A 72,089-nucleotide genomic window follows, 5' to 3' on the forward strand; every position below is an offset into this window, starting at 1 on the left:
GCAAACAAGTATCTAATCAGTGGCTAACACTCATAGGCAAGCTACAATTTATCACATTTAAAACAATCATCAAATGCTTCATAACCACCATGATCAGTCCACAAGCTCAGCAAACAAGTCTATAAAATTAGAAATCACATATAATCTAAGAGACGTATTCACTTAATAACATATAAACAAGAAGATTCTACCTGAGTGAAGCTCAAATGTGTTTTTCATACGACCAGTTATACTAAGTATAGAACTTTAATACTCAATTTGGTTAACATCCAAATGTTAATATCAACTATGAAAATTTCAATGATCTTGGACAAAGACAAAACTTTCTCAAAGAAACTCATGCTGTGGATTTAGTGTCTTTAAAATCAATTATCTATCATTGGTATTATAGTTAGCAAACTTATTTAACATTTGTTTAACTAGAAACTAAATAAATACACATTTCAAACGGATCATAACAATTAAAGATCAAACAGAACCTAAAACAATATAATAATTTAATGTCTTAAGTAGATAAAAGTGGGGCTAAATATAAATTCATATTATGTACCATTACTCAAAACATTCTATTTCCATGAAAAAAAATTTACAAACTTTAAATCTATTAGAGAATAAGTCGAGATTGGGTACAAAGGGAAGGAAAAGAGTCGCAAGAAGCGGCAAGAAAGGAAAAGAGTAGCAAGAAGCGGCTGGAAAGAAAAAGAGTGGCAAGAAGCGGCAGAGGTCATATGATAACAACCAGATGACAACAACAACATAAAGGACAAGAATGACAATTCTATAGGCCTCTGATAGTGCTACAATTTGTACAAATAGGCGCGCTTCTATTTATACAATTGTGATCCTACCATAGGACCCTTGCTCCATATTACACAGATTAAACCAGGCTCTGATACCACTCTGTCACGACCCAAAATGAGTCATGACCGGCGCTCAGGAAAATAATCCTATAGCAAGCCTAACATAGTCAAATATAAGTTCAATAAGCAAGTACAAATATTTTACAAGTTCTAAAATAAATAATTATATATTTTTAACAAAAAAAAATTAAAATAACTAAGAATGGTTGGTCCTGCCTGTGACATATGGAGCATATACTTCTAGGAATTCGACAAAGAATAGGTACTCATTGCAGACCATTACTCTTGAATAGAAAGTCTCACACAGTCAAATTTTTGTTCCTGAAAAATATTTTTAGGAAAACGGGGTGAATTTTGCAACTCAGTGACCAGACAATACATCTATAATCAACATGAGACTATACAAACATTATCATTAAAGTAATTTTAATTAGAAAGTAATAGTTAATAATAATAAGTGAATCAATAAGGGAGTTCTCATACAGAAATCAAATCAAAAGTCTACACCTGAGCGGCTCCACCTCTATGGGTAGCCCTTTCCTCTTGTGTGTCCTAACAGAATAACAGATCTAACGTGTGGCCTACGCGTTAGGCTAGCAACACCCCTGCTAGCTGGAGTCTGAGTTAGATGCATCTAAGTTAACGTCATAACCGCCGTTAACTACGGTTTTCTAATACGAGCCTCCCAAACCAATTCCAAACATATAATTTCAAATACAACAAATATTTTATCTTTCAAATATATAGGGTATCAAATCAAATCAGATAATACTCTCTCATCAAAAATCTTTTTCAATCATACTTTTTCAATCATGAGAGATTTCAAATATATTTCACAATTTTTAAAATAAGTGAGTACCAACAAATACTTCAATGCTTCAAAAACGGATATTCAAGTAAAATCAAACATTTTGGAATAATGCAAAACTTAAAAAAAATAAATATAGTCTCATGTATAGTTCCAAAAGTATAAACTTCATAAAAATGAGTTATTTAATTCTAATAAATCAATTATTTTAATCAATTCAAAATCGTTCAAAACAAATATAGCTATAATTCAAAGATCATAATAGATATATATATATCAAAATAATTGTAGATGCACAATCAAACAATTATAAATGTAAAGCCTACTCACAACGTAGTCCCAAGGGACCGAAGATACCAAACCCAGAGTGCCAAATTCAAGGTAAGAAGGATTGCAGTGGAATGGAAAGAATGAGCGTAGAATTTGAACCGGAGTAGCGACAAGATAGAGCTGGCCATAGTTCTCAATTGTTGAAACTATAATCCAAACGCGTCGACGGAACCTTTCCTCTCAACCCGAAACAGCAGCAGCTACAACCTCAGCTCCAAATCACTTTCTCAGCAACCACAACGACTCGGATTTTAGGGAAACAAGTAGCGGCAGCACCGGTGGTGGTTCCGGCAACAACAGCGCCATACCCATTGACCAGAAACCCCAGCAGCGGCGGCGGCAGAAGAACGGCGACCTCAATGTGACTTCCCGGCGGCCAGATGTGTAGTGGCGCTTCCGGCAGCGGCGAGCCACTCCAGCATCCCCTTGTGCAAGCTCTCTTCCTCCGGCAGCGACCTAGACGGTGGCGGTGAGCTCGTCGCAGTAGCTCCCCCGACAGCCAGCCCTCCAACACGACAACAACAACACAAAGGCTTCCCTCTCTCTCCTCGCGTTTGCCTCTTTCTCTCTCCTCCATCGTTGTTGATGACAGTGGCAACTAGCAGTAAGGTGTGGCGGGTTCGGCGGCTCAGTGGGGATGGCAGTGGCAGGACACGCAGCAGCGGTCCTCTCTTCTCCCTCGCAGCGCAGCTCTCCCTCCATTCTTCTCTTCTTTATTCATGTGATTTGTGTGTGTGTTGTGAGTGAGGAAGGGGGTTTGGGGAGGGTGACGGCTAGTGAGGACTGAGGGTTGAGAGAGAGTGTTTTTGTGTGATTAGGGTTAGGGAAAAAGAAAAGGAAGAGTGGCCCACAATTTTTTTTTATGAGTTATTACATATAATATTTTTGGACTTGTCCATTACAAGTACATACATGGTATTGAATTCCATGTGAATTTTCTATAACTTTTAAATACCTTTTACAATTAAGCACATTGAAGAATTACCTATTTAATAAATGCATATACAATGAATCAAGATTTTAGGTATATAATATTTCTCTGAATTAAAGATTTTACTGTTTAGGGCCTTGTTAAGAGCATCTAAATGTTAACAGCCTATTTGAAAACTTTTAATGGTATAGAGTTGAATTGAATTCTAGTATTTAAAACGTTTATCAAATAAATTAAAGTTTTGTAGTAGACAATTTTATTAATATAATAGCATCTTTAAATAATAAATATACTTATTTATTAAATTATATAAAATAATTAAAAATTATACTTTTTGAATTGTGCATTAATTTCTCCCTCGATATTCCAATTGCACTATTTTGATTCCTTATATTGTACTTCGAACTATATACAAGTCCCTAAGAAGATTTTCGGCGTGACTTAGCAATCGAACTGCTGATCTGGCACAGCCAGTGCCATGTGAGATGAATGAAATGACGTCGTTGTAATGGTTGGTGTGGTTTGAAACATGGTTCTGAAAACCGAACCGGACCGACCGGTTCAACCGGATTAACCGGAAACCGGTCACCTAGCCGGTCCGGGTAAGGTCAGAAACCGCTTGGCAAAAAACCGGTAAAAAAACCGGTCGAACCGGCGGTTAACCGGTGAACCGGTAGAACCGTCCGGTTTTTTAGCGGGTTTTTGGTTTAAAAATATAACCCTAAACGGCGTCGTTTTGTATCTTTAAAAAAAAAAAAGAAAGAAAAAAATAAAATAAAACCACACACGGACACACCCCCACGTCCCTACCCCTCTCTCTTCTCTCTCACTCTCACATTCACCATAATCCCTAATTTAACCAACTAACCCTATCAGAGCCCCCAGCCGCCGCTACCGTCAGCCCCCAGCCGCCGCCACTCTTCTCTTCCTCATCGTCTCTGTGCTCGTCGCGAAGCCCCACCAGCCACTGTCACCCCCAGCCGCCGCCATTGTTCTCCTCCTCACCGTCTCTGTGCTGGTCGTGAAGCCCGCTTCTGTGATCGTCATCATCGACAGTGACAGAGGGTGCCGTCGTCGTCATCCTCCTCGATCCTCTTCTCCTCTACGTCACGAGAACGGTTGCTCAATCATCTTCAAGCGCGTCTTCTCCTCCGTGAATCTCTGCCCCAGAGCCTCGCCGTGGAATCTCTGCTCGGTTCCTCGCCATCGCAAACTGATCCTCTTCTGAGCTCATTGTCACCGTCTTCCTCCCTCGCCGTGTCTCCAGTAAGCCGCTGCTTCTTTAGTTTCGATTTCTAAGATTCTGGCTTCTGAGTTTGATTTTTTGTACTAGATTCTGAGTTGGGATTGTGTTCTGAGTTGGGTTGTTGCTTAATGTGATTCTGAATTTAATTTGGATGGTTTCACTTAGTTTTTCTGTTTCTGGATTTGGAGATTGAGTTGTCTGTATTTTGAGTTTTTGTTGAAAAGCATTGAATTTGTTGAACCTAGTAGGGTTTGGTTAGTTATAAGAGGCTTGTTGCACAATAAGAGATTTCATCAATGTGTTATTCAATTGATTTGTATATTGGCAGCCCAAAAAGGGATAATTGAATTGTATAAGAGAATAATTAGCCTTGGCTTGACAATGTTGCCTGCAAGATCACTTCTTTGATGCAGCAATAGCCAGTAAAGTCCTAATCTTCACAAACTAAAGTTAAGGTTTCCTCCAAATCTATCCAATATTTATTCTTGAGCAAAGCCTGGAACAGAACGATAGGAATAATAGCCTACCTCAGGGTTGTTGTCTGGAACTGGATCATTGCTTTGAGTCTGGAGAGGGAGAAGCGTTGGTTTACTGATCTCTTTTAGCCTACCTCAGTCTCATTTTGAAGTATAACTTTAAAATTATTTTCATATTAAAATTTTTTTTTACTTACAAATTAATGAATTTAAATATGTAAAATTATATATTAAATTTGTAATAATTTTATTTAATATTTAATTAAACCGGTTGAACCCCGGTTGAACCCCGGTCAAACCTCTGAACCAGTGAACCAGTTGCTTTACCGGTTCATTGACCGGTCCGGTTCTCGCAACCTTGGTTTGAAATGAAAGTATCGCTGTTTCATTCTATAGAGAGATGAAATAGTTGCTTAGGAAAGGGTTTATCATTTACGCTTCTTCTTTTCTCTCTAACATCAATGCTTTGTGTCCTCCAAAGCCACTGACAATGGTGCTAGATTAGGGCAGTGTTTTATTACTGATTTCTCCCATTTTCTTCACACGAAAGTTGAAGACGATGACCTTGGAGAGCCAGTGAAGTAAACAGTGAGAAGCATTTGTGCTCTCTAGAAGGTTAGGTTTTTTTATTTTTTATTTTTTGGAAAAAAATTTCTGGCTGATTTATCATTATTCGTTCGAGTTATTGTTTACGGTACCTTTTTTGTTTTCATTCGTGATTTCAGGGAGACTTTTGTTATTAGAAATTTTGTTCTTCATATGTTACAATGGAATTTGGGTGCTCTATTTTTGTTGAATACAATAGAAAAATTTCATGAAGGCTGCTTTTATTTTTTTTCTTAGTTTCATCTCTTTTAAGTATTTTTTTTTTTTGTTTGTTGATGCAGATGGATGCAATGTTGGATATAATATTTCATCATAGGAAAAATTTTGAGAAAGCTGAGGATGAGAGGTTGGGTTATTATCCTGATAACAAGCATTGCTTGGGTGAGGTTGTCGTGGACAGATTGGATGTTTTCTACATGAGAAATTACTTCAAAGAGTTAGGTTATGACAAAGTGAAGGAAGTTTGGTGGCTTGTACCTGGAAGGAGCTTGGAAGTGGGGTTGAGGTGCTTAATTAGTGATTATGAGATAAGGGAGATGTGTTCTTTTGATGAATGAAATAATGGTCTTATTGATGTGTACGTTCAACATGAGGTTTCGTCACCTAAAATACTAGAAGGGAGGGAGGTTATGGTGTACTTTGATGACCAAGTAAGGAAACTTGGGGAGTAAGCTAAGTCAAAATCCACCACCATCCTAAATCCTTGTCCCAAAACTATCGAAAAGCCAACTCCATTGAATATGAACAAACCAATTGGTGATGCTAAGCCTACTCATGAAGCTGCTAACACATCAGATCCTATCCCTAGTTCCAAGCCCCTACCAAAAGAAATAGTTTCTAAGCTTAAGAATGTAAATTTGAAATCGAAGCCTAAGCCTAAGACAGTCCCAAAACCAACACAAGATAAAGTGACCAAATTGAAGAAGTACTACTTGAGATATTTCACCCTTAAGGGTTCAGTGAAAGTTGGACCAGAATCAAAGTTAGAGAGGATACCCCAAATATTGCTCTCTTCTAATTCAGAATCTCATGATAGCTCTAAGAGTACAGAAGATTAGCCGTATAAACTAGTACTTGAAGATAGTTTCACTGATTCAGATGTTGGAGACAAAATTCCTTCCTCTAGGAATAAAAGGAGGGAAGTTAATTTGAGTAGGAAGGTTGAGAATGATAATGGAAAGGGTAAAGGGAAGGTGAGTATATGTGTGGAAGATCATGCGTTTGTAGAGGAAGTTTCTAATGCTGAAGTTGATCTTGGATTTGTGGGGAGTGCAAGGGGTGATCTCTATGATGCATATGATATGGGCACTGATTTTGATGGTGCTAATTCATGGCACTCTTTGGAGATGAAAACTCTACCAAATTCTGAGGATGAGCTAAATGAGGAGGAAGAACCCAAAGAAGTTTTCTCATTATTTAGGGAGGTTGCTAGAAGTGAGCATGAAGTTCAACTCTGAATAGGACTTCAAGGAGATGATAAAGGAGTTTACTATCCAAGAAGGAAGGCGTATTAGATTCAAGAAGAATGATAGCAAAAGGGTTAGGGCGGTGTGTAAGGTAAAGGACTACAAGTGGGTGATTTATGCTTTCAGGAATCATGAGGATAGTTGCTGGCAAGTGAAGACATTTATGGATGATCATACTTGTCCAAGAGAGGATAAAAATAGAGCAGCAAACAAAAATTAGGTGGCTAGTAAGTTGGTAAAGAAAGTGAGAAAATATGCCAATTTTAGGCACTATGAAGCTACAACATTCTTCAAAACCAAGTACGATTTGTCACTTAATAGGAATTCAATATCAAGGAGACTTGTTGATGCTAGAAACATGGTTTATGGTAATGAGAAGGCACAAATTAGTCAAAAATTACAGTTTAACGCTGTTGAAGACCAACCTACCTTCCACCATTTAGATATGCACAAAGCCTTTACCAAATGGTGATGTAATCTTTCAGAAGATGTACGTTTGTTTAAATGGATGCAAAAGTGATTTTAAGAATGGGTGTCGTCCACTAATTGGACTTGATGGTGCCTTTTTGAAGACTGTGTTTGGAGGACAAATCCTATCTGTAATTGGATAGGATGATAACCATCACATTTATGTCATTGCATGGATAATTGTGGATGTGGAGAATAAGGAGAACTGGAACTGGTTCTTAGAATTGCTACATAAAGATCTTGGTGACTATAAGACACATGGATGGATCTTCATTTCTAATATGCAAAAGATACTCATTCAACTTCATTAATTTTTCATAAATGCTTATACACTTGTAATATTATTGGTATAAGTTAGTGATAGTATGATTTAAGGTTGAATCTACATGCACATAGGTGTATCTAAAATACTGTTATGGTTAAGGTATTGTAAAGTCAGGGACTATTATGGTTAAAGTATTGTAAAGTCAAGGACTATTATGGTGAAGTATTGTAAAGTTAGAGACTATTATGGTGACGTATTATAAACATATGGACTATAATGATGAATTTTTGTAAATGATTTGTTGCATGATTCTGAACTCTGATATCTGTAGGGTATGATACCTGCAATGAAAGAGGTAATATCTGAGGTGCATCGCTATTTTCGTGTGTGACATTTATGGTAAAATTTCAACAAGCAATGGAAGGATTTGGAATTGAGGGATTATTGTGGGATTGTGCACGTGCAACTACTTTTCAAGAGTTCAAGGCACATATGGACAAGATCAAGAGGCTGAATAAGGATGCATGGGCATATCTGGATAAGTGGCCCAGGGAGGCTTGGACAAGATTACAATTCAGTCACAAGCCAAAGTTGGATTCCATTTGTAACAATGTTTGTGAAGTATTTGATTCAAAGATAAAGGAAGTAAGGGACAAGCCTATTATCACTCTACTAGAATAGGTGAGAATGTTCGTCATGAGGACTATGGCTAAGAACAAGGTCAAATGGAAAATCATGTCGGCATAATACCACCAGTGATCAAAAGCAGACTGGAGAAATTAAGTAAGGAGTCTAAAAACTGGCATCCCATTTGGACTAGAGATACAGGCTATGAAAAATTTGAGGTACATGGACAGTCTACAAACCATGTGGTTGACCTGGGAAAAAGACTATGTACTTGCCGATTTTGGATGATAATAGATTATATTTTTTAACATATAGCATGCTTTATTTCAATAATTATTTTGTCGTCATTATTATTTTGATCACATCTTTGTCTAGTAATGTAAATAAATTTAATTTGCAGGGATCCCTTGTGTTCATGCATATGCTGCACTTGCTAGGGTAAACAAGTACCCAGAGGACTTTTGTCATAAGTTGTTAACAATAGAGTCTTACAAAGAAACATACAAGTACCACATAAACCCTATTCCTGGCTAGCCCTTTTGGAAATAAAGTGATTATAAATAGGTCTTTTGCACCAATGGTCAAGAGAAAGCCAAGGAAGCTTCAAACCAAGAGGAGAAAGATGCAGATGAAAGCACTAGTTTACAAAAGAAGTCCAAGACAAGTACACCCATGAAGAGGCAGTGACGACCATTCACTTGCAAGTACTGTCTGTAAAAGAGTCATACCAAGAGACGGTGCAGAAAAAAGAGACTTGTGGATGTTGCTCCAGCTGCAAAGGCTGCAAAAGATCCTAAGAATGATGATACTGTGAATACCATTGCTACAGCTACTGCCCCTGCTAATTCTACAACTGAAGCCACTGCTATTGCAACAACTACTGCTACTGCTACTGCTACAAATATTTCCTGGGCTTTAAAGATAGAGTTGTTACAGCCAACGTATATGAACAAGAAGAATCTGAAAAGGTTTACTAATCATTGTTCACTACATGTCTTCCAACTCCTTTGATAATTGCTTATTTGTTTGGGTTTTTCATTCTTGTTTGTCTTTAGTGTAGTTACCTGAAGCAGCAACTAAACCACCCACAAGACCTGTAAAGTTGGCACCTAGACAAAAATCACCTCCTCCATCACCATCTGCAACATCAAATTCAACGAAGGGATCGAGTTCAACAACTACCTCATGCTTTGCAAATTTCATGAAGTTTGTACCCACTCCGAGATTCAACCACCTACGAAAGAAGTAAAATTTAAGACTACTCTACATAGTATTAGGGTTGCCTTCATTTTATTTAAAAATTGTGACATTGCTCACTTTGAGCCTCTTTGTTCATGTTGTTAGTTTTAGTCTCTAACAAATATGTTAAGTTATTTAGTATTTTGTAAAACTATGGATGCTATGAATGGTTGGAATCTTCCTTTTTTTTTAACCAATATTGTGTGTTCATTTTACATTAGTTGACATAGCAATTACAGAATAAAAAAGTCTGAGAAGTCACAACACATAACATACACCCGAAATAATTTCATTCATTGTGATGCATATTACATTGACATTATTTCACTCAATTTACCAACATCTTCTCAACTCTTTAACACCATCATTACTACAAATACAACAATTACCAAGAACCCCAAATCCAAAATTTGGCGTATGAATTTTAGATTTCTAAAATCTATTTCTAATTTTCCAAGCCTCCATGCAAAGTTCATTTTTATTTCACCGTCCTCATTTCCTACATCACCTTTTTCACCCAACTCCTCTTACACTGAATTTGCCCAAATGAATAACCAATACCATTTCTTTCTACTTGTCTGTAGGTAAGCTTCTAGATTACAAATTATCGACTAATAACATAAAACTTAAAATACATGGACTAGCATCACTCACATTATAGTTAGGAAACCCAAAAAATGGCTTATTCGGGTGTGTCTCTGTCCTTTACCACATGAGTACAGGGCGACATCCACATCCGCACTAATCTGAAACCTGCCCCATGCCTCTTTCGTGCCATGTTTCTTGTCCAGTTTCCTATCGACGATGACCATTTGAGCTCGATGCAATGTGACTCTCATTGCCTATCATGGTCGACTGTTTCTATAGACAAAAGAAGAAGAAGAGGAGGACAAAAAGGAAAAAAAAAAAAGAGAAAACGAAAAAGCTTTAGGGTTCATAAAAAAGGGGCAGAGACTAAATTGGAGAATCGTACTTCCAGAGCCACGTCAGCTAGCCATTAAAACATCCCACATGGCAGTGGCTATACCAGATCAACAGTCCAATTGCTAAGTCACGCAAGAAATCTTCTTAGGGACTTGTATGTAGCTTGAAGTACAATTTAAGGGACCAAAATAGTGCAATTAGAATCTCAGATGTGAATTTGGTGCACGGGTCGAATCTGGGAGACTACTTTGGGGATTTAAACTCCCAAAAAATGTCGAAAACCATTGGAAATACCTGCGAAATTGTCAAAAAAATTTGACAGTAAAACATTATTACCATCAAACTTATCAGCGGACAAAATCTGACGGTATAAATTTCGCCGGTAATACTTTACTGTCAGATTTTGGACCTAAAAGTCTGTGAACTACTGATTAGCAAACATCTCCCTTTTCTCCTAGAGTGTGTGAGTTTGCTTGAAGATCTCCAGCATCAAAACAGGACGCTGCAAGGACTTTGTCTACATATATTAGATAAGCATGTTACAAAAACTGACACTTAACAAAAGAAACAAAGATAAAATGGGCTAAACATATGTAAAGAAATTATACCATCTTGGCCCTTGTCTTCATAATCGTGGCAAAAATCCTTGTGTACCTCGACGCATTGGCCGACGCCCTGTTGGCCTTATTCGTGGCCTAACGACGTTTGAAATCCTCATTCATTTTTCAGTACACATACATGGCCTCCTTAATGTAGGGTCAAAGGCACTGCATCAAGTGGTCCCTCCTTATTCGCAAGTCCTCTAACATCTACTGAAGATGCTTTGCCATGCGGTGGTGGAAGAGTTTCTTAATCATCTTGTCGTAGGCCTCATCTCATATGAATTTGTCTTGTGTAATGAAATAATAGATGGTTAAAAAGTAGGGAAAAAGTAATTAAAACCATAATTAAAATTAATTAACGTTGAATAACTAATTTATCACCCACTTGTCAAACTGTCTATCTCTGACCTAAGCGAAAAACTTTCTCGTAACTAGGCCAATGGTGGTCGTAGAGCAATTTGATAACGTTTGTACACTCCTGTGTACAAGCGTTATTCTCTGGTGCAAATACGATGAGATAATTTACATTTATTAAAAAATATACATTAAAGGAGAATCAAATATAAATAGAATATACAAATTAAAGAAGTTTAATGTTTACCTAGTCATGCTATTAGGCCAAATCAGCATCTTAGTGACCTGCATTTTTGTAGGATCTGGCTGGGATCCATGTGAGGAAGCTAGCACTGCTATGGGGCTGGCCACAAGAGGTGGCAAGGATGTTGGGGTCTATTGAAGAGGTAGAGGAGTCCACTCTGGCTCAGATAGAGGAGGAGCAACAGTTGCATGACCCCGATAATTTGGATTTGAGACCATGATGAAAGGCAGGTACCCTGAAGCCTATGCCTACGAAGTTGAAGGTGTAGCGAATGTAGAGGGCGACTGGGTAGTCGGGGGGTTTGAGTCACCCGCTCTCTACCCTGACCACAAGGATGACTCCCGAGACTACCTTTGCTGGTCATCTCTACTAGAAACAAATAATTAGTAAAACAAACAACGACTACATGGTTTTAAATTCTTTATAAATTTTGACAAACTTTCGGCTATAATTAACGACCTCTACGAAATGTAGTTTTCAACTTTTACAAATCAAATACGTCTTTAAACAATTATAACAAAAATTCGGTAAAGTTCTCCCTAAATTCAAGGTCCTCTAACACAAATTTTTTTTAGTTTTTACAGTTTAAACAATTACAAGCATATATTAAAACAAACAAAAATTTAAGCAAACATGAAATCCTAGCCATTCTAGTGTGCAACCCCTTATTATTTTGTAATTTTTCAGCAAATAAGGGTTTTGAGAATGCGCCACTAGGAGACCTTCTCCTACTTTCATCTTAAAACTCTATCATAGAAAAAGTAAGTCCGACGTAAAACATAAATAATTCAACAAGTTTAGAGATAGAAAATTAACTTCGGTACTGTATGAACAACCCATATATATAAGCAGCACGAACAGCCTACGATAACGCTACACAACATTCAAACAAAAAGGAAAATCCTAAAACAGAATCGAAGTTAGTAAAAGTTAACTTACTTTACTTAAATTCGACTCTAAATTATTCTAACTTCTACCCTAAACTAAATTCATTCTTATTTAATAAAAAATTTAATAAAAAAATTTATACTTTTGAATTTTAGAGTAAATGAAATCAACTCCTTCAACTCTTACTCAAGGACGTCTTGATGAGTTAAAGGAATCGGAAGTAATGTTTAACTCTGATCTCAGGAATGTTTACGTATTTTCAATCTCGGGCCAGGAAGATTGCCTTTGCCTCATTAACCATCATGCTGCCACTGAACTGAATTGGATGTGAATGTATGAGATCTTATTTACTCTCTTAGGTGTTCGTATCCCCTTTTTCGAGTTTCAAAAAAATGTGCTTAAGAATTGTGGATGTGTGCATTCTCAATTGCATTCCAATAGCTGGGTGATTATCTTGGGTTTCGAACTCTTCTGCTCTTTTCTTAATCTCCTTGTGCCAATGAGAGTATTTTTTCGCTTTTTTAATTTAACAATACCTTTTGGAGTCTGTGATAAGAGATTTTTGTCTTTTTGAGGTAAGTCTAGAAGAACGTGACACTATCCATGTCCTTCTAGAGTTTTGGAATGAAAAATCTTTAAGTCTTAGAATGATCTTAGCTGACGAACATGCTTCCATGAATGTTGTTGGTAATATTTTACGATAATGCACATTTATGACTTTACGTCTTTTATTACTTTAATGCTTTGTCGTATATTAATATCTTTCCTTACTTGCTTCCTAGTTGACATGGTGGGAGGTCTTAATGCTATCGTTGCAATGAGAAGGAGGATGGCGTTGCTGGTTCTGCTCCAATCAACACAGAAGCTGGTCGAGATAGAATCTCATCTTTTTGCAACCCTGAGCAATCTTCCTCTTCCAGGGCTTCAAAAAATTGGTCCCGAGATTGAGATCATAGGTGCTCACTCTACACCAAAAAAGAAACAGAAAGAAAAAGGCAAAGCCTAAGTACAATCACTTATTAGTGCTCAAGATCCAAGATCCTTTGGGTGCATACTAAAAAAAGAAATTATGTTCATCTGACTTCATAAATTCCGTTTTACTGACTGAGAAAACCGAGTTGGATCTATTGAAAATGCCAGTTGAAGATACTCTTCCCAGAATTCAATGAATGCTTCTTCGCTTGGCTGCTTTTGTTGGAGATGTCGAAAAGAAAATCCCTAATTTCTAAGCTAAAATTGTTGCCAAAGAAAAGGAATATCCAAGTTCAAGTTCTAGACCTAGACATGCTCAATCTCTCCACTAATTGACATTCAAGTTCCTAAATGTGATGCGTCATATCTTATATAGCATGCATGTAATCATTTCCAAATTTAGCAAATCGAGTTCCATCATTATTCCGTTACGTTCTTGGTTCCTCTTGAATGAAACCAAGAGGACTTTGATTCTGAAGTTGATCCCTTCATCTTGGTCAATGGTCACGTCAGTCTCACGCCCGTCGTCACGATCTGTCTTTTCTTTGTTAAGAGTAACGGGAGGATCTTTCAAATGAGTATCTTCTTTTTCGATCATAATTCAAGGCTAGATTCTTCATAGACGGTGCCAAATGTTCGTACCAGAATGTTGGAAACTGAACTAAGAAGTTGTTAAGAATCTGACTTCTTTAAATTACGAACTAAGCCGGAAAGACAACCTACAAAAATACTCTTGTACTTAAATTAGCTATTGACTTTTTACTAGAATATGTATCTCTTATGATTCTACCTTTCTTTTTAATAATATTGTCCGTATCACTTTCCGTTTCTACGATTTACTTTGTTGATTCAGTAATCTTTTATATTTATTGAATATTTATGGAATTTATTATTTTCTTTATTATTAGCCCTTTGATTGCGTGCTGATAATCATAACATCTAATTATCCATTGTTAGTTATTTATGACTTTACCCTTACTTATTTTTCTTTTTGGGCTCTGTTTATAATATTTTTGGATTTGTCCATTACACGTACATACATGGTATTGAATCTCATGTGAATTTTTTAGGGAATGGATCTTCTCAATTTTTTTTATAACAATTGAGAGAATAAAGTGTGATCTTCCACTATTAATTTTATAAGTGGGATTAAGAATAAATATGAGAGAGAAAACAATGAAAGATTAGAGATCATATTTTATTTTCTCAATTTTTTTTAACAATTCAGAGAATTTATTCCCAATTTTCTATAACTTTTAAATACAATTAAACACATTGAAGAATTACCTATTTAATAAATATAAATACAATGAATCAAAATTTTTGGTATTTAAGATTTTTCCGAATTAGAGATTTTATTATTTAGGGCCTTGTTAAGAGCATCTGAATGTTAACAGCCTGTTTGAAAACTCTTAATATTATAGAATTGAATTAAACTCTATTAATTTAATTTTAGTCAAAATTAAATTAAATTTTAGTATTTAAAATGAATTAGTAAAATTATAAATTGAATTCAATTCCAGTATTTAAAATATTTATCAAATGAATTAAAATTTGTAGTGGATAATTATATTCTTTATTAATATAGTATTATATTTAAATAATAAATAATAAATAATACTAAATAAAAAACTAAAAAACTATGTATATAATAATAATAATAATAATAATTTTTATTTGAATTATATTATTTTGTTAATTTTGTTTTCTGTAGAATAGAAAGATAGAAAAAATAGAGAATGAAAGAAAAGAGAGAGAAAGATAAAGATAAAGAATGAGAGTGAGAGTGAGAATTTGTTAATTTTGGAAGAAAATTTTTTATTTTAATTGTAAAAAAATATCGGATGACATATTTTAATTTGTCAAATTACTAATATAAAATATAAATTATATATAGAGTAAAAATAGTAGAGAGAAATAGAAAATTGGAGAGAGATAGATGAGAGAATTTAGGAAGGGAGTTTATTAATCTTGAAAAAAAATATTTTTTCTCAATTTTAATAAGAGAGTGTCATGTGACACATTTGATTATTAAATTAGATAGTAATATATGAAACATAATATATGTATATTTTAATTTTAATATTTCAATTTTAATGCAATTAAAGAATGTCATGTTGAACATTTTGATTGTCAAATTAGTAATTAGTCATTGATATTGATAATAATATATAAAATAGATAGAGTAGTTAAAGAAATGAGAGAAATCGAAAAAGGAAGAGGGAGGAGGGGAGAATTCTTTAATTTTGGAAGGAAAGATTTGATTTCAATTGCAATGAGGGAGTGACATGTGGCACATTTTGGTTGTAAAATTAGTAAGGAAGAGGAAAAAATTCTTTAATTTTGGATTAAAATATTTAATTTTAATTACAATGAGAGAGTGATATGTGGCACATTTTGGTTGTAAAATTAGTAAGGAGAAGAGGAGAATTCTTTAATTTTGGAGAGAAACATTTGATTCTAATTGCAATAAGAAAGTAACATGTAGGGGTGTAAGTTACCGAACCGGACCGAAAATTACAACAACCGATTTGAAAACCGAAAAAATCGATTTTTTTTTGTTTTTTTCTGATAAAACCGATCAGTTCGGTTCGGTTTTCGGTTGGCTCGATAGAAACCGAACCGAACCGAAGATATGCATACATTTCAATGTTTTAACCATTTTAACCTTAACCCCTAACTATTTCAATGTTTTACTCTTATTATTTCAGTTTATTGACTATTTTAAACTTCTAATTATTGTGATTCATATTCTTCTCATTAGAAATTAAAAACCGAAAAAACCGACCGAACCAAACTACTGTTGGTTCGGTTTGGTTGTTGTAAAAGCAACAAATCGAATGGTTGTGTGTCTGTAAGAATCGAACATATCAATTTGGTTGGTTTTTGGTCCAAAACCGAACCAAACTGAACCGATAATACTCCTAGTAACATGTGACATATTTTTATTGTAAAATTAGAGATATATAATAGATATAATAGATTAAATGAGTTAAAGAAAAGAGAAGAGAAGGGATTGAAAGTGGTGCGAGATACAAAGAATGTGTGTTGAAAAGTAGGAGGTATTGAAAAAAAAATTGAACGAAAAAAATTAAACAGAATTAATTGAATTATAAAAATATTTTAGATATTTTAAATTTTAAATAAATTTTAAATTAGACATATTTGAGTTAAAATTAATTTTAAAAAAATATAAAATTAAATTAAATTTTATTAAAATTAATTTAATTATTTTCATTTTAAATACTGAAATTAAATTCAATTCTAACGGAAATTAAATTTTCACGGATTTCCAAACATCCTGTAGAGAACCAGCAAACACAAACTGTTTAAATTTTGTACGTTTGTATTATCCTTGAGAGAAAGTTTGGGAACGAACATTAACATTACAACTAACAGATAAAATAATAAAAAAAAAAGCATATATTCAAACTCATACAAATAAGAACATTCAAAATTCTATTAGAAAATTTGAACTTAATAAAATTTATTTAGTAAATTTTATACTAAAATCGTTTAGGAACCTGTTATAATGTTAATCGAAATCTTTTATATCTATTATATATTCTATTATCTCTAATTTTATAATTAAAATATGTTATATGTCATCTTTTCGTTGTAATTAGAATCAAATTTTTCTTCTAAAATTAAAAAATTTTTCTCTTCTCCTTACTAATTTTACAACCAAAATGTACTACATATTATTCTTTTATTATAATTAAAATTAAATCTTTCTCTCTAAAATTAAAGAATTTTTTCCTCTTCCTTACTAATTTTACAACCAAAATATGTCACATGTCACTCCCTCATTACAATTAAAATTAAATCATTCCCTCCAAAATTAAAGAATTCTCTCCTCCTCCCTCTTTCTTTCTCTATTTCTCTCATTCCTTCAACCACTCTATCTATTTTATATATCATTATCAATATCAATGACTAATTACTAATTTGACAATCAAAATGTTCAACATGACATTTTTTAATTGCATTAAAATTAAAATTGAAATATTGAAATTGAAATATACCTATAACATGTATCATATATTACTATCTAATTTAATAATCAAATGTGTCACATGATACTCTCTTATTAAAATTGAGAGAAAATATTTTTTTTCAAGATTAATAAACTCCCTAAATTCTTTCATCTATCTCTCTCTAATTTTCTATTTCTCTCTACTATTTTTTCTCTATATATAATTTATATTTTATATTAGTAATTTGACAAATTAAAATATATCATCTGATATTTTTTTACAATTAAAATAAATTTTTTCTTCCAAAATTAACAAATTCTCACTCTCACTCTCATTCTTCATCTTTATCTTTCTCTCTCTTTTCTTTCATTCTCTATTTTTCTATCTTTTTGTTCTACAGAAAACAAAATTAACAAAATAATATAATTCAAATAAAAATTATTATTATTATTATTATATACATAGTTTTTTAGTTTTTTATTTAGTTTTAAATTTTCACCACTTATCTTTTTAATCTATATTTTTTTCTTATTTTAAATATTTATTACATATAATTTGGAGAGAATACTAATGTTATAATTAAAAATTAGAATCAAGATTCAATTATTTTAAAAAAAATAATTTTGAGTTAATTTTATAATTATTAGTATAATTTTATTATACTAATATCTAATTATATTTTTATATACATAGAGAAAAAAAATATTATTTTTAAATAGCAAGTATAAAAATTAATTATTTCTATTTGTGTAATAGATTTAACACTTAATTAAATGTAAAAGTATACACATTAAATTGTTTTAAATTTTAGATAACGAATGTTAAAATTAATTATTACTAAAAAATTAGACTTTTTCATATAAAAATAATAACTAAAAATCTTATTATTTGATTTTTTATCTACAAATACCTTGGTCTTCTTAGCCAGTAACTTTTGTTAACCTACAATTTTTTTTGTAAAGTAGTTTAATTTTATAAATTTTTTATGCCATGCATAATCTATGCTGCCAGAACAAAATGGATCGTAATTTTAAAAATTTTATATTTCCGTAATATTATTATGGGTAAAAATACTAATTGGTTACTAAAATATTAGTTTTCTAACATTATTTTATTATTAATTAGGTCATTATTAAGAAAGTGCCTTGGCTAATTAATTACTTATATATTTTTTATGATCAACTTTTTATAAAATGGTTTTCTCATGATCATCCAATTAATATTCTAATATTAGTTTTGAAGTTGGATTAATTATATAATGAAAGTGCAGAAGAATTATAGTATTTGAATTGGAAATTATTGGAAATTATAGGAATGGTGGGGCTAACTAGCATATATATGGATGAGGATTATTAATTATGACAAGTGTGATCCATTGCATCAGATTCTAGAGGGACTCGTGTGAGATTACGCACACAATGCCAGATGTAATCATCACGAGTTCCACATCAAGATCGACGGTGTAGAATGGATGTATCTCTCCAAGAAGCTGTGTCTTATAGTAGTATTTATGGTGCAATAACACAGTGCTTCATGAGAGCAAACAGTGCTATATATGTTCCCTTGTTTTCATACTGATGAGTGAGTGAACGAACAGAGAAGATAGATGGGGAAGAAGAGACAAGAGAAAGAGAGGTCGGTGCCGAAGGGGTGTCTGGCGATAAAGGTGGGTCAGGAGGGAGAGAAGCAAGAGAGGTTTGTGGTGCCACTCATTTACTTCAACCACCCTCTTTTCATGCAGCTTCTCAAGCACGCCGAGGATGAGTACGGTTTTCACCACAGGGGCGGCACCATCACCATCCCCTGCCATGTCCAACACTTCAGGCATGTTCAAGGCATCATTCATAGGGACTCTCTCTCCAACCACCGCAACTCTCCTCGCTGCTTTGGCTTCTCATGATCCACCACCTACTCATACCATCATCGATCGATCATAATGTAATTTAGCAATTAGCTAGGTTTAACTTTTCTTTACTACTTTCTTAGTTTCAGTTGAGTTAGGAACCGTCAACAGTAAAAAGGGTAAGAAAAAGGGGCCCTTAGAAAATAACTTCTGGCTGTTTTTTTTTTTTTTTCTAGTATCATCTGTAGAAAAAATATATATGCTTCTCTTCTTTTCCTTATTTTGGTGAAGAATTTGTGGGCATTTAATGGCATTGGAATAACAATAGGCGGGTTCACTCCTTTTTGCTGGGAAAGAAGGGAAAAATGGACGGTAAGTACGGACAAAAAAACAGTGTCGTTATTTTCATGTGAGTCACTGATATTAATGGGTCTTATTCAGTTCTGTAAGGTTTGTCATCAAATGAGAACATCGCAACAAACTGCATACTGCGTAGTGCATGCATAAGTCTCCTCCCATATCTAGCTCTGTCTCTGTAACTCAAGTTTCTAATGGCAATTAACCATAGGGATTCGGATCTCTCTCTCTCTCTCTCGATGACTTTTTTTTTTTTTTTTAAACAATATTCATGCCGTACCAAAGCTGCAGATAATAGAATGGCCTTCCCCCGGTTCCCATCATCAAGCGCGACGAACTAGAGTATAGTAACACGTCAATAAATATGTTTGAAATGTACGTGTCCCTAACTAAACTGTATAATTTATTCGAAATTATGTAAAAAAGAAAAGACCAGCCATAAGTTACCCTCCACGAGTTTTTGCGGTAACTGAGGAAGTAGTTCGTGGGTACAATATACAATCATATATTCTTCTTCTCCTCATATTTGTGTCCTTGGAAGATTATATTTATTTATTTATTCAACTGGGCTGCACAGAACACTAAAAACAGAAATATAGAAATACAAAATTATATTTAACAGATAAGATATACACATAGATATATTTTTCTTTTTAAATTTATCGTATAAAAAAATTAAAATAAATTAAATTTTTATAATTTATTTTTTTATATTTAATTTTTTTTTAAAGTTAGGAATGAGATTTGAACTCATCACCTCTAAGTGAATATAGAGAGACTATGTCATTTGAATTATAGTTAGTTGGCATTTTTTAAGAGAGCTACTCACATAAAGACGCTGAAAATGTCTTTTTATAAAGATATTTTTTAATAATTAAAAATTAACACATATAATCGATTAAATCATATTATTTTTGTCAAGATTAGACTAGACAAATTGATTTGACCGAAAAATAGTGAATCAAATCTTGAACTGGTCTAAATTAATATTATTTTTTTATAGAAAATGACTACAATATCCTATTATAGAAAATAACTAAAATACTTCTATTATATATATATATATATATATATTAATTTTGAAAATCCTAAATTTTAGTCCTTTATTTTTCTAAATTTCTATCATAGGGTTAGGATTTAGAATTTTTAAAATTAATATATAAAGGTATTGTAGTCATTTTTTATAAAAAAAAATAATATTAATTTAGACCAGTTCAAGATTTGATTCACCATTTTTTCGGTTAAATCAATTTATCTAGCTTAATTTTGACAAAAATAATATGATTTAATCGATTATATATGTTAAATTTTAATTACTGAAAAACATCTTTAAAAAAAGATGTTTTAGGCATCTTTATTTGAGTGGCTCCTTTTTTTAATACTTAATTTATCATCAAACTAGATATAAAAATAATTTTTTGTCTCTTTTTTAAGTTTTATTCTTAGTGTTGTGTCGTAACCTGTTGTTGTAACCAAATAAATGTAGCGCCAGTTCCAAGCGCGTAGTCCTAAGAAAGAGACGTATATACATCTCTTCTTCGATATCTGGTTTGTTTAAGTAATTTACTTTGTTGACTTAAGTTTCAATTTTTTTTCTTTTACAAAATAATTTTGTGAACACTTCACTGATAAACGTTGGGCCCATTATTGAGCATGTTAGGAATATAGTTGAGTTCGTTCTCTGAGAAAAGCAGCAGTGATCGATCTTTTTGGATCTCTACCTTTTTATGGAGGCTTTCTGACAAGTCTTGAGCAGGCTGCATGGTGGTCTGCAAAAGAGTCAAAGGAGAAATAATTTGATTTTACTTTTTGTTTTCACTAAGGAGCAATGAGTGGACTTATTGACGTTGACTGCAACACTAATAATGTATGTGAGGGAAGATATGGGGGCGCCTTTAATTAGAGTGAAGTAGAACAGAGCGATGATCTCCTTGTAGCGCATATTGGACGATGCAACTTGCTTGGAATTTGATTTTTTGTACTGGTTAGAAACGTTCGGAAACAAATGAATAAGCACGCTACGGGCTCAAACCCGTAGAAACATAGTATCTGCAAACTGCAAAATAGGGCGAGAGCAGAGAGCAGGAATATTGACTCGACCTTTCCTCATACCATATCAGCTATCACACTCATTTATACACATTGTTCTTTCCCCCCACCCATCCAGAAACAAAAAATGAAGAAACTAAATTCCTATAAACCTATAAGATCTTTTCTCCCTACCTTTATATGCCAAAGGTCTAAGGTCATCGGTGTCTTGGGTTTGACCGGAGAGTCACGCCATGTAAGAATTTTGTATATCCAAGTAAATTGAGCTTCCCATCAGTATTTCGTATCCAATCTTTGAGAATGGCATAAGCTGAAGGACCAAGATTCAACTCCTGAAGCCACACGATAAAGGAAAAAACATAGACAAGCATAAATTATAATAACCGAGGTAAAAGAAATAGAATAATATGACGAAAAGAAACTGCTACCACTTACTCTTGCTAACTCTTCAACTGATATCACACGGTTGCCTTCTCTCTCAAAATGCTCAAAAGCAGTATTGGCAATATCTTCCCACCTATCATGTGCCTCCAGTTGATAAGTGCTAATAGCAGCGGCACAAAATTCTTCGAAATCCATCTTCCTATGGGCAAGTGGTTCCATCTACATACAGTATTATTATTCAACCCAGAAAATGAATATGGGATTAGGGTAGCAGGAAGACTCTTGCTGTTTGGGCAAAACGTTTAAAAATGAATAGCATAGCTTGGAACTTGTGTGCTCAATAATTCCAAAGCAATGGGAATAGCTCACCGCATGTATGATTTCGAGAACCCTTGACTCCCTCATGGCATCAGTGGCATGACGAGCAAGAGCCTGTAAATTTCAAATTTAAAAACTTAATCATAACGACAGAAAAAGTCCTAAAGAAATGATGGAGGAATGCATGACCAATTAACCACAACCTTTCGAAGTACATGTTCATGTTGATATCTATGGAATAAATAAAAATATGCAGAAGCTAGCAAGATTACTGAATGATATGATCATCACACACAACACACAAATATAACTCCACATTATCAATCATAACGAGACTTGCAGAGTTAATAGTGAAGCAGTAGATAACCATTTTGAAATTGTCAAGGGAGACATGCCCATCTCTATTTGGTTCCAACAATCTGAATTGTACTCTAAGATAAACTAACTCATCCTCTGTCAAGGCTTTTGAAAGGGCCTGTATAAACAACGTGAAGGGGAAAAGAATTAGTTAGTATCCTGTGCAGGAAAGAATACAATAAAATCTTCAGTTTGATATTTATAAAATGAAATAAGCATGTGCTATATCTGTTTAGAAAGTAGTATAAATTAATAACAGCACATTGGAAAAAATATATATTTATTCAGTAAAAAGTGCACATGAACTCACTGCAGACATGTTTTACTTTCCCATTTTCATTTGTAATTGAAAAAGTTAACAAAAATTTGTCAAGGTTATATAATAATAAAAACAACATTTCCTTTACAATTTTATCTTTAAAAAATTTGCCAACTGAAACTGAACAAAAAGATTATCTAAGCATATGCTTATTCACGGGAGGAAATGAACAATACCTTCACTGCTGCACGCTTGAATGGAGTCGCATGAAGATATGACTTCACTAGTTTATAAATTAATATATCTAATGGAATAGGACGACTGTCATCCCTTAACCAAGGGTGAGCTGCAGTTACAGAAGTGCGCATTGATTAGTTTCCTGAGTCGATTTGCAATGAACAGGTCTCTAGATCTACCATTATGTACATCTAATCTTGTATTACAAATGGAATCAACTGAGATACAAAAATGCTATTCGTATACCAAAATTAGCCACTAAAATCAGCCACCAATGTATTTGTGTATAAATACATGTGTGGATTTAATTTATTTTCAATATATATTTGTAATCCAATATGTATTTTATACTGGTGTCTAACTTTGGTATACATGTAGTATAGTCGATTGAGTTATCTTGTGGTAGTCTACCATAACATAAAATGCACTTCTATAATGTAGAAATACCAGAAAAACAAAAAGTTATCTAAAATTGTATCTTTTTTTCCCACTTCCCGAGGAAGAATATAATTGGATGTGAAATTCCACAACCGTCAACATTGAAGTATATATTCAAATCGTAGTAATAATATCAAATTCTTATTCTTTACATACAAAAACATACATATTTCTTTTGGTGCAATGTACCAAAAAATATCCTATTCCTGGTTTGCCAATTTCCACAAATTATAATATCATGATAACAAGAAAGGAACATTACACAGAATCTAAAACCAACCATAAATAATCTAAAGTGTATCAAAACTTACTCAGTGCTTGGACAGCGGTCATTCTTTTCCTGTAATCCTTGTTTAAGAGCCTTTTGACAAAGTCCTTAGCCTCTGAAGACACAGTTGGCCAGGGTAGATCATCGAAGTTGGGATCAGCTCTGAGCACTGCACGAAAAATTCCAGATTCTGTTCGAGCCCAGAAAGGCCGACTTCCACATAGTAAGATGTAGGTGATAACACCGATACTCCATATATCTGCTTCTAGACTATATGACCTGTGAAGGACCTCAGGTGCAACATAATATGCACTCCCAACAATGTCATTCAACCGTTCATCTGTATATGAATATCAACATGTATGAAAGGAAAACTTAGGAGAATTGGCTTTATATCAACATCTAAAGATGCATGAACGAAAGGCCGCAGTAATCTTATAGATAATGACAACGTGGGACAATACTAAAGTTAAGAATCAATCTAATAATTACCTGGCCTGATGAAATCAGATAGACCAAAATCTATAAGCTTCATATCAGCATCTTCGCTCCTTGAAGTGAAGAGAAAATTCTATAAAAGTTAACGCAGACAAGTTATCAGCAACATTATTTAGTTTTATCCTTATATAACTGAGTCCAAGAAGACTCTAAAACTTGATGTTAACATTACAAATAATAGGAACAAATATTAAATGCACAAACCTCAGGCTTTAGGTCACGGTGGACAACACCTTGAAGATGACAAAAAGCAACTACACTTAGAATCTGCAAAACTATAACCTTGGCGTCCTCCTCTGTATATCTTCCCCCCCTAGAATACAGGATAACATTCCTCAATCAAATTAAAAGGTCATACCAAGTTGAAAACCGCAATTCCGCAAATATCAAGGAAGGTCAACTTAGTATATGAGGCTCCTAAAGTTATGGACTGCAGTGTTGGGATTGTAAAAATAACCTATACCCCCACAAGTAAAGACTATTTTCACAACATGGACCTGTGACCACTAGGTCACAAGGCAGCAATCCTACCATTTTCCCAAGACTCAACCTCCTAGAAAATCAAAAGTTACAAAGATAATGAAACACTAACCTTGACAAAATCCGGTCAAGAAGCTCCCCACCTTCACACAATCTGATAAAAAAATAAAATAAAATCAATAAGCATCACTAGAAGATGCATGCTACTACATTATCATCTTTTACTAAGCCTACCATGTCCACCATCAAAATATTAGTTGAGTAGAAGCAGAAAAACCAGAAATTAACTACAGATATTGACAGTAAAATAATGGGTATAAGAGCACCAATTTCCTATCTATAGTTCAATCTAGCCCACTAATCAAGGATATGTACAAAGAAAACATAAGAAAGATTGTACAAGATATAATACATACTCCATAACTATGTACACGTTGTTGGCATCCTCGTAAGCATCATAAAATTTGACAAGATGCTTATGGCCAGATAGAGCTTTTAATAGCTTCACCTCTCTACGAACATCTTCAATTGCTATTGCCGTGGTCATCTGCCATAAGTAACACGTTGATTCAACTAATTGTGGTCATAAGTCATAACTTTTATAACTGGATGAAGCAAAAATAGCATAGTTGCATAAAAATCCAAATTATTCAACCCAAATAACAAATGTATTTTGAGATATATTCTCTAAAGATATTTCAAAAGTATGGGACGGAAGTCTTGTTGTTGTAAATTGCAAAAGCAACAAATGCAACAAATGCAAGTCCAACAAAAACAGAAGTAAAATCAAAGTAACGACAACAGTTTCAATCGCAACAAGGAAAACAGCATAGCTTTCTTATCAAGGGCTACAGAATTAAAAATTTCAGAAAACCACTGTGGCAGGAATTTCTAGACTTCATTCCGTTCCATGTAACTTTATAACCAGTTCCTATTTCAATATCCAATAGGAACGAAAGGGGACAAAGACAATGGCTGGAATGTCATAGATTCCCGGCAATGGATCAACCAAAGACTGACAAAATTCAACCTGAATTGTCCAAATGCCATCATAAGAGTCCAAAGTAATCACAATCAACCATCCAAGACAAACAAACAAATAAATTAAGAATCAACTAGGACAAGAAGTAAGTAGAAGACTCAAAAAGAGAATATATAAAGAGAAGGATGATACATAAAAGGGGCAGGAATTGGAGTACCTTGGCCTTGGAAATGATTTTGACAGCAACAAGCTGGTCTTTGAGCTCACCCTTCTTCACCCTGGCGGAGCAGGTATGACCAAAATGCCCTCGCCCCACTTCGTTTCCCAGCTCATACTTAGCTCCAAAGTTCTTTCCATAACCGAAGCTCTTGTCAAGAGACTGCTCAGCCACCGCCTCCGCCTCCGCCCCTCGATCCTCCGGTATCGGCCCCTCCTTCGGCTTACCCTGCCCCAGCCTCTTCGCCAGCGACGCCCTTATGTGCTTCGCCGGAGACGGAGGAGGAAACGGCCGTCTGAAGAACCTCCTCGGCGTAGTCCCCCTGGCCGGCGACGGCGACACCCCGTCCCCCGGCAACGGGCTGGCGTTCACGCCGTGAGGGTACGGGCTTGGCCATGGGCTCGCATGTGAGGACGAGCGCGCCGGCGTGTACTTCACCGACGGGAAGCCGTTGGTGGCGGCGGAGGAGGGGAGCGGGGAGCGAAATGCTTCCCCGGAGGCCTCAATTGCGGCGGCTGGGTCGACGTCATGGTGGTTACCGGCGGTGGGATTGGGCTTGCCGTAGCACTGGCCCATGGGAAGAGAGATGCAGCGGCGGTGCGGTTTGTTGGGTTGGGCCGAGTCAAAGGGCGGACATGGGCCGGTCCAGAAACGACGGCCCGGATCCGACTAGGCACCGGAGCGGAGAGATCTAACTGCGGGAAAACGATAAAATAAGAGAATTTGAGTCAGGTAGGGTTGTAGAGAGAGAAAGAGACAGAGAGTGAGACAAAGACAGAAACAGTGAAAAGCAAATACATGGTGTGCTGTTGAAGTGTGTGTGTGTTTATAGCAAAGAAACAAACAAAGCCGCTACACCGAGTCTCAGTGTGAAGAGAATTGCCCCCAGCTTCGCAGTGCAGATCTGCGCCTGATCAGGGCCGTTCTATTTTGTCTTTTGCTAGTATTTAGCTAAGCTACCCTTTTGATTTGGCCTTTATGAACTGTGACACGTGGCGGGTTTGGGAACTGGGAAGGAAGGTAGGTGTAGGGTACGGGAAAATATTAAGAATGCGTCCGATTCCACGATGGCTGTCAACTTGTCTTCTATCAATAAATTTCAATGGTAGGATTTCATTTGAGATAGCTATACTCCATTATTTGATAGCGCATAATAAAAGAACCCGTCTTTCTTCATCTACCTGCTGCTGCTACGTACGGCCATTGCAATCCAACTCTCAGTAGTCACCGTCGGTACCAGTACGACTAACTTAAAATTCTCATCCAACTTTACGATAATCTCGGACACTCACAGGCCTCGAATTTCTTTAAGATTACTACCAACAAAACGAATTAAACTAAAGGAAATATGCTAGAAATTGAAATCCTTGATACACATGCATAACTAGAAGAGTCTCCTTTTCTTTTTTCTTTAGAGTATGTGTAGCTTATAGAACGATGTTTTATGTGAATGGAATTAAAAGAATCACGCGATTAACAATAATTATATTGGCAACATTTCAGAAAAGTATTCACAAAGTAACGAAGGTCAACTTTCAAAAGTGTGCATTTCCATCAATTAGCTATTTAGATAAAACTTGATGAATAATGTTGTATTCCATGCCACTCTTAAAATTATGACTAGTCTAACCTATAATTTTCATGGTAATATTTGCATACATACCAAGAAAAAATCAAGTATTTATCTCCTTTCCCCTCATTCAGCTTGATGAATCAATTAGTGAAGGAATAGTATATCTAGTACTTCCTCTGATTACCAACTAATTGAAAAGGAAATAAGGAAATATAATGGAATAGATTTATCCGCAAAATTTGACAAAAAAGGACATATATAAATACAGTGGGTGGGTATGGATGATGCCAATTGTATGCAACAATGAGGAGTAGTTGTTTTTTGTTAATGCCTTAATGGTCATTCACTCCCACGCTAGCTAACGCTATTCGTGGAATCTGAATATATGACCTCACTAACTTATGTACTAACTATTAAATCCTCCTACAAAGGATAATGTTTCGTTGCTCAATATCTGACCTTGCAATAAAAGATTAAAAAAGGAACAAAAAAAAATCAACTGTTACTAAGTCCACATATAATATGAACGTTTGTGTCTATCTATCAGTTTCATAAATTGTGATTAAAAAAAAGAACGCGGTATATATGATTGTAGTATGATTGGGCAACTCGTTATGCTCAACATTTCCTTAGTGACATGCATGGTTAATTAACTGATTATGTAGTGTCATTTTCACCATTACTTGTTCTTAATTTTCTGTCATCAAATATATATTGACTATTTCAGTAATTCTTCCCAGGCTGTCGTCAATGACTACTCTTATGCATTGCACCTAATAAATTCTATATTGTACTAGTGATATAATATACTACGGCTATACCCTTTCTAGTGAGTTAAGTAATGATAATCGTATAAAAAATACGCCACAAATTATTTTATTTTAAACATGTACGTATGCATGTATGTCATAGCTAGAATACTGTTTTATTAGTGAACCTACCTATAAATAACCACCTTCATTACTTTTTCTGCATGTTAGGTCCGTCTAATATTTTCTGCATATCATTTTAATTAACCAGTTTGTTTATAAAGAGAAAGGAAGAAAAGGGAGGGGGGGGGGATAATATGCATTGACAGTATAAATATTCTAATACATACTATCTGATCTACACATAAAAAGGTCCTATGTCTAGTCACCAAAAAAAAAAAAAGGTCCTATGTCTATGTTATTATCAATATTAAACCAACTCCAATATGATTTTAACAAAATAACTATTATGAATGATGTGTCAAAATTCTGTTCATTGTGACCAGAAAAACATATTGTTAAATTTTAATAGCTTACACTTTTAAAGATGAATTAATTATGATACGATGATATTATAACTTATTTTCTATTTGTTAGTTGAGTCATCCATAAGTGTTTAATTCGGTAAATTTACAAATGAAATATCCGGTTTTAAATCTAAAACTGTTATATTTAAAATTTTAAATTACTTGAAGATATGACTAATAAAATCAATATATTATTTCTAGATGATCTTCTTTTTCTTTTTCCCTAAATTTAGGGTTATTGGATTCCTCGGAGGAGAAACATATACATGATAGGTTAAAGGAAATCACAGCAAAAAAAGAATTACATCCAAAAACTTTTTCTCCGGCAATACCATGAAGGATTGTGAAGAGATATAAAAAAATTGGAACAAATATACCTTTTTAAGTTTAAGATGATTTTGGGTTATACAAATGATGACAAATATTTATTGGGTTAAAGCTCAAATATATTTAATTATGTGCTAAGTGATGCAAACCTAATCAAATGTTGTTTCAGCCCACTCCAGTAATGCTTCAGTAAATTAAAGTGTTACATCTCCAAACTTTAAGCCCATCACAGCAAATAGAAGGCAGCTCATTTGTTCCTTGATGCTTTAAGTTAATGAACAAGGCTAATGCTTCTCATAGCACCGTTCAGCAATTAAATGGTTATGTATTTGTTAAAAGTAATAAGAGGACAGTTGGAAAGAGAAAAGGATAAGTGTTGCTCTAATAAAGCAAGAAGGATACAAGGACACCCCACTAACCCATGAGCATCATTTTGGATCATGGTTGAGCAAAACACAAACGAGCAAAGAGCAATAGCAGCAGGGGTTATGGAGAAGAATGAAAAAGGAGTGCATGCCAAGAAAGAAAGAAAAGCAAAGGACTACAGAGGTGGTGGTCGGGCTCCTCGACCAGCAGAAGTAGTGGAGCATGATGGAGAAGGATTACAGCCAGCTGTGACAGCTCCAACGGGCAGCAAGGACAAGCAAAAGTAATAAGAAGCAAAAATGAAGACAAGCTGAAGATATATAAAAAGTCTCATTTCAACATTTCAAAGGAAGAAAAAGAGAGCACACACACTCAAAGCATCATCTCTAACATGGAGCTGAAATCTTTTTCTTCTACTCAAGCTTAATTTCTGATTTTCTTTGTTATGGTTGTCTTAAGTCATTTTATGTTTTGAGAAAAGACTGATTATGTGAGGTTGAAAAGCCAAGAGAGAAAAGGTAAGAGAGAAGCATAATAGTCACTGTTTTCTGATGTAATTGAGTTGTTGAACTAGAATTAGTTTTCCTTACAAAGTTGGGTTAGCACTTGGTGAGTTTTGAATCTGTTAGGATTTTCCTTCCAAGTTGGGAAAGCACTTTGCGTAGCTAAGCTTTGGTGAAGAAAGCTTAGGGGTAGATACTAGTTGAATTAGGGTGTAATTTAATAGTATTAGTGAATGTAATCAGTGGATAATAGTAAAAATTTCACCATAGTTTGTGGTGGAGACTGAACGTAAGATTCATTGCACCAAGAATCCAAATCAGGATATATGCTGGTCTCTTTCTTCTCTTCCTCACTCTTTTTCTGTTCTGCACATGAGATAAAATGAAATAATCTCCTGCAACTTAAGTTTCTGCGAAAACAGAATCGGAAATTTAACTTAATACAAACTATACAAACTTGATTCAACCTCCCCTTCTCAAGTTCAATCAGCACCATCACACTTGCATGATATAAGGATCTGAGTTGTTGCGGCAAAATTCGAACCCCCAATATTTACTTAAGCGGATGAGTGAATTGACCACTCGACCAGTTCAAGTTGCTTGATATTATTTACTCTTTGTAACTAAAATATAAACTCTTGTATCATGTATGAATTCGGTCATCATTAGCCAATGATTTCAATTCTATTTTTGGGTAAAGAAGGGGCCAGGGTCCCAAAATAAAAGAAAAAAAAATAGAAAGCGGGGAGAACAAAAAGGTATTTAACAACTAGTACACTGACCAAAAAAAAAAAAACAACTAGTAGTTGGGCCTTTATCTCTAATATTTGACCAATTTATTTACCCTCAATTATAGCTAGGCCATGAATCATTTAAGCCTTCGTACGATGTTTTCGTCATAGCTAGTGTACACGAGTAGTAAATTATTACAAGATGTAAATTATTAAATTAAAATAGCAAAACTGATACAAGATTTTTTATTCTACCATTTTCTTTACAGATCTTCTTTTTTAAGATGATTATTTACATTAAAATATTTTTATATAAAATAATAATTAAAAATAATTAAATAATTTAATATATTTAACAAACTTATATAATATAATACATATTTTAATTAGAATAAATTGACAAATAAATTCCTAAAAATTTCGCTTCGAACAAATTAATTTCTGAAAAAAATATATTAATAAAGTTTTATAAAATAATAAATGTGAACACATTACCTTTAAATTAATTTTTATAATTAAGATAAAAAATTTTAATTTAAACTATCTTGTCAATGTCTAATATTACAAAAAATTTTATTAATATTTTTTTTTTAAAAATTAATCTATTTAAAATATAAATTTTAAAAAATTTATTTATCATTTTATTTATATTATTTTCATATAAAAAATATCTTAGTTACCTTTCCTTAACAATAATAATCCTTCTTTTTCTTTTACTTTTGACTTTTTAATTTCAACGAAACCAAAAAGATGGGACAGCTTGGATAACTGATCAATTTACATTAACTAAAAAGAAGGGGGAAAATCAACTTTTCCCGTAAACTGAGGGTGATATTACATATTAGGATTAGAATTAGAATATAACTATTATTTTTTCTTAGAGAAGTTTTAAATATTGATAAATTTATTTATGAAAAAAAATTACAATTATACACATAAAATATAGATTTTGTATAACAAAATTATTTAAATATTAAAAAATTATTTAAAAATTCTAAATTATCCATCTTTTCACCATTATTACCATCATTCTTTATTTCTATCTCTAAATCTTCAATATTAATCTATCCTCTTTCTCAGTAACCATTAGTTTATCACTCTCATTTTTGTCGACGCTGCTAATCACAACCTCCTTCTCTTTACCACCACTATTATTGCATTATCTCATCTTTCTTGAATTATCTCCAACGAATTCATCCTTTGCCTCATCCTCAAGATGAAGAACCGCCACCGCTTTGGTCTCATTCGGCCTCAGCTCCAGCATCGAGGCGTCAAGATCCGGGGGTATAGTAGGCTGTAGATTCGGCAAGCGAGGGTTTCGACAAAGTAGGTGGCTACTTTGCGCATGGCTCCAACCTAAATACTGTCAATAACTCGATATGCTTTACAAGCGCCTCCGCAAGAGACAGGTTGTTTTGGTGGACTATTTTCGCGCACGCTATGAGTGTAAAACCCAGTCAAACCGTAATTAATTAAATAATAAATTAAATAGGAGCGAATATGGTTAGAAAATCTAGCAATCAGAATTTGATAATTTAAATATGATATTTGGACTTAGTGGATTTTTCTGAGTCAGAAAACATAGTTTTCTGCGTAAAAATGCGTACTGAAATTTTGACTGGCAGTACCGGCTGAGATCTGTCTAGTACTGCAGCTGAGAAAATTAATTATAAGTGAATAAGGCCAAGAAAATAGGAGTTATAATTAGGGAAGATAGAAATATTTAAAATGCGATTTAAAACTCTAATCTTAAAGGTTTTGGCCCAAAATTGGGCCAACGGACTAAAATAAATGAACCGGGCTCAAGTGGGCCCAAGACCCAACATATATAAACATTAGTTATGAGCATTTCAGCTCATTTTACCCTAAAGAAAGGGAGTGGGGCGCTGAAATGGGAGAGGGGTGAGAGGTGAGGGTTCCAACTTCAACTTCAATCTTCAAATCACCATAACTTTTTCTCCGGAACTCTGATTGACGAGCGATTTACGGCCACGCGTTGCTCTTCTCATCCTCTACAATTCTATCTAAGTTTTGTGGTAATTACTCTATTCATCTCTGCCCAGTTTTCAAAATTCCTCACTGTTATGCATTTTTGGATAGTTAGTGTTGAAATCTTGTGATTTTGGTTGTTTAGGGATACTCTAACATGAATTCTAGGCTAGATGCCCCCAGGATAAGTTTGGATTGTGCAAATAGTTGGTACTAATATGCATAATAGATGTGTAATGTGAATTAATGATTGGGTTGAGAATTGTATGAATTTGTATATTTGGTTTGTTAAGAATTTAATGAATTGGATAATGAATGTTGGTTCGTGAAATATGTATTTAAATTGTGAAATTGGGCAGGAGGCCGTGAATATTGGGCCGGAGGTTGGGAAGAGGTAAGGAAGGTAAGTTGATGTATGTATTGTGTGATGATATAAGAGATTATATTGGATAGATTTTAGATATTGAATGTGTGAATAATTGGTTTGATTATTGAATAATAAGGTTTGAGGAATTGAGGTGTGAAATTTGATGTTTTTGGGTGAAATTGTGTAGATGAGGTAGGTTTGGTTTTGGTTGAGTGTAATTATGTGAATGTGGTTGGGTTGTGGCCATTTGGATGAGTGGAAATAAATTTGCCTTGTGAACATTGAAAAAATTGGTGATTTTTATGTTTGGGTAAAAATTGATTTTTGACCAAGTTTGGAGGTCCGTAACTCGATCCACAGAGGTTGGAATTCTTCAAAATTAGATTTTTATGAAAGTTTATTCAAAGATCTTTTCAAGAGTTCGGAAATGGTTGAAAAATGAATTTTGTAGAAGAAGTTATGTGTAGTGGAAATTTGAGGTTTAAAAATGAAAATCTGCAGCTTTTTAACTTAGTAAAATTTTTGGCAAAACGCACTCCCACGCGTAGGTGATGAGCGGATAATTTATACGTTTTTTGGCATTGTTTTTAGTAGGATCTAGTTACTTTTAGGAATTTTTTATTAGTTTTTATGTTAAATTCACATTTCTGGACTTTACTATGAGTTTGTGTATTTTTCTGTGATTTCAGGTATTTTCTGGATGAAATTGAGGGACTTGAGCAAAAATCAGATTCAGAGGTAGAAGAAGGACTGCTGATGCTGTTGGATTCTGACCTCCCTGCACTTAAAGTGGATTTTCTGGAGCTACAGAACTCAAAATAGCACGCTTCCAATTGCGTTAGAAAGTAGACATCCAGGGCTTTCCAGCAATATATAATAGTCCATACTTTGGCCGAGTTTAGATGACGCAAAAGGGCGTTGAACGCCAGTTCTACGCTGCAGTCTGGAGTTAAACGCCAGAAACACGTCACAAGCCAGAGTTGAACACCAGAAACACGTTACAAACTGACGTTCAACTCCAAGAATGACCTCTCCACGTGTAAACTTCAAGCTCAGCCCAAGCACACACCAAGTGGGCCCCGAAAGTGGATTTATGCATCAATTACTTACTTCTGTAAACCCTAGTAACTAGTTTAGTATAAATAGGACTTTTTACTATTGTATTTAGATCATCGGATCATCTTATGATTTTTAGTTCATCTTAGGATCATATTAATCACGTTTGGGGGCTGGCCATTCGGCCATGCCTGGACCTTATCACTTATGTATTTTCAACGGTAGAGTTCCTACACACCATAGATTAAGGTGTGGAGCTCTGCTGTCCCTCACGAATTAATGCAAAGTACTACTGTTTCTCTATTCAATTCAACTTATTCCGCTTCTAAGATATTCATTCGCATTTCAATATGAATGTGATGAACGTGACAATCATCATCATTCCCATACGAATGCGTGCCTGACAACCACTTCCGTTCCACCTTAGATTGGATGATTATCTCTTGGATCTCTTAATCAGAATCTTCGTGGTATAAGCTAGATTGATGGCGGCATTCATGAGAATCTGGAAAGTCTAAACCTTGTCTGTGGTATTCCGAGTAGGATTCAGGGATTGAATGACTGTGACGAACTTCAAACTCGCGAGTGCTGGGCGTAGTGACAAACACAAAAGGATAGTAAATCCTATTCCAGTATGATCGAGAACCTCCAGATGATTAGCCATGCAGTGACAGCGCATCGGACCATTTTCACAGAGAGGATGGGATGTAACCATTGACAACGGTGATGCCCTTACATAAAGTTTGCCATAGAAAGGAGGAAGACTGATTGGATGAAGACAGCGGAAAAGCAGAGATTCAGAGGAACGCAAGCATCTCTATACGCTTATCTGAAATTCTCACCAATGATATACATAAGTATTTTTATCTTTATTTTCTATTTATTTATTATTATTATTCGAAAACTCCATAACCATTTGATATCCGCCTGACTGAGATTTACAAGGTGACCATAGCTTGCTTCATACCAACAATCTCCGTGAGATCGACCCTTACTCACGTAAGGTTTTATTACTTGGACGACCCAGTGCACTTGCTGGTTAGTTGTGCGAAGTTGTGAAGTTATGTTTGGACCATGGTATTGTGCACCAGTTTGTTGGCGCCATTACCAGGGAGAGAACGAACAACAAATTTTACAACCTCAGGATCACAATTTCGTATATCAAGTTTTTGGTGCCGTTGTGGGGGATTGTTCGAGTTTGGACAACTGACGGTTCATCATGTTGCTCAGATTAGGTAATTTTCTTCTTATTTTGTTTTCAAAAAAAAATTTTCAAAAATTTTTCTTTTATTTTCGAAAAAAAAAATTATAAATCTTTTCAAAAATATATTGTTCTTCAGAATTTTTAAGAATGAATTCTAGAGTTTCATGAAGCATGTTGAAGCCTGGCTGGCTGCAAAGCCATGTCTAAATTCTTAGACTGAGGCTCCCAAACCATCATCACAAGAGCAAGCTAGTTGTTCCTAATCCATCTGCTGTTTATGACTGATGTGTATTCTAAAGCTTGGCTGGCTAGTAAGCCATGTCTAACCCTTGGATTAGAGCTTTAGGCTAATATTAAAAGATTCCTGGGATTCATATTAAAAATTTTGAAATCCTTATTTCCTTTTTCAAATAATTTTCGAAAAATCCAAAAAAATCATAAAATCATAAAAATAAAAAAAATATTTTGTGTTTCTTGTTTGAGTCTTGAGTCAATTTCAAGTTTGGTGTCAATTGCATTTTTTCTAAAGATTTATGCATTTTTTCGAAAATTCATGCATTCATAGTGTTCTTCATGATCTTCAAGTTGTTCTTGGCCAGTCTTCTTGTTTGATCTTCATATTTTCTTGTTTTGTGTCTTTTCTTGTTTTTCATATGCATTCTTGCATTCATAGTGTCTGTACATAAAAAATTTCTAAGTTTGGTGTCTTGCATGTTTTCTTTGCATTGAAAATCTTTCAAAAAAATATGTTCTTGATGTTCATCATAATCTTCAAAGTGTTCTTGGTGTTTATCTTGACATTCATAGCATTCTTGCATGCATTCATTGTTTTGATCCAAAATTTTCATGCATTGCATCATTTTTATGTTTTTCTCTTTCATCATTAAAAATTCAAAAAAAAAAAAACATCTTTCCCTTTTTCACTCATAAATTTCGAAAATTTGAATTGACTTTTTCAAAACTTTTTAAAACTTAGTTGTTTTTATGAGTCAAATCAAAATTTCAATTTAAAAATCTTATCTTTTTTCAAAATCTTTTTCAAAAATAAAATCTTTTTCATTTTTCTTATTTATTTTCAAAAATATCATCAACAATTAATGTTTTGATTCAAAAATTTTAAGTTTGTTACTTGCTTGTTAAGAAAGATTCAAACTTTAAGTTCTAGAATCATATCTTGTGATTTCTTGTGAATCAAGTCATTAATTGTGATTAAAAAAATCAAATCTTTTTCAAAACTAATTCTAATCATATCTTCCTATCATATCTTTTTTAAAATATGATCTTTTTCAAAAATTTGATTTTAAAATATCTTTTCTAACTCCTTATCTTCTTATCTTTTAAAAATTGATTTTCAAAATTTGTTTCAACTAACTAATTGACTTTTTGTTTGTTTCTTATCTCTTTCAAAACTACCTAACTAACTATCCCTCTCCAATTTTCGAAAATACCTCCCCCTTTTTCAAAAATTCTTTTTAGTTAATTAATTGTTTAAATTTTAAATTTTAATTTTAACTCTCCTTCAATTTTCGAAAATCATCAACTCATTTTCAAAAATTATTTTCGAAAATTCTCTTTCTCTCTCATTTCCTTCTATTTATTTATTCATCTACTAACACCTCATCTCACCCAAATTCGAACCCACTCTTCCATCTGTGTTCGAATTTTCTCTTCTTCCCTTCTTTACATTACATTCTTTTCTTCTTCTACTCACACAGGGGAACCTCTATACCTGGGTAAAAAGGATCCCTATTATTATTATTTTTCTGTTCCCTCTTTTTCATATGAGCAGGGGCAAGGACAAGAACATTCTTGTTGAAGCAGACCCTGAACCTGAAAGGACTCTGAAGAGGAAACTAAGAGAAGCTAAAATACAACAATCCAGAGATAACCTTACAGAAATTTTTGAACAGGAAGAGGAGATGGCAGTCGAAAATAATAATAATGCAAGGAGGATGCTTGGTGACTTTACTGCACCTAATTCTAATTTACATGGAAGAAGCATCTCCATCCCCACCATTGGAGCAAACAATTTTGAGCTGAAACCTCAATTAGTTTCTCTGATGCAGCAGAACTGCAAGTTCCATGGACTTCCATCTGAAGATCCTTTTCAGTTTTTAACTAAATTTTTGCAGATCTGTGATACTGTTAAGACTAATGGAGTAGATCCTGAAGTCTACAGGCTCATGCTTTTCCCTTTTGCTGTAAGAGACAGAGCTAGAGTGTGGTTGGACTCTCAACCCAAAGATAGTCTGAACTCTTGGGATAAGCTGATCACGGCTTTCTTAGCCAAGTTCTTTCCTCCTCAAAAGCTGAGCAAGCTTAGAGTGGATGTTCAAACCTTCAGACAGAAGGAAGGTGAATCCCTCTACGAAGCTTGGGAGAGATACAAGCAACTGACCAAAAAGTGTCCTTCTGACATGCTTTCAGAATGGACCATCCTGGATATATTCTATGATGGTCTGTCTGAATTAGCTAAGATGTCATTGGATACTTCTGCAGGTAGATCCATTCACCTAAAGAAAACGCCTGCAGAAGCTCAAGAACTCATTGACATGGTTGCTAATAACCAGTTCATGTACACTTCTGAGAGGAATCCTGTGAGTAATGGGATGCCTCAGAAGAAGGGAGTTCTTGAAATTGATACTCTGAATGCCATATTGGCCCAGAATAAAATATTGACTCAGTAAGTCAATATGATTTCTCAGAGTCTGAATGGAATGCAAGCTGCATCCAACAGTACTCAAGAGGCATCTTCTGAAGAAGAAGCTTATGATCCTGAGAACCCTGCAATAGCAGAGGTGAATTACATGGGTGAACCATATGGAAACACCTATAATCCCTCATGGAGAAATCACCCAAATCTCTCATGGAAGGATCAACAAAAGCCTCAACAAGGCTTTAATAATGGTGAAAGAAACAGGTTTAGCAATAGCAAGCCATTTCCATCATCCACTCAGCAACAGACAGAGAACTCTGAACAAAATACCTCTAATTTAGCAAACTTAGTCTCTGATCTATCTAAGGCCACTGTGAGTTTCATGAATGAAACAAGGTCCTCCATTAGAAATTTGGAAGCACAAGTGGGCCAGCTGAGTAAAAGAATCACTGAAACCCCCCTAGTACTCTCCCAAGCAATACAGAAGAGAATCCAAAAGGAGAGTGCAAGGCCATTGAATTAATTACCATGGCCGAACCTGTAAGGGAGGTTGAGGACGTGAATCCCAGTGAGGAAGACCTCCTGGGACGTCCAGTGTTCAATAAGGAGTTTTCCTCTGAGGAACCAAAGGAATCTGAGACTCATCTAGAGACCATAGAGATTCCATTGAACCTCCTTATGCCATTCATGAGTTCTGATGAGTATTCTTCTTCTGAAGAGAATAAGGATGTCACTGAAGAACAAGTTGCCAAGTTCTTTGGTGCAATCATAAAGCTGAATGCCAATTTATTTGGTAATGAGACTTGGGGAGATGAATCTCCCCTGTTCACCAATGAACTAAATGCATTGGATCAACTGAGATTGCCTCAGAAGAAACAAGATCTTGGAAAGTTCCTAATACCTTGTACCATAGGCACCATGACCTTTGAGAAGGCTCTATGTGACCTGGGGTCAGGAATAAACCTCATGCCCCTCTCTGTAACAGAGAAACTGGGAATCTTTGAGGTGCAAGCTGCTAAAATCTCATTAGAGATGGCAGACAATTCAAGAAAACAGGTTTATGGACAAGTAGAGGACGTGTTAGTAAAGGTTGAAGGCCTTTACATCCCTGCTGATTTCTTAGTCCTAGATACTGGGAAGGATGAGGATGAATCCATCATCTTTGGAAGACCCTTCCTAGCCACAACAAGAGCTGTGATTGATGTTAACAGAGGTGAACTAGTCCTTCAATTGAATGAGGACTCCCTTAAGTTTAAAACTCAAGGACATCCTTCTGTAAACATGGAAAAGAGGCACAGTAAGCTTCTCTCAAAACAGAGTCAATCAGAGCCCCCACAGTCAAACTCTAAGCTTGGTGTTGGGAGGCCACAACCAAACTCTAAGTTTGGTGTTGAACTCCCATATCCAAACTCTAAGTTTGGTGTTGGGGAGTCTCAACAATGCTCTAAACATCTGTGAGGCTCCATGAGAGCCCACTGTCAAGCTATTGACATTAAAGAAGCGCTTGTTGGGAGGCAACCCAATTTTTATTTATCTAATTTTAATTTATTTTTATTGTTATTTCATGTTTTATTAGGTTCATGATCATGTGGAGTCACAAAATAAATAAAAAAATTAAAAACAGAATCAAAAACAGTAGAAGAAAAATCACACCCTGGAGGAGGATCTTATTGGCGTTTAAACGCCAGTAAGGAGCATCTAGCTGGTGTTCAATGCCAGAATAGAGCATGGATCTGGTGTTGAACGCCAGAAACAAGCAGCATCCTGGCGTTCAGATGCCAGAAATGCACACTGAGGAAAAGCTGGCGCTGAACGTCAGAAACAAGCATAGAACTGGCGTTCAACGCCAGAAACATGCTGCATCTGGGCGCTGAACGCCCAGAACAAGCACCAATTCGGCGTTTAAACGCCAGAATTGCATGCAAAGGCATTTTACATGCCTAATTGGTGCAGGGATGCAAATCCTTGACACCTCAGGATCTGTGGACCCCACAGGATCCCCACATACCTTTACTCACCTTACCTCCTCATAATCCTATATCACCCTTTCCCAAGAACCCTTCACCACTCACATCCATTACTCCTCCAGAACCATCATACACCCACCTACACCTACCCACTCAAATTCAAACCATCAACTCACCTCCATATCTTCTTCTTCTTCTACTATTCTTTCTTCTTTTGCTCGAGGACGAGCAATATTCTAAGTTTGGTGTGGTAAAGGCATAGCTTTTTTATTTTTTCATAACTATTGATGGCACCTAAGGCCAGACAAACCTCTAGAAAGAGAAAAGAGAAGACAAAAGCTTCCACCTCTGAGTCATAGGAGATGGAGAGATTCATCCCAAGGATCTATAGCTCAGTGGTAGAATATTTGACTGCAAATCAAGAGATCCCTGAGATACCTCAGGGGATACATTTTCCTCCACACAATTATTGGGAGCAACTAAGGGTGGAACATCAAGCGCACTCCATCATCCTTCATGAAATTAGAGAAGATCAAAGAGTAATGAGGGAGGAGCAACAAAGACAAGAAAGAGACATAGAAGAGCTCAAGGACATCAATGGTTCCTCAAGAAGAAAACGCCACCATCACTAAGGTGGACTCATTCCTTGTTCTTAAATTTTCTGTTTTTCATTTTTATGTTAAATGTTTATCTATATTTGTGTCTTATTACATGATCATTAGTATTCAAGTGTCTATGCCTTAAAATAGTGAATATGAATCCATCACCTCTCTTAAATGAAAAATATTTTAAAAACAAAAGAACAAGAAGTACATGGTTTTGAATTCATCTTTGAAACTAGTTTAATTATTTTGATGTGGTGGCAACACTTTTTATTTTCTGAATGTATGCTTGAACAGTGCATATGTTGGCTCTTGAAAGAATGATGATAAGGAGAAATGTTATTTGATAATCTGAAAAATCATAAAATTGATTCTTGAAGCAAGAAAAAGCAGTGAATACAAAAGCTTGTAGAAAAAAAAATGGCAAAAAAAAAAAGAGAAAAAGCAAGCAGAAAAAGCCAAAAGCTCTTAAAACCAAAAGGCAAGAGCAAAAAGCCAATAACCCTTAAAACCAAAAAGCAAGGGTAAATAAAAAGGATCCCAAGGCTTTGAGCATAGTGGATAGGAGGGCCTAAAGGAATAAAATCCTGGCCTAAGCAGCTAAACCAAGTTGTCCCTAACCATGTGCTTGTGGCGTGAAGGTGTCAAGTGAAAACTTGAGACTGAGCGGTTAAAGTCAAGGTCCAAAGCAAAAGAAGAGTGTGCTTAAGAACCCTGGACACCTCTAATTGGGGACTTTAGCAAAGCTGAGTCACAATCTGAAAAGGTTCACCCAATTATGTGTCTGTGGCATTTATGTATCCAGTGGTAATACTGGAAAACAAAGTGCTTAGGGCCACGGCCAAGACTCATAAAGTAGCTGTGTTCACGTATCAACATACCGAACTAGGAGAATCAATAACACTATCTGAACTCTAAGTTCCTATAGATGCCAATCATTCTGAACCTCAATGGATAAAGTGAGATGCCAAAACTATTCAAGAGGCAAAAAGCTACAAGTCCCGCTCATCTGATTGGAGCTATGTTTCATTGATAGTTGAGAATTTATAGTATATTCTCTTCTTTTTATCCTATTTGATTTTCAGTTGCTTGGGGACAAGCAACAATTTAAGTTTGGTGTTGTGATGAGCGGATAATTTATATGCTTTTTGGCATTGATTTTAGTATGTTTTTAGTAGGATCTAGTTACTTTTAGGGATTTTTTATTAGTTTTTATGTTAAATTCACATTTCTGGACTTTACTATGAGTTTGTGTGTTTTTCTGTGATTTCAGGTATTTTCTGGCTGAAATTGAGGGACTTGAGCAAAAATCAGATTCAGAGGTAGAAGAAGGACTGCTGATGCTGTTGGATTCTGACCTCCCTGCACTCAAAGTGGATTTTCTGGAGCTACAAAACTCAAAATAGCGCGCTTTTAATTGCGTTGGAAAGTAGACATCCAGAGCTTTCCAGAAATATATAATAGTCCATACTTTGGCCGAGTTTAGACGACGCAAAAGGGCGTTAAACGCTAGTTCTACGCTGCAGTCTGGAGTTAAACGCCAGAAACACGTCACAAGCCAGAGTTGAACGCCAGAAACACGTTACAAACTGGCGTTCAACTCCAAGAATGACCTCTCCACGTGTAAACTTCAAGCTCAGCCTAAGCACACACTAAGTGGGCCTCGGAAGTGGATTTATGCATCAATTACTTACTTCTGTAAACCCTAGTAACTAGTTTAGTATAAATAGGACTTTTTACTATTGTATTTAGATCATCGGATCATCTTATGATTTTTAGTTCATCTTAGGATCATATTGATCACGTTTGGGGGCTGGCCATTCGGCCATGCCTGGACCTTATCACTTATGTATTTTCAACGGTAGAGTTCCTACACACCATAGATTAAGGTGTGGAGCTCTGCTGTCCCTCACGAATTAATGCAAAGTACTATTGTTTCTCTATTCAATTCAACTTATTCCGCTTCTAAGATATTCATTCGCATTTCAATATGAATGTGATGAACGTGACAATCATCATCATTCCCATACGAACGCGTGCCTGATAACCACTTCCGTTCCACCTTAGATTGGATGATTATCTCTTGGATCTCTTAATCAGAATCTTCGTGGTATAAGCTAGATTGATGGCGGCATTCATGAGAATCCGGAAAGTCTAAACCTTGTCTGTGGTATTCCGAGTAGGATTCAGGGATTGAATGACTGTGACGAACTTCAAACTCGCGAGTGCTGGGCGTAGTGACAGACGCAAAAGGATAGTAAATCCTATTCCAGTATGATCGAGAACCTCCAGATGATTAGCCATGTAGTGACAGCGCATCGGACCATTTTCACAGAGAGGATGGGATGTAACCATTGACAACGGTGATGCCCTTACATAAAGTTTGCCATAGAAAGGAGGAAGACTGATTGGATGAAGACAGCGGGAAAGCAGAGATTCAGAGGAACGCAAGCATCTCTATACGCTTATCTGAAATTCTCACCAATGATATACATAAGTATTTTTATCTTTATTTTCTATTTATTTATTATTATTATTCGAAAACTCCATAACCATTTGATATCCACCTGACTGAGATTTACAAGGTGACCATAGCTTGCTTCATACCAACAATCTCCGTGGGATCGACCCTTACTCACGTAAGGTTTTATTACTTGGATGACCCAGTGCATTTGCTGGTTAGTTGTGCGAAGTTGTGAAGTTATGTTTGGACCATGGTATTGTGCACCAGTTTGTTGGCGCCGTTACCAGGGAGAGAACGAGCAACAAATTTTACAACCTCAGGATCACAATTTCGTATACCAGTAGGCATGGCCGACACGCACGCGTCGTTTTGGAAAGCTTATATTATGTATTGAACTCTTTTGAACTTGCCTATAGAGGCTCTTATGTTTCTTTTGGGAGAGATTAGGAGATTCTGTTGTCAACTACTTTTATACTGTCCCCTAGCCGGCCTAAACTTCGCGGGTCGCGACTAGTGGCTATTTACCTATATTATATATCTATATATTGTCTTTGTCTTAATCTCCTTTATACCTTTATCTGTATATCGTTTTCGACTTCACGCTTTATCTTTTGTTGTCGATGCGAGAGTGTTACGTCTTCGCGATTTTATTTTTACTCTTTTCAGGCTTCTTGATTAATACTCCTTTCAATTATACTTATAATTATATATTAAAAATCCACCTGAGAGTCGTACCACCTTAATATCATTGACTTATGACTCGAGCATAAGGATTTGAATATTAGGGTGTTACATTATGGTATCAGAGGGAGATGGTTTAAAGAGTAAGAGGGAGATGGTTTGCAATAGGAGTTGGCATACAAGGTTCAATATAGTTACACGCTCCAAGTTGAAGTGCAAGGATTGGTGTAGAGCTCAATTGTATGGGTCTAGGAAGCTGTTTGGATGCTTCAGTGAGAATTCGGATTGCTTACCACCCGGTTGGAACAAAGATGGTCAACAAGAAGACGGGTACAAAAGCAAGGTTTGGGATCCTGGAATTCGTTATGATAATCAACACCCCTGGAGCCTGATCACCTGCTTTAACTTGCTCGAAGGCTTTACGTGCCTAGTTTGGGACCCCGGAGGCTATTGGAATTGTAAACGTTGGCGGAGATTTCTGGATGAGTTCAAGCATAAGCCACCATGACAAGGAGCTCACCAAATATCCAACTTAAGGACTTTAACTAAAAGTGCTAGGTGGGAGACAACCCACCATAGTATGATCGTTCTTTTTCAGTATTTGTTCAATTTTGTTTTGCTTTATTCCTATTTTTTATTATTATATTTTCCTTAGTGTTCATACATAGCATCAACATCTGCATTTTGCATTCTGCATTTAAAAAAAAAAACACACCACGCATGCGCGTAGGCCACGCGTGGGCGTCGATTTCAAATCGGCGTCTCCATCCAAAGCCCAGAAAGTTGGGCTGGAATCGTACGGCTGGTGTGCGATGAGCACAAATTGGCCCACGCGTGCACGTCTATCACGCGCACGCGTCATTTTCATTTACACACACCACGCGTGGGCATGCGTGACGTGTACGCGTCGCATGAAAATTTTTGCCCCCTTAATTGAAACAGAGAGTTGCGCCAAAACGACGATGGATTCGTGCGTTAAGCACAATTCTGATCGATGCGTACGCGTGTCTCACGCGTATGCGTCATTTTCATTATCCCCTGTTTACGCGTTCGCGTTAATGACGCTTACGCGTCGTTGCAATTTTACCCATCCACGCGCACGCGTGACCCACGCGTACGCGTGGATTTAAATTCACTAACCCCCTGACGCGGAAACCCTAGCCCTCCCTCGCGTCATTTTCCCCCTCCTCCCCCAACGTTCCATCCCCTCTCCCTCCAAACCTCCATAACCACCGCAGCCCACCACCACCCTCTCACCGGAGCAGCTGCCGGCAACCCCCATACCCTTAGCCACCAGCCTCCCCTCTCCACTATCCCCCTTTCTCTTCCTCTTTTCCCTCTACCCCCCTCTTTCGCCCCCTTCCCGCCGACCCAAACCCACCACCGTGCCACCACGGAATCGCCGGCCACCACCACCCCGACGCCACCATCCCCCTTCGCCCCTCTCCTTCTTCTCTTCCTCTCCCTCTCCCTCCTATCCCCTTCTCAACTCCGACAGCCTTGCACCTCACCATGCACCGCCACCACCAGTGCCGCCGTACCACCCCCTCCTCAAAATTTCCATTTCTATCACTGCGCCCCCCAGGTTTCACTGCACTCCAATTTCTTTTCTGTTCCAGTTACTCAGTTTGCATATTTCAATTCTGTTTAATTTAGGTTAGTTAGATATGCATGTTTGTAGTGGATTCTAGGTGGTTAGGTAGCTAGGATGTGGTTAGAGGATTCTAGGTCTGATAATTGCTCCGTACATGCTGTTTGAATTTTCTGCTTTTTACTATTGGTTGGCTGTTATTGTTCCTGTTTCACTATTTCATGGCTGTTTGATAATGTTCTGCTTCATACCATCAATTCATATAAGCTGTACTCATTCCTGCTGACTGCAATTATTGCTTTGCATTCATATCACATGCTGCTTGCACATAACTACCTTGAGAATATCTTGATTAAAAATTCTGCTCAATGCCATTTTACTTGCTAGTTTGATATATCTTGCTCTCAGACTCATATAAACTGCTAATTCTGTTTGAAAATTGCCGCTACTTGCATTATTATGCTGTTTGATTTTCCAAGAACGTTCTTTTTACTGCCGGAATGCTGCCCAATTTTTCCAAAAAACCGGTTTTACTTAACTGCTATTCATGACTTGCCTTTGGTACTTTCACATTGTGCTTTCCTTGGTTTATACCCAAAGTGAACTCATGACATGCTAGGCTAGCATTCCCTATCCTTTTTGGTTCCCTTCCAACTTAAATTGCATTTTTGATGATTGTATTCCTCCTTGTGCCTTCTTTCTTACCTGATTTGTTATCAATAATTTGCATTATCTGCTTGAATGTGAGTTGCTTGTTCTTCAAGTTTGTGCATTTCTATTAGCTAGGAACCACAGTACCATGGCACTAACTTTAACTTCCCTTATTAACTCTTAACTTCATTGACTTTCTAACTTCTCTCTTAGTTTTACACTAACTACTTTCACCCCTTTCAAGGCATGTTTATTGTTGTTTCCTGCCAAACAAGCATTCTGCATCTCACTTAATAGTTTTTGGATTGTGAACTCTGATTGAATTCTATGAATTTTATCTTGCATTCAGTCAAACATTCTATATCTTTCTGACTCACTCCATGCTTTGGCTTTTATTCCTATTTTGCCCATCTAAGCTTATATTGCTTGAATCCTATCTGCCTTCCTATTTTTCTGCTTTAAGTTGATAAATTATACCCTGAATTTTCTATTTTTCAGGATGTCTGACCCAAAAAAAAAGGGAAAGGCTAAGGCCACTACGAGTAAAAGGAAAAGAGGCCAATCATCTATGGCTATAACAGATATTCTGCATGATGATTCCTGGCGTGAGAAAAATTTCACTCCGTAGGAAAAAGCCGATCAATTAGTGCCTGCGACTGATCCAATCAAGTTCGCAAATCGCTACTGTAAACTGAAATATGAGGTCTTTGCAACTAAGAGGCACTTGTATTTGGAGAAGACCCTCAGAATTCCAGCTGAACTACAATAGTACACTACAGAACAGATAAAACAGAGAGGCTGGTTCTTTCTGGAAAGGAATTTGACTGAGGTTAATGCATCCTGGGTCAGAAAATTTTACTGCAACTACTACAAGACGACCCTGGATGCAGTACAACTCCGAGGGAAACAGATTTTAGTCACTGAGGAAGCCATTGAAGATATCCTGTATTTCCAACCCAAGTCAGATAAACCAGATGGTTACCAAAAGGCTGAGGAAGCCATGAGATTTATGACTTTTGATTGGGAGGCAGTGAAGCTAACCATATCCATTGATCCAGCTGTCCCATGGGTTATGGGTAAGTCGACAGTGAACCCAAAAGGCATAAAAATTATTTACCTTAATGATGAGACTCGGATATGGCAACAAATCTTGAGCAACTATGTGATGCCTAGCACTCATGAGACTGAGGTGCCAGCTGCTATGATAACTCTCATCTGGTGCATTATGGAAGGAAAGGACCTGCACCTTCCACGATTCATCAGACACTCCATGGCCAGGGTTCATGTCTGAGGCACTCTGCCTCTGATTACCCAGTTGGGCCGCCGGGCTCCCTGGGAGCCTGAGGATGAGAAGCCCCCAGCTGCCGACTGCAGGAAGATCATCCCACACGGCAAGAGGTTCGAAGCTCTGGGCCACAAACCTCCTTCTCTTACTGCTTCCGCTGACGCAGCCACATCATTTGCTGCCCCTTCAGCACCTGCTGTACCACCCACACCCACAGCACCCTCACCAGCTTCCCAGCCCATCTACCACCTAGTGCACCGACTCTTTGAGCGCCTGGATCAGATGGAGCGTCGCAATAAGCAACGCTACGAGCATCTGAAGCTAATGATCAAAACAGAACACACTGACATCCCCTCCGAGCCTAACACACCATCGGAGCCATTTGAAGAGGAGGCAGATGAGCAGGCAGAGCCCTAGCAGGTAGAGCCCCAACACGAAGAGCCTCCGCAGACACAGCTAGCAGATCCACAGGCCCCTATACAGGCAGAGCCTCAGGCACCTTCACTACCAGAGCCCATAGAGACAGCATCAGCACACCCCTCAGGTGATGACGACCCTTCACACCCAGCCTGATTGAGCATCGAGGACGATGCTATTATATAAGTGTGGGGAGGTCGCCATCTCTGGTGGACTTTATTTTGGTGAACTACTTTCAGACCCTTTTTATCCTATTTGGTTTCATTTTCTGTATTTTTATTTTATTTTATTTTATCTTATTTTTTTCAGTACTTGCACATTTTCTTTTACTGTACTTTTGTTTATTTCTACTTTATTACATTATGCACTTTGGGCTGTATATATCTTAGATATTTAGCTTGATTTGCACTCTTAGTTTGTTAGTTGTGATATAGAAAAATTGATATTATTAAGTTTAGTTTACCCTTTTTAGCATATGAGAATTTGGTTTAATTGAAAATAGAGAGTAAACTAGAAATTTTTAGATTTTCATAATCACAACAATCCACTTAGCATAGATATATAGTAATAAATGTTGGTAAATTGACGACATTTTTCAAAGAATTTATTTATTTCTTTACAAAAGCCATTCAAGGATTCACATTGATTGAGTTGGAACTCTTTATTCTTACTTACATGATATACATAAATGATATATGATTTTTGAGCTAAAGAACACACAACCTGTGAGATTTGAGCTTAATTGCATGGTTACATTATTTAACCATAGTTTTCATTCCTGTGTGTTTCTTCACTATGATTGCAATCTTTTGCTTTGTTCCATTCTATATGTCCAATATAGAATGTATTTACATGCTTGCATATGATTGAGGCCATTACTTGTTTTTGCTCACTTATCCCAAATAGCCTACCATTTTAAGTCACCCTTGTTTGCCACCTTGAGCCTTTTTATCCCCATTTATTCTGTATTTTACCATGTCACTAGCCTTAAACAGAAAAATAAATTAATTACACCCAAAGTGAATCCTTGGTTAGTTTAAGATAGAAATTGTGTATCCACTAAGTGTGGAAAAACTGTGGGAACATGGGTTGATAGGAAAAGTATTAAATTGATAAATTATTTGGAATTTGGGTGCATGCTCATGCAAAGCCAAAATAATTAAAATAACATGTGCATTGATATGTTATGCTTAAAAAAAAATCCCTATAATTAAATAATTAAATAAGGGGACACAAAATTACCCCAGTATTAATTTTAGTAAAAATCAATGCACATGTGATAAAATTAAAAAATAATTTGGTACCAAAAGTGGAAAATTTGGGTAGCTAGGCATAATTTAAGAATTGTATAAGAGTATGTATATGTTAGGTGAGATCTTAGACTAATCAAGAATTCAATTTATAGCTCACTTAGCCATATATATATATATATATATATACCCTCACCTTTGCCTTAACCCCATTACAACCTTGAAAAGACCTCATGATGTTTGCATGTGTACATTAAATATTTGTTGATTGGTTAGATGAAGAACAAAGTTTTAGAAAAGCATGACTAGAGAAGAGTAGAGTGACGATTAACCCCAAACACTGAGTGATTAGAGTGTATATACCAATCCAGTGAGGGTTCAATAGCTCATTTCCATATATCCATGTTTGATCACTGTTTATCTTGCAAGTTTGTGAACTCTTTTGATTAACTCAACTCAATTGTGAATGTATTTTAATATGATTTGGCCCTTGGTTGTGCATATATGATTCCTTGAAAATTTGACTCAATTTAACCACATGTAAGCTTTGTATATCTAGGTGGATAGTAATTAGAGTTGCATGATTCATTTAGATAGCTTGCATTTAGATAGATTGCATTGCATAGATTCCACCATTCTACCTTCACTCTTTTTCAGTTTCTGTTAAGTTGTGCATGAGGACATGCTAATGTTTAAGTGTGGGGAGGTTGATAAACCACTATTTTATGATTTATCTTATGCTAATTTGAGTGGATTTTATCAATTCTTCACTCACTTATTCATATAACTCGCATGGTTTTACAATTCCTTCCTTATTTTATGATATATGTGAAAACATGTTTCCTAGGCCTTAAAACTGTTAATTTTAATTATCCTTTATTACCATTCGATGCTGTGATCTGTATGTTAAGTATTTTCAGGCTTTATAGGACAGGAATGGCTTAGAGGACAGAAAGGAAACATGCAAAAGTGGAAGAAACGCGCAAAATGAAGTTTTGAAGAAAATGGTAGCGACGCGCGCGCATGGATGACGCGGACGCGTGCCTAGCGTAGAGCACGAGCGACACGTACGCGTGACTGACGCATACGCGTGACAAGAAAAATCTCCAAATGACACGCACGCGTGACCTACGCGTACGCGTGACAAACGCCACATGCAGAAAGTTGCAGAAGTCGCCCCAGTGATTTATGGGCTCCTTCTCGGCCCAAATCCAAGCCTAGAAACACAGAATAGAGGCTGGAGAATGAGGGAATCAAATCATTGATCAATCATTCATTCATTATGGACAATTTTTAGGTTTTAGATGTAATTTTCTAGAGAGAGAGGTTCTCTCCTCTCTCTAGGTTTTAGGATTAGGATTTCTCTTAGTTTTAGGATTGTTTCTCCTCAATTCCAGATTCAATGTTCCTTTAATTTAATTTCTCTTCTACTTTTATTCATTCTATTACTTTAATTTATTTACTTTTCCAATATTGGTTTATGAACTCCATGTTAGAATTGATTTTCTTATTTAATACAAATTGAGGTATTTCAGAATTATGATTGCTTTCTTCTATTTATGTTATTGATGCTTCCAATTTAATTTAGATTTTTTCTCCTTGCTTTGGTTGAGTAATTGGTGACACTTGAGTTATCAAACTCAGTTGTTGATTGAAAATTGGAATTTGCTGATTGATTTCGATCCCTCTAAAGCTAGTCTTTCCATAGGAGTTGACTAGGACTTGAGGAATCCCATTGATTGGTCAACTTGACTTTCCTTTGTTTAGTAAGGGTTAACTAAGTGGGAGAAATAAAAAATTCTCATTACACTTGATAAGGATGACTAGGATGGGATTTCCAGTTCTTATACCCTGTAATGGTTTTCATGATTATTAATTTACTTTATTGCTAATTTATTTTCCTGTTCCTTTCAAAAACCCAAAAATATACCTTTTTCCATAACCAATAATAAATCATACTTCCCTGCAATTCCTTGAGAGACGACCTGAGGTTTAAATACTTCGGTTATCAATTTTATTGGGTTTGCTTTAGTGACAACCAAAATTTTTGTACGAAGAGATTCTCTGTTGGTTTAGAAACTATACTTACAACGAGCTTTTATTTGCGAATTTCTAGACCACACAAAAGTCCTCTCGTCAGATATTTGGTGAAAGAAAGTTTAGGATGCTTAGTGAGTTTTTATTACAATGCGTTGTATTTATTTGGCACTTTTACCGTACTGGGAACCCATGAGTCAGGGGTTCTCATTCCGTATATATCTCTTGTTTTTAAGATACAGGTCCAGGTACTTAGAAGTGAGCTGTGGTTCATCTGAGAGATGGCGGAGATCTTTATATTTTCTACTTTATATTTTGCTTAGAATCTCTCCACCTTTATTTTGAAAAGCTTATATTATATATTGAACTCTTTTGAACTTGCCTATAGAGGCTCTTATGTTTCTTTTGGGAGAGATTAGGAGATTCTGTTGTCAACTACTTTTATACTGTACCCTAACCGGCCTAAACTTCGCGGGTCGCGACTAGTGGGTATTTACCTATATTATATATCTATATACTGTCTTTGTCTTAATCTCCTTTATACCTTTATCTATATATCGTTTTCGACTTCACGCTTTATCTTTTGTTGTCGATGTGTGAGTGTTATGTCCTCGCTATTTTATTTTTACTCTTTTCAGGCTTTTCGATTAATACTCCTTTCAATTATACTTATAATTATATATTAAAAATCCAACTGAGAGTCATACTATCGTAATATCATTGACTTATGACTCGAGCATAAGGATTTGAATATTAGGGTGTTACAATGAGTGTGTGGACGAGTCAGATCCCATTCTCCTACAAGTCAACCAGGACAAGTAGCTGAGTCAAAGAAGATGAGGCGTTCTGGCGGGCGAGGGTTTCACGTGCTTAATAGAGAATTGGCGGTGGCGACAGCGGCAGTGTATGAGGTTGTAGTTGGAGGAGGAGTTGTCCTTGAAGGCCTTATCCACGGAAGTTGTGATGACGGAGGATTCAGTTTGGGGGAGGAAGGCGGCGGAAGAGGGGTGGTGACGATGACAACGGCGGCGGAGATGGGGGGAACTAACCGAACTTGAGAGCCTCTTTACCGTAGAGATTGTAGATCTGACGCTTCTAAGGGTCACTGAGAATTTTTAGAGAGAGAGAGGGAGAGAGAGAGAGAGAGAGAGAGAGAGAGAGAGAGAGAATTATGATAATAGTGGTGGAGAGAAGAGTAATTTAAGATCTTTAGGGTTGCGTTTGTTTCTGAGAACAGGACAGGAGAAGACACTGATGGACAGAGACCCAAAATTTTGTGTTCTTGTATTCTGTTTGGTGATAAACTAGAACAAATTATGAAAATCCAATTTATTCTCATTTTTTTTCATTCAAAAAATTTGAGATGAAAAATATAATAATAAAAAATGTAATTATGAAAAATTAACAAGAATAATGAAAGAAAAAATGAAAAATAAGTTGTGTCCCTTGTTAGTGTCTCTGTGTCCTTCCTGTCAGGATGGACACAAAATACACTAATTCAGTGTTTCTAGACACATTGTCTCTGTCCATGTCTCCTTTGTCAAATACGATTTTGTGTCTCTGTGTCCCTGTTCCAGTATCCTGTCTCTATAAACAAATGTAGCCTAGGTAATTTTTTAGTATTTAGATAATTTTTTATACGGGATCCAAGTTTTATAGATACAATTATAATTTTTTTTAATAAATAAATTTATCAACGTTTAAAATTTTCATAGGTAAAAATGATAATTTATTCTTAGAATATATGTTCTAGATAAAGCTACATGTTAGAAAGATTAGGGCTGACAACGGGCGGGTAGGGGCGGGTTTTCGCTCTACCCGACCCCGCTCCACCGTACAACAACCCGCATAGAACCCGCCCCACTTCTATCCGCGGGTAGTAAAACATTGAACTCTAACCCGTCCCTGGGGGTACCCGCTCCGCCCCTACCCGCCCCTATAATTATTAAAATCTAATAAATAAAATTAAATTTCAAAATTTATATAACCATCATCACATACATAATATAAATTAAAGTAAAAATTTAAATATGATACAATATTATTAATCATTTACTAATTATTTTACATATATTATACATATTATATATTAAAATTATATATATTATATATATAGCGGAGCGGGTAGAGGCGGATATTACCTAAATCCGACCCTGTCCCATCCCTCCCAAAAACCCGCTCCGCTAAAAATTTGCCTCGGTGTGGGGCGGGTAATTACCCTCTCCAAACGGATAGGAGCGGGGTGGGTACCCGTGAATTCAAATACTATTGCCATCCCTAAGAAAGATTGCAAAAGGTCGTAACGAATTGATATATATTCTACATGGAAGGGAAAAAAAAAAGAAAGAGAGAGAAAGCAGCTATGTTGAGTTGGATATAGCAAGGTATTTGCACACACGTCTTGTGAATTGTGATATTCAATACCTTAGAGCTCACACTTTATGTTCGTTAAGAAGTTCTATTCCCGTTGGTATAGTGGTTTAGTTAAATCAGGTAGGCACGTCACCTTCACCTCTATATTTTCCTCATTCATTCTCATCACTCCCCATAGAGATGGATATATATAGAACTTTGAAGAACGCGCGTCATGGAGTAGCTTAAAAGTAACTCATATAGCCAAATACTAGTAATATGTGCATGAAATTAGTAGTGGACATTGTTCAATGTTTTGAAGGCAACCACATGATAATGATTTAATAAATGGTGGGTGGTTGGTGTGTTAGGAAAGTGGATGACGATCCAACATAATTAATCAATCACCAATCATTCGAAGGGAATGTCTGAAGAGCCAGGCAACCTCCCACTGCATTAACTGATTTTTCTCCATATATATGTAGCCTATAATTGAATAGCATAATTTTAATGAAGTGAAGAGGTGGAGTCAAATCTGTATAATCATATAGTCATAACTCACGAGTATATGCTGCCAAATAATGCTCATATAGTTTGTACAAAAAGATTCGCTTTATTTAGACATAGAAAATAGAAACTAGTAGAAAGAGAGGAGTACAAAATATTTTGTGTTTATATAGGATAAAATTAAGACTTATATCTTTTTCATTTTATGTCCATTACACTATATATATATATATATATTCGTTATAAAACAAGTTACCACATAATCTATTCTTTTGCCCCCACAAATATTCTAGATTGCTTTTCCCATAGTAAACGCCACACACTTTGTGTCAAACTGTCAACGCAGTGTGCATATAGTATGCAACACCTATCTACCAACTTATTAGTTGTAATTACTTGAAACATCGTCATACTTCATTCAGTTCATTGTGAATGTGACTATTTCTTTACCTTGGTAGTTCAAAACTTGGGAATGGTTGTTTTGTAGCTTTCTAATCCTTGTATTCTTTATCTCTCTTTCACATTTAATATTCTTTTTACGGTAATACTAAAAAAATAATTACTTAAAATTATTTTAATTAACTTAACATCCATCATTTTATATACATATATAACATTTATAATTACACATTTATTATATATAATATTATTCAATCTTTTGACAATAATTAAAAAATATAAAATAAAAAAAATGTTAGACCTTTTTATTATCTCTTAAATGTTTTTATGCCCACATACGTAAGGTTGTGTTTATTTATAAACACAGGACACTGAGACATATAGATACAAAAATACAAAATCATGATTGTCAGATGAGATATAAATAGAAATATTGAATTAGTGTATTTTATGTCCATCCTGACAGAAAAGAGACAAAAACGCAACTTATTTCTTTATTATTCTTATCAAATTTTCATAATCATATTTTTTATCATGATATTTTTTTTCTTAAATTTTTGTATAGAAAAAAAGGAGAGTAAATTAAACTTTTATAATTTGTTCTAGTTTATCGATCACCAAACAAAATACAAAAATTCTAATTTTTGTGTCTCTGTCCTTTGTGTCTTATTTTCAATATCTTATCTTGTTCTCATAACCAAACGCATACTAAGTAACTTCATAAAATATTTTAAGAGTAAATTATGCTTTTGGTCCCTAACGTTTTCGAAAATTTTTAAAACTATCCCTAACGTTTAAATCGATTCAATTTTTATCCTCAACGTTTAAAATCAATTTTAATTTTATTCCTACTGTTAATTTTTTGACAGTCATACTATTGATCAATCTTATTTTTTTAATCTTACTCCTATTATCATCATCATAATCAACACCAACACCGCTGCCAACATCAACACCATCACTACTACCATCATCATTGTCACTCGCCACCATCTCATCTACTTTATCCCATCATAGAATTACACCTTCCACAACCACTTCTCCCCCTTTCCCCACCACCACCACCTCATAGACTCCACCACTGCCACACATCAGATCCACCTTCAAGAAACAGTAACCTCCCACAACTCACAATTCAATCCAACCTCACCATTACTGTAACCCTTACTAACCCTTATTATATTCTTTATCCCAATCTACAATCCTCTTTCGCTTTCACCCACAACCCCTCTACTCTTAACTCCATCACCCGCAATCCTTTTCCAAACTAATCATTTCAACAACAAAAACACTACAAGCATTTTAGATTATTATTTTCAAAAAAAAAAAAAAATACACGTACACAGAGAAAGAGAGGGAGGGAGAGAGGGAAAAGACAAGGTTATGAGTGTGAGAAGAGGGTAGCTTTGTGATGGTGGTTAGGGTGGGGTGAGAAGGTTCAGATGAGGTTGGGGGTTCAGGTTGAGACTGTAACACCCTATCACCCTAAACTTTATTTCTAACCGTAAAGTAAAGGACAATAATATATCACGATAATTTTAAAGCTCAAACTATACATATATATCTAAGGTAATATTATAACTAAAAACCCAATAAAAAAATAAAGGATCAAAGACGGTTAAAACAAAGATACAAAGTGCGAAGCCTTCACACACGATAACTAAAGCGCGTTGGCACGAATAAGAACAAAACAATATATATAAAACCTTGTGAACAGTTCCAAGATACACAAGGTAGTTAAATATAAGAAAGACAAGTGATGATATATATATATATTCAAAAGGTAACTAGCCGTAATCCGCGGAGTTTTGGCTCACTAGATAAATAAGATAATTAGTCGTAGTCTGCGGAGTTTCGGCCGACTAGATAACTAAGATACAATAGAATTTTTGATAAAAATAGATACATTCTGTCTCTCAAAGTTTAAGTCTCATTGGACTTTTAGTTATAATATTACCTTAGATATATATGTATAGTTTGAATTTTAGAACTGTCGTGACACATTATTGTCTTTTACTTTACAGCTAGAGGTAAGATTTAGGATAATAGAGTGTTGCAAGCACTGTAAAAAAGAGAGAGAGAGAGAACAAGGAAGAGGAGGAAGAAGACAAGATTATGAATTTGAGAAGAGGCCTAAGTGGCTTTGTGATAGTGGAAAGAATGAGGTGAGAGTTTAAATAGAGTTGGAGCAGTAAGAGAGATAATGATGGTAATAATGAAGAAAGAAATGTGAAGACCATAATGATGAGAATTAGGTGTAGAATTGAAAAAAAAAGTTTGACTGACTATTAACGGTTAAAGAATTAATAATAGGGATAAAATTAAAATTTATCAAAAATGTTAAGAATAAAATTGAATCAAATTAAACGTTAGGTGTATTTTTAAAAACATTTAAAAATATTTAAAAAAAAACATACTTTATCCCATAAATATCCTAAATTATAGTTAAAGACGCAAATGCCACATTTTATTTTGTTGCGTGGGTAAATATTTACTCAAACTTCCAACCGTAAACAAACCATTTTGACATGGAATTAACAACTGACCATCAAGTCATCAACATACACGTGATATCTATTTTTCTTTCAAAAGGAAAAGAAAAAAAAGTTCATGTCTACAGCTAGAAAGTAAGCTTACCAAATTAAAGTACTATAATAAAACATTTCTAATTGATATAGCAACAAAAAACCCCAGCTCTTGCTTTGGTTCAGTAGTGACAATGATTCTTGCAGTTGGCCATAAATTACTGCATGCATAAGGTAGAATTTAAATTTCTAACATTATTTGCTTAAGCAGATGACTCAACTTAGCTAAGTTGGTTACTTACACTTGTAGTAATTTAGTTATAGTATAGCTAATAAACACTACTTGTCTAATAATTAATAATTAAGGTTATTTAAACATGCAATGTAACATACAGTTAATACGATGAAATTAAACACTGTTCAAGAGAAAATTAAAGTAGTAGTTTTGTTAACATTTAGTGAAGAAGAGGAAAGTCAAGGATTTGAGATGAGAAGATGATGTGGTAATAGCAAACAGTGCATGTGTATCGGTGGGGACCAAAAAGATACATAACATCTATCACGAGAATGAAGACAGGTATGTGTGATGTGTGCATGGCAAATGGCAATGAAGTCGAGCCCCCACACTTGGTACCATCCCATCCACCCTACCCTAATATTTAATTTAAAGACACCAACGCCATCTCCATGTCCTACTGGTCGGGCCACCCGCAAGATGCCAATTACTTTCACAACATTTACCTCCACAAATTCCTTACTTTAATCTCTCAAACTCTTCTTCTAAAGCCTTTCCTTTTCACCTTCCAACAAGGAACGAACAAAATAACATGTACCCATGTGATTTCACCTCACATACACGGGGATTGGAATTGGAATTGATACTACACCCTTATAGTAGCTCTAGAAAAGTAGAATATAATGAAAAGAATCCATTCTGCTTCACTTTCTACACACCTAATCATGTTCAAATAATTCACAACACTTTGTTACATTTATACTTTAAATCATTGTAATTGAAAGACAACGCAGATATACAATAATTCGTTATTCCAACTTTGATATATATGTTCCCTTCAACTTTTTCTATTGACACACCTTGTTTAAATATTTCCCCCCTATTTCAGATTTGAGGATCTTTGACGAGCGGGGCAAAGATATACAATGCATATAAAACTGGCTATGATAGTTCCAAAATGATTTATCAGACAGTGAGACACTACTGAGTGTGTGTGTGGCAGTACACACAAGTACTTAGTTATTTTTATTGCGTGTATATTTGACTACTTTTTCTCTTTGTCTGTGATGTCACGAGTCCCTTGAGTTCTTCTCTAAATTACTAGCTAGCTCACATTTTGTTGCATATATATGATTTACACAAATTCGGATATATATATATATATATATATATATATATATATATATATATATATATATATATATATATATATATATATATATATATATAATTAAAATGAACTATTAGAATTAAATTACCAAAAAATCAATATTTTTAAAATACCTAAAATTCGTCTTATAAAATTTGGAAAATTTTAATTATCAATAATTTCTGTATTTTCTCTATGATAATACATGTTACTTACTGTAATTGTGTCATGAATAGTGTAACGACCATGATAGATATAACATAATAATAATAATAATTATGAGAGAAAAATTACACTTTTAATTATATTTTTTTATATAGAAATAGAGTATAATATTTACTATTTTAACAAATTATTATTAATATTATTGTACATATTAAATATTAGAAAAAGGCAAGTTAATAAAGGCATTAGCAATAAGATTTTAGAGAATCGACAATTTTTAGTTGACTAATATAGTAAATATTTTATATTTGATCAAATTACACAAATAAATCAGTATAATTTATTCCCAATTTTTTTTAAAAAAATAACGTATATATATAATAAATCTTATATGGTTTGTAGTTTTTCCTAAGAAGTAAGGCTATAATATACATAATAGATAATAGGAAGGAGGAGGAATACTAACAAACAAAAAGAAGAGCAAGTTGTCTCCATCAGACATTACCAGCGCAACCACGAACCTTAGGAGTTTGGACTCAAAAAATTCCAATCTAAAAAAAAGCCTTCACCTTTAGTTTTGCCATCCCCACCAATTTTTAATTTTAATACTACTCTGTTTCTCTCTCTCTCTCTTACTCTGCATTGGTGATCCCTTTTAACACCGTCCCATTATTCCCTAAACTAACCATAATAATGACAAGGCTCTTTCGATCCAAATCTTGCAGACTCGTAGATTCCAAGCCTTCTCCGCCAACTCCCATCTTCCGCAATGAAGAAGAAGAAGAAGAAGAAGAAGAAGAAGAAGAAGAAGAAGAAGAAGAAGAATTGGAGAGTGATGATGAGGAGGAGAGCAGTCCTGTTTGTACGGCGTTCATGAATGGAGGAGGAGGGTCAAGTAGATGCCAATCGGAGAGCCATCAAAACCAGTTTGCAATAGTGGACATTCTGGTGGCTGCTCTCAAGAAGTCTCTGGTCACTTGCAGTGTGGACACGGAAGAAGATCATGTTTCTTCCTTGGATATTAGCTGGCCAACGGAAGTGCGTCATGTTTCTCATGTCACCTTCGATAGGTTCAATGGCTTCCTCGGTTTGCCCTCTGAGCTTGAGCCTCATGTCCCCAAGAGGGTTCCTAGTGCCAGGTTTATTGATCTCTCTTTAATTCTTATGCTTCAATTATTAGCCACATGACATCAATTTCAATTATGGTGCTTAATTGAATCATTGAATGATGATGCAGCGCAAAGGTGTTTGGTGTTTCTGCAAAGTCAATGCAGTGCTCTTATGATGAAAGAGGGAATAGTGTCCCAACCATTCTTCTGATGATGCAAAAGCGTCTTTACTCTGAAGGAGGCCTTCAAGTATGTTCCTTTAATTTCCCTCGGATTACTTAATTACTTGTTATTGTTAACATCATTTATTTAACTAACTTCATTAATTAGGCGGAAGGAATATTCCGAATCAATGCCGAGAACAGCCAAGAGAAGTTTGTTCGAGATCAGTTAAACAAAGGTCTGGTGCCACCTGGAATCGATGTTCATTGCTTATCTGGTTTGATCAAGGTATATTAGCTTAATTAATGAATCTGCTGCTGATATCTGTGATATTCATGATCGACGAATGCTAGAGAATGTTGTTGGATTAGTAAACTAAAGGAATTGGATTGATGGCAAAAGGTTATGGCCAAAAATAATAAATTCTGATGATTCTTTAGCGTTTCTCGTTATTAAATTAAAGGGAGTGTGGCTTACAGGCTTGGTTTAGAGAGCTTCCAAGTGGGGTGCTTGATTGTCTAACCCCAGAACAGGTGATGCGCTGCAATTCGGAAGAGGATTGCACTAATCTGGTGAAATTGCTTCCTCCAACAGAAGCTGCACTTCTTGACTGGGCTATCAATCTCATGGCAGATGTTGTCCACCACCAACACTTGAACAAGATGAATGCACGCAACATCGCTATGGTATTTGCCCCCAACATGACACAGGTAAGTGTTTTTTTTTTGTTGACAACTAGAGAATTAAAGAAGGAAATAACAACTACTAAAATTAATGGGCTATTGCCGAATCCAGCCTTTGACAGAATCTTGATATGCAGATGGTGGATCCTCTGACTGCATTGATCCATGCAGTGCAAGTCATGAATTTTCTCAAGACATTGATTCTCAAGACCCTTCAAGAGAGAGATAAATCTACTTCCAAAGAAGATGGTGACAGGGAGGGATCTCTTGAGCAAACTGAGGATGCTACTTGTGCCTCAACACCACCTTCAAAAAGCAAGTTCTCAAGGACTTCTACATTGGGGAGATTAGAATGGTGCATTGAGGAGAAGCTTTGGAGACCTGAGGAAGTAAATGGAAAAAGGGAGTTTGAATGTGTTATAGATGGTAGCCCCTCTTCTAGTTCTAGATATGAGAATAGTTATAGCAGTAATAGTAGATCAAGTATGTATGAGAGTGAACATTGGGTGAGATTGAGAAAAGGGGTGAGGAAGTTATGCAGGCACCCTGTGTTTCAGTTGAGCAAGCCAACAAAGAAGAGTGCTAATAATAATGCTAATCTTGGAGTTGTAAATAGTAGCAGTAACAGGGAACAACGTGGTGAGGCTTGGGCCTAAGAATAATAGCATCTGCTTGCCCTACTTTTTATGGATTTTGTTGTGTTGTGTGCATTGTGCAATGACATGACATACATCATGCATCTCAATTTGTGTGAGCTGAGATTACTGTATGTACTAATGTAATGTAACTGATGCCTGATCTCTTAGTAGAAGAGTGCAAGTTCATGACATGTTTAGAGTTTTACTTGCTGACATCAAATATATTTACTCAAAAACAAAACTTTAAGGACATATAATGACCATGTATAGATGAAAAATAAAGAGAAAATTAGAAAATATGATAACACCTTTTGTTTTGTTCTCTTTTTTTCCCCTCCTCATTTTATTATAATGGACATCTTTTGATATCTAATTAAATATGTTGTGTTCAAATAAAGCAAATACTAGTTTTCTCTATCATTTTAAAGCTAATTTCTTCAATATTACGTATCATGAATTATTAAAGGGATAAATTTTAATTCATTATTAATATAAACTTTTTTTAGGTAAACTACCAGAACTGCACCCGATTTCGAAAATAGACAAAAATAACCCTAACTTTTGATAATGACAAAAAATATCCTCAAAGTATTATAAAATATAAAAAAAAATCAAAAATATTTTTTTTAAAAAAAAGTGACAATCAACTTTTGTATTTGGCAAATCGCTTATGCATTTGATCCAAAATTTTGTAAAAATATTTAGATAATTATTTAGAAAGTATATAAAAAATAAATAAAAATCCGACCTCTAGAATTTTTTTCATTTTTTAAAAGTATTCTTGGTCAATAATAAAAAAATTATGAAAAATTTTACTGAACGTAAAATCATCAAATTTTAAGAATAAAATTACTTTTTTTAATAATGTTTATAAAAAAATTATATCAAAATCCAAATTTTAAAACACTTTTAAAGAATATATATTTAACGTGGGATATTTTTGTTGCATTTTAAAATATTTTAAAGATATTTTTATCGCTAATAAAAGTGATGTTCATTTTTATCAGCGTTATGATAATTTAGGTGTTAGTCATTTTCTCATTTTTTTTATATTATCACTTAATTATGAAATATTATATTGGTAAAGATACTTAATATAATTATTTGTTGAGTAAATTACCAATTCTGTCCTCGAATTATTAGAATGATGACAAAAATAACCTCCACTTTTATTAACGACAAAAATACACCTAAAATATTGAAAAATTACAAAAATATGTGCCCGTAAATAAAAATCTATTCCGTTAATAGAGTTGGTTGAGCTGTCAAATAGATTCCATTATACCCTTCTTCTGCTTCTCCTTCATTCTCCCTCACTCCCTCCCTCTCCAAAACCTCACAGAAAGAGCTTACGCCTCACCCTCTTCACTCTCACTCTGAATCCATGGCTGCTGCCTTCCGATCTTCTCTGTCTCGCGCTCTCACACCCCACTTTCTGCTCCTTTTTTCTTCTCCCTTATTTTCACTTTCACTTCTCCAATACACGGAACAGTTGCTCATCAACCCACGCCACTTTCTCTTTGTCTTCAATGGAAAAACCTCGTTGTCACCACTGCTACTTGCTCGCCGCCCCTCCGTTGTCATCAGACGCGAATCTCGCAGTTCCTCACCCTCTTCACTTTCACAACAGATCTCTCTATCTTTCCTCTCAGATTCTCCATCGTCGTCATTGCTTGCTCGCCGCCCCTGCATCGCAGTCAAAACCTGTCTTGCAGCACCTTACTCTCCTCTATCGCAATAAACCAGCAACGAACATTCTCTCTCTCTCTCTCCAGCTCCTCTCTTTATCATTCTTTCTCTTTGAATTTATTTTTATTAGATTATTAAAAAAAGTATAATGAGAAATTGTAAAATTGCTGATTATGGCTGATTATTAATGTGGCTGAGATGAAGAGAGTGAGGCGTAAGGTCTATTCTGGGAGATTTGGAGGAGGGAGGGAGTCACTGAGATGCTGTTTATTGTTGTTATAGTTGCTTTGGGGAGTGAGGGAGGACAGGAGGAGAGGGCAGCATCACCGCAATCGCCGTCATTGAGGAGAGAGAAAAGCAAAACAACAAGGAGAGAGAAAGAGAGAGGCGGAAAGAGAGAAGAATCGAAGGAGGAGAAGTGGATGAGCAAGATGACACTGGCAAAGAGCAAGACCATTGTCGTACTTAAGGAAGAAAAACTGTGGAAGAAGAGGCGACATCGTATTTGAGGAGAGAAATAGTAAGGAAGATGTTGTTGCAGGAGCTTCAGCTAGGAAGATGATGTTGTTGTTGCCGTTGTTGCAATTTTGGGGTGACTGGGATATGTTGTTGTTGCAGCTTGCAGCGGCTTCTGGAAAATTTGGAGGAGGGAAGAAGTGACTAAGATGCTATTTATTTTTGTTGTAGTTGCTTTGGGGAGGGAGGGAGTGAGGGAGAATAAAAGAAAAGCAGAAGAAAGGGTGTAACGAAATTCATTTGACAATTTAACTAATTCTATTAACGGAATAGATTTTCGTTTACAGTCGAATATTTTTGTAGCATTTTTCAATATTTTAGGTGTATTTTTGTTGTTAAAAATGTAGAGGTGATTTTTGTCAATATTCTAATAATTCGAGAACGAAAGTCAAATCTTAACTTCCCAAAATACTTTTAAATAGTTTCGGGAATATATGATAAGAGGTTATATTTCTTTGAGTTTTACTGACAAGTGTATGTTAAGATAGGTATAATAATCAAAATATTTTTTTTGGTAGAGATCAAAATGTTATTTGAAATATTGCGTATTCGTTAATTTAGTTCCTTAAAATAAATAGTGAATTAAATTGGTGATTTTGTGAGATAATAATGTGTCATAATCATTTTATGATATGTAACTATTTTTGTGTGATTATTCTACTTGAAGTATAATTTGTCCAGCACGAATTGAGGTATACGTCAGGGAGTGAGTGAAGAATAGAAAGTGTGGATACCTATAAAAATATTTTGATACTCAAATCAATTTTTTAGTATTATTTTGGATCAGTTTTAAAATGGAAATAAAAACATACATTTTTTTCTTTACGCAGAATGCAATTTTTTATAGATGATAACTTATTGTTGTAAACTGTTTATCAGTTACTGATCTTTAGAATAAATGATCTTAAGGGTAAATTATTAAATGACATCCTAGAATTTATGTCGTTGACAAAAATAATAATTAAAAATAGAGTAAATATCCTTTTCGATCCCTAATCATTTGTCTGATGGACTTCGCACCCCCTAACAAATATAAAAATTTAAATCAGTCCCTATCTACTTTAATATATGTACGTTCCAGTTTCTACAACCAATTCTGAGCAGGTCATTTGTTGATGTATCAGTAACTTATCCATGTGGGTTTCTCTCCTTTATAATTGAGACAAATCACCCCTTGAACCTTCGTTGAAACGCTACATTTCATAAAGAGTCTTATTCCATAAAACTCCTTCCTCTCCCTCGTCATTTATATTTGGCCCTAATTCTGAAAACCTTTCTCCTTCCCTCCAAAAGAGTGTTACATTGAGGACGTGCGAGTGTGTTGCACCACTGTGTGGGAAGACATTGATTGCATTTGGAAAGTTTCTTTGAAATGGTAAGGAATGATTTGTTCCCTTCTACTTACTTTATCTATTACTGTAGTCTAGTTGAGGAGTATGTGAGATAGTGGCCACGAAATTAGCATTGATAACTTTGTGAGTGTTATGCGTGGTGATTATGGGTGGATATGGTGAAGCACTAGCTTTGTGTGATGAATTAGGGTTGTTGCGAAGCTATAATAGTGATATTAACTTTGAAAGTTTCTACCTTTGTGTTTACTGATGAGTTAAGAATTCTTAACTGATAGACATTATAGTTATTTGCTCTTAATTAAGTTTGATGTTTAACTTTGTTACTGATTTGTGGTTAGAATTTTTGTAGATGTCTGTGTTTGTTGTCCCTGTTTTTCATCATGGTGGGAGACTCAAGAAAGATTCAAATGAAGTGTTACGGTATGTAGATGAAAAGATTGAGAAGTTTCCACCCATGGATGTTGATTTTGTCAACAAGAAGGACTTGGAAGAACTCTTTAAGGGATTAGGTTATCCAGAATACAAAGAAATTCACTGGCTTGATCCAGCAGCAAGAAACTTGGAGTTTGGGCTTTATATCCTTAAGGATAACCAGGATATTAATGACATGTGTGAAACCACCCTAAGTTGTCCAGACAAAAATGAGTTCTATATCTACTTTGAGTACCGATTAAGTCAACCAATGGAAGCTGAACTAGAGCAACAAGCAGAGCCAGAACCAGAGGAAAAGCCTGTTGTGGTCACAAATGATTCTTCATCAGATGACGAATATGAGAGTGCCGAGGATGAGGCCTACAAGCCTCTTCTTCCTGGTTATGAGAATGATAGTAGTGAGTCTGAGTCTCCAAAAAGATGTGGCAAAAAACAAAAACAAAAGCATCAGTGTCTCCATCAAGCAAGAAGAAAGTGTCACCCAAGAAAAGTGGTAAGAAATTGTCAAAGAGGTAAGACATGTGCTATATGGTGAATCTAGTAAAGGAAATCGAACTGACACACCTGCTAGTGGGTTGGGTTTTGCCCAAGGGCCAGTAGAAACAGACATGGGAGGGCCAGTAGAAACAGACATGGGAGGCCCAGCAGTGGTTAATGAAAAGAGTGACAGTGATGACTACAACTATGAATATGCTTCTAAAGAGTGTCATACCCCGGTTTCTTTTGAGGATGAGAGGACAATGCAAGGACTTAATTTCAATGAAGAAAATGAATATGGAGAGGTTCAAGGCTAGATGTGCAGAGGAGAACTGCTCATGGTTGATATACGTGGCAAGGAACTAAAAAACAATGGCATTTGAAATAAAAACATTGCAAAACAAGCATACATGTGGAAGAGATTATGGAAGCAACTTGGCCGATAGGGCATGGGTCACAGATAAGTTGGAAAAAAAGTTGGCAACATAGCCTAAGCTGTCACCGAGGGAAGCAACAGAGCATATGAAATAGGACTACAATGTTCAGCCCCATCCAAAAATGATCCAGAGGGATTTGAAAGAAGCTAGGGAAATTGTTGTTGGAAATGACAAGGCATAATATGGGAAGTTGTGGATTATTTACAAGAGTTGCATAGGAGTAACCTAGGCAGCACGACTGACATGTGTGTTGACCCAATTCCTCAGTCTCTACTGCTATTTGACAAAATTTACATATGCTTAGATGCGTGTAGAAATGGGTTTATTAAGGGTTTGAGACCACTAATAGGCCTAGATGGATGCTTTTTAAAGGAGTATTATGGAGGCCAACACTTAACTGCAATGTCACTTGATGCTAACAACCATATATTTGTTATTGCATATGTTGTGACAATTAAGAGCAGAAAAAATAGAGAACTGGATGTGGTTCTTAACTCGGCTTCAGGATGATTTGGAAGACCATCAAGTGCGTGGATGGAATCTCATGTCCGACCAACAGAAGGGAATGTGGCTGGTATTGATGATGGTGCAAATAACATACCTGTTGAAGAACCTGAACCTATTAACATGGACCCTCTTGTAAGTTTTTTCTTTTTTTATTTTAGACCAGTATTTTGTTAGTTGTGTAGATTTTGGGTTGTGTATTTATGTATTCACAATGAGTTAATCTTTGTAAACATATGTGGCTATAAAACATCTTTTTGTGATATAGGATAAAGCTAGGAAAAATAAGAAAAAAAATGCCAAAGAGGCCTCATGTAGAGTCAGATAAGATAAACATTTCACAAATTGCCCCAACTGTAGAGGTAAATAGACACACCATGGTTGTTATCTTTTTTTTTTTTTTTACACAAAAGATGCAGCTTTGGAGACCATATGTGATTCACTATTATTTTAACAGGTTTCAGGAACTGATCAAACTGCTCCGATGAATCAGGCCACAACTCAGGCTCTAAAGGCTCAGCCCCCATCCGCAGCTCCAAGGTTTAGACCCAAACAGAGTCTGAGAAGGCCTCCACCTCCTCCAGTACAGCCCAACCAACCTGCTCACAATTTCTAAGACCAACTAGAAGGACAAGGCTTACCAAGAACCTCTCCTTATGTAATCTCCAATGAAACTCTGGCAGCAGCTAGCATTGGGACCTCATCAAGGCTCTTCAAGTTTATTCCAACTCCAGGAACCAAGCCTCTACCAAAGAAACAGTGAAAGAACCTGTTATATGGATATTATGCTGTTTAGGGAATATAGAACTTTGGTTTAGGGGAAGACTCTGTCTTCATATTTTGGTTAATGTTGATGATATGATTAGGTTCTGATTTGAAGTCTGCATAATACTCAGGGTTGATTTAGAGATACTGTCAACTTTTTTGGTATTTGTTTTAGTATCAAGTTGCAAAACACACATGGTCATATTTGTGAAATTCTGGAGCTGTTTATATTTTAAAGTCAACTTTTTGTGAAACACTCATGCTTTGGTTTGTGAATCACTGGATTGGTTTATATATTGGTTTCAACTTTTATGAAACTATCATGATTTGGAGTGTAATTTCAAATGTGTCACATATTTGGGTATTTATATTGTTATCTTCATATTCATTGTTTCACAATTATATAATAACACAATATGGTAATATCTCAATATACTATGTCAAATTCTAATAACTACATGAAATGAAATAAATTAAGTATCACTAAATTAGAGTAAATAACTATAACATGAGATGTTGTCTTCATACAAGCCATGAATTTCAACCATAATACATTAAGCAGTTGTCTTCTATTTACATAACTTTGCACACTAAATCAAATTCACATTTTTTTCAATTAATCCACTGAAAATTGATGAAATTAAAAGTGTAACTATAATTCTAATTAAAAAAGTGGTTAGGATTCTGCATTTAGTGTTGCCTCCAAATATTTTTTCAGCTCTCTGCTTTGTCATCATGACTTCCAGTGCCTCCAATCTTTCCTCCATCTTTTTCAAACTTTTAACCACTTTATTCTGATTGACATCAGCTTTATGTGTATATGAATCAACATATTCATCAAGCCAAGTAAAGTATTTGCAATGTGGAATTGTGGTCTACAACAAATAACACTCCATAGTAACGGTAACTAATTTTGAAACAAAACAAAATTAAAAAATGTTTACCTTAAAAGAAGAGCAACAAAAAAAAGCTTCTTCGGATTTCCTGCGGTGTTAGATTCGATCAAACAATATTGCATATGTGCCACAATGACATCTAGGTGCTACAAATCTTTTCTTGCCTTAGTTTCCTTTTTTCCCTATACTCCCAGTGGAACCCAGAGTCGGACTCCAGCATAAATTCTTCCCAACTTCACTACTTTCCTCTACGGTTCGTGAAGAAGAGTCTTTGACTTCTGTAGCCATAGTCTTTTTTGGGAGAAAAGCCCTTATCTTTACTCTACACATAATGAAGACAATGAAGAAGAAAGAAAAAACCCTAAACAACTATGAGTACCTAGATGATAACGCCTCTTTATGAAACACAGCGTTTCAACAAAGGTTCAGGGGCGATTTGTCTCAATTATGAAGGAGAGAAACCCACGTGGACAAGTTATTGACTCATCAGCAAGTGACATGCTCGAAACCGGTTGTAGGGACTGGAACGTATATATATCAAAGTAGATAGAGACCGATTTGAGTTTTTATATTTGTTAGGGGATACAAAGTCCATCAGACAAATAGTTAGGGACCAGAATGGGCATTTACTCTTAAAAATATAAATGATAAATAAATTTTTGAATAATTATAAAATATGATAAAAATAACCAATAAATATTATATTTTTATTAGTGATAAAAAATCTTTTATATTTAGCACAAGACTTATCTATTTGATTTGAATTTTTATGACAATATTATTTGAATAATTATTTAAAAAATGTACACAAAAAAAATCAAAGTAAAATTAGATCTCTAGAACTTTTTAAAATTTTTTTAAAAAATTTAGTCATTCACGATTTTTTTTTAATTTCACTTGATATAAAAATTACTAAATTTTAAAGATAACAAGATTTTATTTTTTAATAATGCTTGAAAATAATATCAAAATCTAACGTCTAAAATATTTTTTAATATATATTTAATATCTAGTTATTTTTGTCAGATTTTTAAATTTTTTAAAAATTTATTTATTGTTTATATCTTTTGGAATTATTTTTGTCAATAACATAAATTTTTGGATATCAATTTAGTAATTTATCTATAATCTTAATAATAAATTGATTTCATATAACCGATGTATAATAGTAAAAAAATCAGTTATTCTTATCTATAAGTAAATTACAACTGAGTTATAATGACCATATTTATAATTGACAAAATAATTAATCTGACTCACAATTATATCTTTCAAAAATCAATTTAAAATGTGTAATCTTTTAAAAATTATATTGATGAATATTTAATATTTTAGAGATCATTTTTATCATTAACCCAGTTAAGATATTTATACTAGTATGCAAAGTTTTTTCCATTAAAAAACAAAACAAAAAAGTTTCCGAATTCCTTTGCTTTTATTTCAAAATTCGTTTATGAAAAACAAATAATTTAAAAATTTATACTATAAGTAATTTTAATTAGAGTTATGCTATTTATATCACTTTTTAAAATATTTTCCGTACACATTTTATTTTTAAATAAAAAAGTGGATATAATAAAAGGAACCGAATATAATGAATGCGCATTATTTTAAAAATGAAAAGTATATATATATATATATTCTGAAATTTTACGTAATTATTCGATTTGGTCCACAAGATTATAATTTTTTTTATAGTAACCCCAGATACAGCTTCGAGCACCATAGTAGTCCCTATTCTTGTTTTTAGTGATGAGTCAGACATCACGGTGCTAACGTGTCATGACTTGCCATGCTGGAGTGAGCTAAAACGTTGCCATTTTTATTTGAGACCTACTTTTGGCAAAAATGACACAGGCAAGTCAAATTAAACATATAAAATAGTTTTGATCAAACACTCTACTTCACTCGTCTTCTCCATTTCCACCCTTCTTATACTTCTTCTTCCTCCCTTCATCAATGGCACTGTCGTAGAGTTCCGTTAGTGGAGTTAAAAATTTTGTGTCCGAAAGACATTTGGATCAAGTCTCACTTCATTCGTCTCCTTTTCTATCATAAGCAAGATATTCTGTTATTATCGTTGTTAGTGAAGGTAATTTTTTTAGTTCTTTTTTTTTTTAACAATACATGATTGTTCTTCATTATGTTTGTGACTTTGTGTTGTGAGCGTGGTTAGTGTTGTTTGTTTGATTAGTTTACATTTAGATGAGATAAAATATTAATTTATAATCATTTATAAGAAGATTATCTGATTTTTAATCACAATCATAGAAAAATAAGCATAAAAATAAGTGGCACAGAGAGTTATAGAGATCTAAACGACAAATGAAGTTGTTTACAGAAAAAGAATGTGATAATATGATCACTTAAATAGGTAATATAATAATATTATTTTCTACTATTTTTAGCCATTTCTATGGTGCTGTTAACATCATTCATAATTTTTTTTTTCTATAGTTTTGTTGTGTTCTTCTAATCATGAGAATCTTTGCTTGTTCTTACTTTGTTTCCAAACAAGCATAATAAATAAGATGTAGTGAACAGAGTTAATCCTTGACCAAATTTTATTGTTTGTCATTCTTTCATTGAATTCTTTAGAAGTTTTGCATTAAGATATATAGATAGATTTTGTATTTTACTATGAAAAAGTTAAATCTCAAATGCAGTGGAGTTTTTTATATAAGTGACAGTTGATTATTTGCTAATTTTAATTTCAAAAAATTTATTGTTAAAATAAGTGCACACTACCAAAAATACGGGAGTTATCAACGGAAAGGTACCCATAAACGACAAACAGTGACAAAGTTCAATGACTGTAGTAACCAATGGCCAAATTTTGCGGAATTTTCTGACGTTCTCGTTTATCCGTGGCCAATTTGAGATGGGTTTTCTCATTTGCCACAGACCCAGTGATCACCGTGATAAAATGGAATGATGTCCACTTTCAATTTCGCGCTTAATTTGGTCATTCCCTCCAACCCTTTTAGAATATTTTCATGCAGTTCATCTTTTTCTTAAATTTAAACCGTAAATAACCTCAGATAAATATTAGGGTGCAATTCTTTTTTCAGGAATCCTCATACTTGGTTTCTTATCCCTCCTTTCTAGTGCTAACACTGAGAATTTTTAAGGTATGTTAATTATTTAATTTTAGATGCGATTCATGATTTACAATGTTCACACATTCTGCCAACTTGATTAAATAGTAATTTCCTGTCGATATTCTTTCTGGTCAAATGCAATTTATTCTTTCCTATTTATTTATGGTGGTTATGTTTATATTTATTACCCTTTTATTCTTTATTATTTATTTATGGTGGAGTTAAATTTTGATTCTATTTGAGATGCATATTTGAGAGTACAGATATAATAGTCAGTACAATCATCATCAAATTATTAGAAGAGAATTCAATGCTACAATAATAATGATCCATGTTATATATGTTAAAATTATAAGAAGAGTACAAAAGAGTACAAAAAGAAACTAATTTTATAAATTGCTTGTGATTAAAAATTACTTTTTATATCAGTTATATTTGTTTCATATATATGATGGATCATTATTGTAGCGTTGAATTGTCTTTCAATAGTTTGGTGATGATTGTTATGACTCTTGTGTCTGTATTTTTAAGTATGTAAATCAAAATTTAAATCCACAAAAAATAAATAGTAAAAAAAAAGTAAGAAATACAAATAATAAAGAACATGCAAAATTTATTTATGGTCAGATTTTAATTCTGTCTTGAATTTTATTTTTAACTCTTAGTTTTCATGGCTACTTGTAACACCCTCACTATCAGAAGTCACTATCAGAAGTCACGCTTCCGGCTGCGCTACTCTGATAGCAAGAAGTATTACGACTACTTTACATACTAAATACTAACATAGGAGCCTCTGACTCGACATTGTATCGCTGATTTCTTAGAAAACCGGAAATAAACACTTTATCTTAAGAAAAATACAAACAGGCATAGATTCATATACAAGACTCCTTACATAATAACTCATAATATAATATACATATAAAACATACAATTCCTATCCCTCTTACAAACTTATAATAACAAAGACGAGGGAAGAAAATAATCTAATTAATACAACATCTTATAAACCAAACACAGTATAACTCTTCT

The 72,089-nt window shown here is 34.9% G+C and overlaps 2 protein-coding genes, 1 non-coding gene and 1 pseudogene across 4 annotated transcripts; 1 reads left to right on the forward strand and 3 right to left on the reverse strand.

The window, feature by feature from the left end:
- Positions 1-2,217: 2,217 nt before the first annotated feature.
- On the reverse strand, positions 2,218-2,700 carry LOC148554833 (uncharacterized; annotated as a pseudogene).
- Positions 2,701-21,573: 18,873 nt separating this feature from the next.
- LOC107646107 (CDPK-related kinase 3) lies at positions 21,574-27,899 on the reverse strand. Of its 2 annotated transcripts, none has more exons than XM_088491786.1 (12): positions 27,634-27,899; positions 25,971-26,665; positions 25,188-25,318; positions 24,884-24,925; positions 24,496-24,604; positions 24,286-24,364; positions 23,837-24,133; positions 23,087-23,196; positions 22,602-22,709; positions 22,286-22,348; positions 21,968-22,135; positions 21,574-21,864 (listed from the first exon to the last, which is right to left on the reverse strand). In XM_088491786.1, exons 2-12 carry the CDS (start codon positions 26,544-26,546, stop codon positions 21,730-21,732), a joined length of 1,818 nt encoding a protein of 605 aa, XP_088347912.1. In that variant the 5' UTR covers positions 26,547-26,665; positions 27,634-27,899; the 3' UTR covers positions 21,574-21,729. The 2 variants fall into 2 exon arrangements, with proteins under 2 accessions (XP_088347912.1, XP_016205789.1); XM_016350303.3 differs by lacking the exon at positions 27,634-27,899 and adding an exon at positions 26,769-27,173.
- Positions 27,900-37,677: 9,778 nt separating this feature from the next.
- Positions 37,678-37,785, reverse strand: LOC148554834 (small nucleolar RNA R71). The gene has a single exon (XR_015888154.1). It is a non-coding gene; the product is annotated as a small nucleolar RNA R71 (small nucleolar RNA).
- Positions 37,786-58,706: 20,921 nt separating this feature from the next.
- Positions 58,707-61,138, forward strand: ROPGAP3 (Rho GTPase activating protein with PAK-box/P21-Rho-binding domain-containing protein). Its single transcript, XM_016350305.3, has 5 exons — positions 58,707-59,435; positions 59,534-59,654; positions 59,736-59,855; positions 60,047-60,277; positions 60,388-61,138. Exons 1-5 carry the CDS (start codon positions 58,990-58,992, stop codon positions 60,904-60,906), a joined length of 1,437 nt encoding a protein of 478 aa, XP_016205791.1. The 5' UTR covers positions 58,707-58,989; the 3' UTR covers positions 60,907-61,138.
- The last annotated feature ends 10,951 nt before the right edge of the window (positions 61,139-72,089 follow it).

Source organism: Arachis ipaensis, chromosome B6 (genome assembly GCF_059453495.1).
Source record: "Arachis ipaensis isolate K30076 ecotype BB chromosome B6, ASM5945349v1, whole genome shotgun sequence".
Classification (NCBI taxonomy): domain Eukaryota; kingdom Viridiplantae; phylum Streptophyta; class Magnoliopsida; order Fabales; family Fabaceae; genus Arachis; species Arachis ipaensis.

Excerpts from the sequence above, each read along its gene's own strand:
- LOC107646107 (XM_088491786.1), bottom strand. The coding sequence starts at position 26,546 with ATGGGCCAGTGCTACGGCAAGCCCAATCCCACCGCCGGTAACCACCAT. Across the intron at positions 25,319-25,970 it reads AAATCATTTCCAAGGCCAAG|ATGACCACGGCAATAGCAAT; the intron begins GTACTCCAATTC and ends TACTTATGGCAG. Across the intron at positions 24,605-24,883 it reads CTTGACCGGATTTTGTCAAG|GGGGGGAAGATATACAGAGG; the intron begins GTTAGTGTTTCA and ends CCTGTATTCTAG.
- ROPGAP3 (XM_016350305.3), top strand. The coding sequence starts at position 58,990 with ATGACAAGGCTCTTTCGATCCAAATCTTGCAGACTCGTAGATTCCAAG. Across the intron at positions 59,436-59,533 it reads AAGAGGGTTCCTAGTGCCAG|CGCAAAGGTGTTTGGTGTTT; the intron begins GTTTATTGATCT and ends ATGATGATGCAG. Across the intron at positions 59,655-59,735 it reads ACTCTGAAGGAGGCCTTCAA|GCGGAAGGAATATTCCGAAT; the intron begins GTATGTTCCTTT and ends TTCATTAATTAG.